General features: G+C 45.7%; 4 protein-coding genes across 12 annotated transcripts in view; 2 read left to right on the top strand and 2 right to left on the bottom strand.

Moving 5' to 3' along the window:
* The window catches only part of SDC4 (syndecan 4), a 22,087-nt gene extending 21,111 nt beyond the window's left edge, over positions 1-976 (bottom strand). Inside the window, exon 1 of one of the 2 annotated variants that reach the window (XM_032142339.2) lies at positions 877-976. In XM_032142339.2, coding sequence (XP_031998230.1) covers positions 877-936 — 60 coding nt within the window. In that variant the 5' untranslated portion in view covers positions 937-976. The remainder of the gene's footprint in view (positions 1-876) is intronic. The other variant, XM_032142338.2, reaches the window with a different exon arrangement.
* A 14,755-nt stretch (positions 977-15,731) lies between these two features.
* SYS1 (SYS1 golgi trafficking protein) lies at positions 15,732-43,757 on the top strand. Of its 2 annotated transcripts, XM_032142756.2 has the most exons (4): positions 15,732-15,889; positions 16,103-16,267; positions 17,876-17,943; positions 19,133-22,108. In XM_032142756.2, the coding sequence occupies exons 2-4, from the start codon at positions 16,106-16,108 to the stop codon at positions 19,371-19,373; spliced, it is 471 nt and encodes a 156-aa protein (XP_031998647.1). In that variant the 5' UTR covers positions 15,732-15,889; positions 16,103-16,105; the 3' UTR covers positions 19,374-22,108. The 2 variants fall into 2 exon arrangements, with proteins under 2 accessions (XP_031998647.1, XP_058288876.1); XM_058432893.1 differs by lacking the exons at positions 15,732-15,889; positions 19,133-22,108 and adding an exon at positions 43,597-43,757 and having other exon boundaries at positions 16,050-16,267.
* TP53TG5 (TP53 target 5) lies at positions 26,093-30,889 on the bottom strand. Its single transcript, XM_032142757.2, has 5 exons — positions 30,710-30,889; positions 30,053-30,127; positions 29,726-29,856; positions 27,259-27,772; positions 26,093-26,224 (listed from the first exon to the last, which is right to left on the bottom strand). Exons 1-5 carry the CDS (start codon positions 30,755-30,757, stop codon positions 26,120-26,122), a joined length of 873 nt encoding a protein of 290 aa, XP_031998648.2. The 5' UTR covers positions 30,758-30,889; the 3' UTR covers positions 26,093-26,119.
* Positions 27,954-65,580, top strand: DBNDD2 (dysbindin domain containing 2). Of its 7 annotated transcripts, none has more exons than XM_058432892.1 (4): positions 27,954-27,971; positions 63,565-63,711; positions 63,906-64,043; positions 65,036-65,580. In XM_058432892.1, the coding sequence occupies exons 2-4, from the start codon at positions 63,573-63,575 to the stop codon at positions 65,239-65,241; spliced, it is 483 nt and encodes a 160-aa protein (XP_058288875.1). In that variant the 5' UTR covers positions 27,954-27,971; positions 63,565-63,572; the 3' UTR covers positions 65,242-65,580. The 7 variants fall into 7 exon arrangements, with proteins under 7 accessions (XP_058288875.1, XP_058288874.1, XP_031998645.1 ...); XM_058432891.1 differs by lacking the exon at positions 27,954-27,971 and adding an exon at positions 29,860-29,877; XM_032142754.2 differs by lacking the exon at positions 27,954-27,971 and adding an exon at positions 61,186-61,313.
* Positions 65,581-69,847: the final 4,267 nt, after the last annotated feature.

Below are 69,847 nucleotides of genomic sequence, written 5' to 3'. Positions count from 1 at the left end.
GGACAGCTATGACGGAGACCAGTGGACAGTGAGAATGAAAGGTTTCTCTGGGCTGATTGAGGCCTTCTCTCCCCCCACCCCCTTCACCTCACTCACGGTGGATGCTTCAATTTTCTTAGCTGCAATTGAGAAAAAATGAACACACTTCTTGCAGAAAGCAGAGGCTCAGCTCCTGGCTAAGTGTTGAGTCTAAACCATTCCTCTCCTCTGTCCTCGAAAAGAGCAGAGTCCCCAACTTTCTAGAAACTCTAACGCAGTAGCAGTCCCCTCTTGCCCCATTCCCTCAGACCCTTGATGCAGTATTGGGAAGAGATTCAGAAGGGCAGGACTTTGCCCTAAGTCACAAGTCAATGACAGAGCTGGGGCCAGAACTGAGGTCAGGGCTCAGCTCTCCCTGGTGTGTGAAAGAGGGCCTCGCACAACCCTAAAACCCTCCCCCTTCCGACTACACGCAGCCCTCCCCCGACGCCCAGGGCCATCTCGGATCCTAAAGCTGTCCGCTCTGGGCGCCCAGAGAGCGAGGGGATTCAGCGCTCCAAGCCTGCCCCAGGGTCACCAGGGAAGGGAGGAGGATGTGGGAGTTGAAGAGTTGACACCGGCTTAGTCACTAACGAGCCCGTAGCCCGCGGCGGGGCTGAGGCCAGGGGAGGCGGGAAGAGCAACAGGCGAGGGGCGCACGGCGCGTGAAGCCATCCCGGAGCTGGCCCGTGACCCCAGAGCAAAGTTTCCAACAAAGTTTCCCGGGCCTCGGTGTCTGGTTGGGGGTGGCGTACCCCCTGATCCGCCACCCCCATCCCACGCTCCCACGAACAAAGGAGGCACCGGCCTGCGCTCCCTCCCCCCCCGCCCCCCGCCCGGGGACCTCCAGGCACCCACCGACTCGGCGACTCCGCCTACGAAGAGCAGCAGCAGCGCGAACAGACGGGCGGGGGCCATGGCACCACGGACTGGAGACGGCGTGCAGGCTGCAGCGAGTGGCCCCGGGCGGGCGCGCCACCCATCTTATAGGCGGCCTACCGGCCCCGCCCCGGCCCGCCCCCGCCCCACCGCCCGCCCCCGCCCCACCGCCCGCACCCCGCCCGGAATTCCCCAGTGGAAGCGAGGCCTGTGGGGCACTGCGCCCGCCCGCGGAGTTGGAAACCCCAAGAGACCCGCCCTGCCCGAGCCCGCGGGCTCCTAGTCAACCCCTAGTCCTACCCTCCAGGAGCTCCAACCCCTTTATTTGTTTGACCCACTGCCCGGCAGGTCCCCAGAGATCACTGCGCCTAACCCCATTTCATAGTTGGGGAAACTAAGGCCCAGGGACGGGAAGGACTAGCCTAGGGTGTTGAGTTTAGACCAGCCTTCAAACCGGGTGTGCTCCCCTCTGAAGATACAGAACTTCCCAAATGGGATGTGAACAGTGTTAAGACAGGGGACAGCAAACTATTCTGTAAAGGGCTAAATATTTTAGGTTTTGCGGGCCATACGATCCCTGTGGCAACTATTCAAACTCGAGCGTCGCAGCTAAAAAGCAGCCATAAATACTAAAGGAATGAGCTCAGCTAGGTCCTAATAAAACATTATTTATAGACACCGACATTTGAATTTCATATAATTTTCATGTGTCATGAAATATTATTATTCTTTTGAGTTTTTTCCCAACCATTTAAACATGCAAAAATTGGCCGGGCTCTATGGCTCACGCCTGTAATCCCAGCACTTTGGGAGGCCGAGGAATAGGAGGATCCCTTGAGCCCAGGAATTGGAGACCAGCCTGGGCAACATAATGAGACCCCATCTCCACAAAAAGTTTTTTAAGGAATTAACCAGGCATTGTGGTGCACCCCTGTGGCCTCAGCTACTCTGGAGGCTGAGATGGGAGGACTGCTTGAGCCAGAGAGGTGAAAGCCGCAGGGAGCCATGATGGCTCACTGCACTCCAGCCTGGGTGACCGAGTGAGACCCTGTCTCAAAAATAAATAAATAAATAACATTTTAAAATAAAAATGCAGGCCGGATGCAGTGAGTCATGCCTGTAATCCCAGCACTTTGGGAGGCCGAGGCGGCGGATAGCTTGAGCTCAGGAGTTTGAGTCCAGCCTGGCCAACATGCTGAAACCCCGTCTCTACAAAATACAAAAATTATTCAGGCATGGTTGCCTGCGCCTGTAATCCCAACTGCTCTGGAGGCTGAGGCAGGAGAATCGTTTGAACCCGAGGGGCGGAGGTTGCAGTGAGCTGAGATCTCCCCAGTGCACTCCAGCCTGGGCAACAGAGCAAGGCTCCGTCTCAAAAAAATTAAAAATGAAAATGCAAAAACCATTCTTAGCAGTGGGCTGAACAAAAATAGGCGGTGGGCCTCAGCCACTCTGAGACCACTCTGACGCTGGTCTCAGAGTGGCCGACGTCTGTTCTAAGGGCTTCATCTTCCAGATTTTGAAATTTCTCAAAAGTTTGATCTCTCTGAGAACTGGTCTGCAAGTTTATTTCCGTTCTTAGGTCAGCTTCCACCCTTTATAAGAGAAAGTTGTGTGTCCTCCTTACCCCTCATCCTCCTAACAGTGCATTGGTGGGAGCAGGTTGGGGAAAGAAGTGGAGGGGGGTGCTATATGGAGACAGTAAAATTCTCTGGGGCTCCAAGCACAGGTACTGTTGGAATTATTGCAGGGTGTGAAGGTGGGCATCCTATGATGATCGAAGTACAAAAGAAGCCTAACCCTGTCTCTCCCTGACTTATGTATAAATCTTTCTAGGAGTCTTAGAAGTAGGGCGTTTTGGCCTCTGTTGGCATATTATGAATTCATACACTTTGTGGAATGGAGAATTGGTAGTGACTTCCCTTTTTCCACCCCTTGATTATTATCAAAGAATAAAAGTCTCTTGTGGCAGAGAACCTTGGCAGCAAAGCAAGCTTCAGATGCTGACCATGGGGTTTCCACAGATTTAAAGGTAAGCAATGACTTTTGGTGGTTTTTAACATGCTTCCCTAGGATTTGGAACAAAACTGAGAAAATGAAGAAATCTCATGTCAGAATAAGAAATCCTTTTGCAATTTAAATGGTTTGCAATCTTTGCTTTCCACAAAATTGCAGGGGGGCCTAATCTAGTTGTCAGTAGATAGATCATTAACTATAGAATAGATATAACTATGTGATTTTAGTTATCTATTGCCACATTGTTGTAACAAGAGTTCTTCTGTTCCTACCAACTTTTATAAGTTTCTCAGCACTTACAGCCAGTGGTGTGCTGGTAAATGTTTGACAATTGACTAGGGGAAGCTACCAATGAGATGTCACTGAACATGCAGCTGGGAAGATATATTTCTACCACACAGATACAATAGGTGCAAATAATCTCAAAAGCATGGATAACAGTAAAGTGTAGTGAGATAATTAGTAAGTGATGAGTTTTGAGTATTTATTTCCTTTATGGTTTTGTTTTTGTTTTTGTTTTTTTGAGACGGAGTCTCACTTTGTCACCCAGGCTGGAGCACAGTGACGCAATCTCGGCTCACTGCAACCTCCGCCTCCCAAGTTCAAGCGATTCTCCTCAGCCTCCTGAGTAGCTGGGACTACCGGTACACACCACCATGCCCGGCTAATTTTTGTATTTTTAGTAGAGACAGGGTTTCACCATGTTCGCCAGGATGGTCTCGATATCCTGACCTCGTGATCCACCCGCCTCGGCCTCCCAAAATGCTGGGATTACAGGCGTGAGCAACTGCACCCGGCCTCCTTTGTTTTTAATATAATTGTATGTTCATATAATTTAATTTTTAGTAATAGTTATGTTTAACAACTGGCTAATGACATAAAAAAAAAGCAACAACAACAAAAAAAACAGGATCTCTCTCTGTAGCCCAGGCTGGAGTGCAGTGGCAAAATTATGGCTGATTGCAGCCTTGACCTCCCAGGCTCACGAGATCCTCCCACCTCAGCCTCCAGAGTAGTTGGGACTAGACATATGCCACCACGCACAGCTAATTATTATTATTATTATTATTATTTTGGTAGAGACAGAGTCTTACTATGTTGCCCAGGCTGGGTTTGAATGCCTGGGCTCAAGCAGTCCTCTCAACTTAGCTTCCCAAAGTGCTGAGATTACAGGTGTGAGCCATGACACCCAGCCACAAAATTTCTAAAAATTGACTTTCATGAACCACTACAAGATGGCTTTAGCACACCATGGTTTGACAGCTATAAAAAATGAAAAATAGGAATAAAATTATTGCTAAAACTTATTTCATTCTAGCAATATTCGTTGAGGTGTTTGTTTGTTTGTTTGTTTGTTTGTTTGTTTTTGACAAAGTCTCACTCCATCACCCAGGCTGGAGTGCAGTGGCACAATCTCTGCTCACTGCAACCTCAGCCTCCCAAGTTCAAGTGATTCTTGTGCCTCAGCCTCCTGAGTAGCTGGAATTACAGGTGCACATCACCACGCCCAGCTAATTTTAGTATTTTTAGTAGAGATGGGGTTTCGCCACATTGGCCAGGCTTGTCTCAAACTCCTGACTTCAAGTGACCTGCCTGCCTCGGCCTTCCAAAGTGCTGGTATTACAGGCATGAGCCACTATACCCGACCTCATGGAGGTTTTAGTGAGCTAATTGGAGAGAAAAAATTGCCCCAGCCACCTAATTAAGACAGATATTTCTAAAACAATTTTACTTTTTCTACTTAATAATTATTTATCAAAGTTTGTAGGACTGGTTTAGAGAGTGATGTGATTTGGCTGTTTGTCCCCTCCAAATCTCATGTTGAAATGTGATTCCTAATTTTGGAGGTGTGGCCTGGAGGTGATTGGATCCTGGGACAGATCCCTCATGAATAGTTTAGCATTATCCACTTGGTGATAAATGAATTCTCACTCTCAGTTCACGCTGGATCTGGTTGTTTAAGAGTCTGGGACCTCCACCTTCCCTGTCTCTTGGTCCTGCTGATGCCATGTGAGATGCCTGCTACCCCGTTACCTTCTGCCATGATTGGAAGTTTCCTGAGCCCCTCGCCAGAAGCAAATGCTGGAGCCATGCTTGTATAGCCTGCAGAACTGTGAGCCAATTAAACCTCTTTTCTTTATAAATTACCCAATCTCATGTATTTATAGTAACGCAAACAGCCTAACACAGCAAGCATATATTTATGTCAAATGGTATACTTTAAATATGTATAGCTTATTTTATGCCAGTTGTACCTTAATGAAGCTGTTTAAATTATTATAGGACTGTTTAAAAGAGTCATCAGTAAGCCTCTGATGCATAAAAAAAAAACACATTATGATAAAATTTTGCGGTGGAACATGGAGTACAAATTTGAGTTCAAATAGAAAAAGAAATGATGCAAAATGTCTGACTCTTAGAAAAGAGCTTGTTCATGTATTTTTTAAATGGATGATTGTAGGTATCGAATTGCTAGGGCATTTAATTTAACTGGATACATTTAAAAGAGTGATGTAATTGTTTTACATTTAAGTGTATAAATTTACAATATGCCAGAAATTACAACCTTTGCAACTATTTAAACTTTTGATGAAAAATGTTAAGCTATCAACTAAAAATTGTGTCAAGGAGTACATAGTCTTAAAATAATTATTTAGAGAGTACACTAGCAAAAAAACAAAAACAAAAACAAAAACTGAAAACAGCTCATTTAGAGAGTTAATGGAAGTTCTTCTATAAAACTATCTTAACCTCCTGGAATTAAGGAAATAATTTCCCCTTCCCCAAGCTCTGAGAATCTCTGAAGGGATGCAACATGTTTGAATATAATTATTTGTGGATGTATGAGTCTTTAACCTGGGCTCCATGACTAGGGGCAGAGGACACATGGTCAGTACTCCTCTAGGTTATGTGTCTCTGCATACATTATTTTGGCGCAAGAAACTTCAGATTCTTTCTTTATATCCACAAAAAGAGGATGTTTGGGGGATCTTCCTTTTGGGTGATCCTGACCCCCAAAGAGTTAAAAATAATTTGTCCAAAACCTGAGATTCTTTGAAAAGTTTTATTGGGTTCTTCTTTGGCCTCCAAAAAACAAAATGCAGTAGTCAAAGGTTTGTAATACTGAATAAGAGTTCCTAATTTCCTGCATGGGACTGAGGTACAAAAACCCAAACAACGAAACAAAACCCACAGTGTTTAGAGCCAGAAGTTCTTCATTAAAATCCTGTTTCCAGGACTTGCCAACTGGAGGAAAGTTTGTGAGTCCCTTTGCTCCTCCCTACAATGGAGATAATTCCCTCTTGAACTAATTAGGAGAATGGAATAAGGTGAAGTGGTGAACACATAATACATACTCACCTATGTTGGGTCCAGCACCCTTTCTGTATATTCTAACCTGAGATTGAGTGAGTCTGAGAGACGGCATTGGTCAAACACTTTACATCCTCCCCCTAGCTTCCTTTCAAGCAAAAGGAAATGATCCAGGACATCAACAGGCAGCCCCCTCCCATGGAGCTAAAAAATGAGCTGAGACCCAGCCTATAACAGAGGTGGTGTCCCTCCTCCTTTTCTCAGACTTCCTAGGCCAGAGTTAACCAAGGCTAGCTGCACACCTGGTACATCCAGAGACACCTTAAATGCTACCTTCTCCTGGAAGCCTCCATCCTCTTCTTTTAATTCTCATTTCTTCCTGCCTTGAGGTTTCTAGGACTCTGTCTGTCCCACTCTTTGGGCAGGCATCCCTTTCTCACTCATGTTAGTTTTAGGTGAAGAGCACAGTCTTCAAAGTTAGAGAGACCTAGATTGCAATCTTGGTGGTATGGAGCAAGACACTTTTTCTCTCTGTGCCTCAGTTTTCTCATGTGTCCCCCCATGTAATTTGAGGGTCATTATAGTTCTTAACATCATAAAAATGTTAAGACTACAGTGCTTAGCACAATATGGAGCATCAAAGTGTTATCTATTTTTATAATCAAGAGGGCCTCCCCATAAGAGTCTTGACTTACTCCCCTCCCCAGCAGCTCCTCACACATGGTTAATAACAGGTAACACATTACTATTTTCAGAACAGAAAAAGGATTGGGCCATAGGGCTCTCTCCCAGGATGGTGCCAACCCTTTCTGGTCTTCCTCAGTTTATGTAAATCTCTCTACAGCTACAGATAATGACAGCTTAGAGTTTCCAGGGGCTGTGGAATGTCCAGCTGCTGCCTTGCATAACCACAGAAACTGAAAACACTAGGCCCAGAAGGGTCCTCTCAAATCATTCAATCCAACAGTACCCACATTGTAAGATAGGCAAACCGAGGCCCACACGGTGAGTCAGCATCCACCACGGGCATTTTGAAGAATTCTAAAAATAACACCTCCAATTACTCTTTCCACTTGCTTTGCTTTATTTTTTGTCATAACATTTCCCTTACCTGCCATCACGTACTTATTCTTTTACTTGTTTATTTTCTGTTTTCTCTGCCACATGTAAGTTTCATGAGGGCAAGAACATTGTCGTGTTCACAAATGCATCCCTTGCACCTTGTCCAGGGTCTGGCAGAGGTTTACATTCAGTAAATACTTGTCGCATGGATAACTGGATGAATGCCATTTGGACATTTTCCCTTAGAGGCTCAGATGTAGCAATTCACTCACTTGGTCATTTATCCAAAAAACATCTGATTAATATCTTGTATGTGAGAAGCTTTTCGATAAATCCTGGTGAACAAGACCTGTCCGTGTGCTTAAGCAGCTCCCTGATTAGTGGACAGTAGCTGCCAGCTATACAGTAGACTGAGGATCTACTATATGCCAAGCTGTGGGCTGGCAACTTTATATGCATCTTCTCTGTCTTAGCTCAGTTGTTGCAATTGCGAGGAACATGCCTCACTCAGGACTCCTTAAGCAAAGGCTTAGGAGTTATTAGGAGGACCAGGAGGGCTAAAGGTTAAAACTGAAAGGGAAACATCAAGGACTGAGATGATGCCACAGGCTGGCGACTTATCTCTTACTCTTTAAGTCTGCTTGTTCTTTCTTTAAGAGTGTCTCTTCTTTTTCCTGGATGTGTGCCTCTCTCTCTTTTACTGACTTACTGGTTCTCTCTTCTAGACTAAATTTTGGGAGGGGACCACAAGACTCATTGGCTTGGCCAATGGCCTTCCTTATTCCTTAAGTGAGCACCTGCAGCCCAGACCACTTTTTGGATTACTATTTGGCCTAGAGGGTGAACATTTAGCTTCTCACATACCCTGAGCAGAAGGTATGTTTAATCAGAAGGGAGTATTGACCATCATCTTCGCTTGGATGCTGTGAAGTAAGTAGTTTTATCTCTATTTTACAGATGAGAAAACAGGCTGAGCAAGGAGAAATGACAATAAAACCGTAACTGTAACAAAGCTGCCCTAACCCACCTGCAAACCTACAATTGAGAAATCCATTGCTGTTGCCCCTGAGATTTGTGGGGTGTTTGTTATGTAGCAAAAGCTGACTGATACAAGATTCAAACTCAGGTTTCTTTGATTCTGTCTGCGTCACCATGCTGTCTCACTGAACTTACAGCCCTGATTCCTGTTCCTGATTCCCAAGTGTCCTGTCCTAAAAGGAGCAGAGATAAATATTGTATTCATCCATTTTCTGATATTATAACAGAATCCCGCACTGTTGGTGTTCTGAGTACACTGGCATTCCTTGATGCTAGATTTTATATTGTTGATTGACTTGTTTATCATCTCTATCCTCTACGAGATTAGAGTATTTTCTCTTTATTCACTTTATTCATTTATATCCATACCACCTGGATCAGTTTCTGGCACATAATAAATGCTCAATGAGTATTTATCAAGTAGATGATTGAATGAATAAATAATGGTAAAAAGGAAGTGGAAAAAACAACTTTTCATCTTAAAACAAAGCCCTGAGTCCTTTAAGGTCAGAATAAAGAATACTTTCTAGGTAGGGACAGAAAGTTTAGTACATGATGGGGTCAAGAATCAAGGTAAGAAAACTTGAAGGTGTGAGGCTGGGCACAGTGTCTCATGCCTGTAACCCCAGCCCTCTGGGAGGCCATGGAGTGAGGATCACGTGAGCCCAGAAGTTTGAGACCAGCCTGGGCAACATAGTGAGACTCCTTATCTACATAAAATAAAATAAAAATAGCCAGGCCTGATGGTATGCACCTGTAGTCTCAGCTACGCAGGAGGTTGAGGTGGGAGGATTGCTTCAGCCCCGGAGTGTGAGGCTGCAGTGACCTATGATAGCGCCACTGCACTCCAGCCTGGGTGACAGAGCAAGGACCTGTCTCTAAAATAACAACAAAGGCCGGGCACAGTGGCTTACACCTGTAATCCCAACACTTTAGGAGGCTGAGGTGGGCAGATCACCTGAGGTCAGGAGTTCGAAACCAGCCTGACCAACATGGTGAAACCCCGTCTCTACTAAAAATACAAAATTAGACAGGCGTGGTGGCACGTGCCTGTAAATCCCAGCTAGTCAGGAGGCTGAGGCAGGAGAATCGCTTGAACCCAGGAGGTGGAGGTTGCAGTGAGCCAAGGTCACACCATTACACTCTAGACTGAGCAACAAGAGTGAAACTCCGTCTTAAAATAAAATAAAACAATAACAATAAAACAGTACAACAATGCAAATAATACAAATAAAAAATTAAAATATAGTATCACAACTATTTACATTGTGTTAGATGTTTAGAGATGACTTAAAGAATGTGGGAAGATTGCATAGACTATATGCAAATACTATACCATTTTATATAAAGGATTTGAGCTTCTCTGGGTTTTCATATCTGCCAGGAGTCCTGGAACCAACCACCCATGGATGCTGAGGGATGGCTGTACTCAGAGGTCCTTCCACCCACTGTCATGCGTGGCATCATCCACCCTGCATAGAGAGAGGGATTGCAGAAAACCCCTGATCATTAGACGCAGAACACAGAAAACCAGTTTCCTGACTCCCTCTGGTGTGAAGGAAAGAACAGGGAGGTTGGGGTGGAAAGTTAGAGTGGAAAGACAGACACCCCAGATGTTTCTTAACTTTTTATTATTCCAGCTGACAAGACACGCCACACCTCAATGTGTACTGAGTGTGAGTCACTTCCTTCTCTAAGCCTCAGTCTCCTTACCTGTAACATGGGGACAATGTTTATACCTACATCCCTGGGGCTGTTGCAACAATAAGATGAGGTCAGGTAGATGAAAGTTGTATGTCACTGTAATGTCCAGTGCCTTTTTTGGGGCGGGGGGGGGACAGAGTCTCACTCTGTCACCCAGGCTGTAGTGCAGTGGTGCGATCTCAGCTCACTGCAACCTCTGCCTCGCAGGTTCAAGCAATTCTCCTGCCTCACCCTCCCAAGTAGCAGGGATTACAGGCATGTGCCACCACTCCTGGCTAATTTTTGTATTTTTAGTACAGACAGTGTTTCTCCATGTTGGCCAGGCTGGCCGCAAACTCCTGATTGCAGGTGGATCCACCCACCTTAGCCTCCCAAAGTGTTGGAATTACAGGCATGAACCACCTCGCCCGGCCTTCAGTGCACTTTTTGTTACACACTGCGAAGGAAGTGTGTGGAGTCAAACTGGCCTGGGTTGGAGTTCAGCTCTACCACTCACTGGCAGCATGGCTTTGGGTAAATGTCCCTTCTCTGAGCCTCAGGATCTGCATGTGTTCAGTGGGGCTATTAATAGTTCTCAACTCACAAGCTTGTTTTAGAAATTAAATAAGGATTAAATTATATACGTGCCTGTCATACAGTAGATGCTCAGCAAATGTTCCTCCCCAAACACAGACACAAACAGCACTTAAAGCAACCTGGGTAACAAAGGGGTTTTCAGTCTGGAGGAGAAAACAGGCAGCTAATGAGCTCTCTCTCCAGTTTCCCTTCTAAGAGAGGAACTCACTGGCCAGAGCCCAGGATGGTCACCGATGCAGAGGACAGGCAGCCAACTCCAAGCCTCCCACGTGGGGTTTCCAAAAAACTGTGAGCACAGAGTTACATAACCTGTCCCTGAGACACGTGTTTCTACTGAAGTGTCTTCATCAAATATTCCCCGAAAGGAAACATGTGAGCAGGGCAGTAGGGCAGCCTAGCGGGGGAGGAAGGGAGAGAGGGAGGGATCTAGAGAACACGAGAGCAGGGGTGAGAGGAGGAAGAGAAGGTATCACATTTAATGTGCTCCTACTATGGGCCAGCCACCAGGCTTGTTTTGTCTGATACATTGTTAGATCCTTGCCATAAATCTGAGATCAGGCATTTCCGTTCCCACATTCCAAAGGAAGAAATAATAACAATCATATTAACATTGCTGATGTTAACATAGTGCCCACTGCATATCAGGTGGTGGAACTAAGCACACATTTGACCCTCAGGACAGCCCATAACATGGGTACTATTCTGAACTCCACTTTATAGAAGAGGAAACCAACTGAGACTCAGAGACATGAAGTAACTTTCCCAAGGTCACCCAGCAGGACAGCAAGACAGCCGGAGAGCCAGGATTCGAATCTAAGCAGGGCTCTCAAGCCTATAGGCCTATGGGAGAACATTTCCCAAGGGATTTATGGAGGTGGATCCAGAAAGTGACCTTAGCGATTGTCCTTACATGCATGCCGTGGGGCCCCAGTGTGAGAGTGATGAAAGAGACCAAGTGACCAGAGGCACTCCCCTCCCCTCCACCCAGAGGACAGTTTGTCCCAGCTTGTGGCTGTTCGTCACTCTGCCTCTGAACTAAAGTTTAACATTTCATTCATAAGTTTGGAACCACAGACTTGGCAGCGTAGGAAGAACCCTCGGAGACCAGCTAGCTATTCAAATCCAACCCCCTCATATTACAGATGGAAAAAAACCCTGAAGCGTGAATGTGACTTGCCAAGGTCACAGAGCAGTTTTCTGTTGGATGACGGAGCCGGTTTAGGGTCAACTACAGATCATCTTGTGCTGTAGTTATCAAATGTGGGTGCACCTCTTAATCACTTGGGGAGCTCTTTAAATACACAGATCTCCACACTCTGCTTTGGGAGACTTGGACTTAGGTTTGCAAACAAGGACTGGAAATTTGAATATCCAGTATGTTCCTCAGGTGATTCAGATGGCACAGGGCCACGACAGCATCTGCAAGTCGGAGTCCAATGTCCCTCTTTCATTTGATAGTTTGGGATACTAGGACCCACCAGCGGACTCGCCCAAGGTCACATAGCAAGCCAGTGGGGCCCTAGTTCAGACTGTGTGGTCTGAAGCAGACTGCTTGTGGTCAAATTTGAAAATGGGCCAATGAAGCTAAACAAGGGAGGTTGCCCTGATTTCCCCCAGCTCTTGGTTTCCTTCTTGGATCCAAATTAAGACAGAGGATGGTGTGCATTTCCGAAGCTTGGCAAGGCGGGAATCCAATAACTGAACTCCCAAAGGGAAAAGGAAAGGGCAGGAGGTTAGCTTGTACGCCCAGTGGGGTTTTCCCAGAGGTGAGCTCCGGACTCTAGGGATGACATCAGACATTCCAGCCAGCCCTAATGTCGAAAGCCACCTGTGTTTTCTAGTTCAGCAGAATGGGTAGGGAGGGCCTTCCCTACTGGGAGGAGATGGGGTGCAGTGGGCCCAGCTGTGACGTGAAGGGGGCAGAGTCCAGGAAGAGCCACGCATTCCAGCACCTGCAAGGAAGACAGCTGCCCTGGGTATTGTCAACCTCTGCAGCCCTTTTCCTAAGCCTTTCCTCCCATTTCTCCCTAATCCCTCACCCCAGGGCTAACTGAGCAGAGAGATTCACTGCCCCTTTTCCACTTCCTGCTACTCCACCACCTGACTATTTTACTATCTCCCTTCCTTCATTTCCCTCTCCCTCCCTCCCTTGCTCCCTTCTGTCCTGTTCTTTTATTCTAAAATGGCATCTTGGCTGGACACAGCGGCTTATGCCTGTAATCCTAACACTTTGGGAGGCCAAGGTGGGAGGATTGCTTGAGCCCAGGGTTCAGGACCAGCCTGGACAACATAGGGATACCCTGTCTCTACAAAAAAAAAAAATTAAATGAAAAATCAAAAAAGCCAAGTGTGGGCCAGGTGTGGTGACTCATGCCTATAATCCCAGCACTTTGGGAGGCTGAGGCGGGCAGATCACTTGAGGTCAGGAGTCCAGACCAGCCTGGCCAACATGGTGAAATCCCGTATCTACTAAAAATACAAAAATTAGCTGGGCATGGTGGCACACACCTGTAATCCCAGCTACTCAGGAGGCTGAGACAGGAGAATTGCTTGAACCCAGGAGGCGGAGGTTGCAGTGAGCCAAGATCATGCCACTGCACCCCAGCCTGAGCGACAGAGCAAGACTCCGTTTCAAAAAAAGCCAGGTGTGGTGGCACATGCCTGTGGTCTCAGCTATTCGGGAGGCCGAGGCTTGGGCCTGGGAGTTTGAGGGTGCAGTGAGCCGTGATTGCACCACTGCACACCAGCATGACTGACAGATTGAGACTGTTTCAAAGAACCAAACTAAACCAAAACAAATCTAAACTAAAAGGCATCTTGATGTTTGGAGTCAGTTGTCCTGAATTTGAATCTCAGCTCTGCTCCCTGTGAGTTCTCTGACCTAGAGAGTCACACCACCTCCCCCGCAGCCTAGTTTCCTCCCCTATAAAAAGGGGACAATAGCTATATTTTCAGATTGTGAGGATTAAACAAGATCATGTAGGCACTTAAGAAACAGATGTTTTCTCAGAAACACTAGATCACGTGCGTAATCAGTGAACTAGAGGAATTTGAATACATATTTGTTGAACTGAATTGAGGTGCCTAAAAGAATGGTTGAGCTGGAAAGCACCTAAGAAATCTTTGGGCCTTAATAACTCCCAAACTGAAGTCCAAGTGAACTGTTCAGGGTATTTCCAAATGATAAGGACAATCGCACACTCTCAATAAAGTCTCAAGTTTCTTTACTTTTGTCTGGAATTGTATCAGCTCAAGGTGATAACATGGCTATCACAAGCTGTTCAGAAATTCTGATTGGCAGTTACATGGCTCTTTGATAAGCCTTCTTTTTTTTCTTTTGAGACGGAGTCTCGCTCTGTTGCCTAGGCTGGAGTGCAGTGGCGCGATCTCGGCTCACTGCAAGCTTCGCCTCCCAGGTTCACGCCGTTCTCCTGCCTCAGCCTCCCGAGTAGCTGGGACTACAGGCGCCCGCCACCATGCCCGGCTAATTTTCTGTATTTTTAATAGAGATGGGGTTTCACCGTGTTAGCCAGGATGGTCTCAAACTCCTGACCTTGTGATCTGCCCGCCTCAGCCTCCCAAAGTGCTGGGATTACAGGCATGAGCCACCGCGCCCGGCCTAAGTTTTTTTTTTTTTTTTTTTTTAATGAGAAAATAATTACTGGAAGGTAGATTTAATGATGGAAAACGTTAATCATGTCCAACTCCTCATTTCATAAACAGGGAAGCTGAGGTTTAAAGAAGGAAGTGGCTTGCTGGTCACACTGGGTGGCACAGCTGGCCCTAAAACCCAAATTCTTTTCCTGGAACCAGTTACTTCCTGTCTTTCCACTCCAGAGAGGGGGAACCTAGGATCAATGAAGTTGATGGGTTTTCGTCTGCTGGAGTAGGAATAAGTGAGTTATCGATTTGCTGTTGCTGTCTCTGTTCTTAACTCATTCAGCAAATATTTACTGACTGTCCACTATTCGGATTTGGAAGATAGATAAAACAGTCATGGCAGCAGAGAGGGTCAGGATTTACTCCTAGGTGTGACTTCAGAACCTGTGCTTTTTTCCACTGGACACCCACATTTTAAAACACCCACTACTCTGCCTTCTAATATAGTTCAACTGTGTCTCAGGGCAGGGACTGTCTTATATGTACACGTGCTAGCCTTCCTGCCACCCAGTAGGTGCGAAATCAATGTTGTGGTGTTGAGGAAACACTTGAATTTATTTATTTATTTATTTATTTATTTATTTATTTATTTAATTTATTTATTTATTTATTTATTTATTTAGAGACAGAGTTTCGCTCTTGTTGCCCAGGTTATTTATTTATTTATTTATTTATTTATTTATTTAGAGACAGAGTTTCGCTCTTGTTGCCCAGGCTGGAGTGCAATGGCATGATCTCAGCTCACCGCAACCTCTGCCTCCCGGGTTCAAGCAATTCTCCTGCCTCAGCCTCCCGAGTAGCTAGGACTACAGGCGTGCGCCACCACGCCCAGCTAATTTTGTATTTTTAGCAGAGACGGGGGTTTCTCCATGTTGGTCAGGCTGGTCTCGAACTACCGACCTCAGGTAATCCGCCCACCTCAGCCTCCCAAAGTGCTGGGATTACAGGCGTGAGCCACCGCGCCCGACCAACACTTGAATTTTAATCCTTACTTTGCTACTAACTGTGTCGTTGAAACAGTATGTTGCTTTCCTTCTCTGGCCCTTAGCTTAACTATCTGTACAGCGGGAACAGTGGCAAACTCCTACGTGGAGGAGCTTGCAGGTCCACTTCAAGTTATCAGACTCTAACTAGGAGAAAGCACTGAGAATTTAGGCTGAAAATAGCGACACTGTTTATCACCTCATTAATTCCCAAACATCATTACCGCGTCCTAAGTCACCCCACTTCCCTCTCCCCTAGCCGCCTTCCTTTAAAAAAAAAAAAAAATTCCCCTCTAGAGGGCGCGCAAGCTCTGCGGCCTTCGTTCCTCACTTCCGTTTGCCTTCACTCTTCCTTCTGCGCATGTGCTCAGTTCGCTATCCGGCTGTTTGCACCTCGTTCAGGCGGTTCAGGCAAAGGTTGCACCCACTACGCCTGCGCAACCTCAGCCCCGCCCCTCCGCCGCTTTCCCCGGAAACGTTTCTTTCCTACGCAGCCGCTCCTGCCGCTGTGGTCGCTGGAGCTTTGCCTCTCTAGGCCGGCAGCGCCTCTCCTCCATGGTCCTGTCTGTCAGCGCTGTTTTGGGAGCCCGCCGGTGAGACCGGGCCACGCTCAGACACTTCAATCGTCGAGTCTGTCACTGGTGAGTAGACCCCAGGGGAGCTCGTGTACGGGCGGGGACCGCGCAGGCGGAATGGGCTGGATATCCCCTCACTCTGAGAATGGGTCTGTCCGCCCCGCCTTCCCCCTAACTCTTGGAATGGGCTCACCCTTTGGTTCCAGTCCCTCCTCCCGGGCGGGGCGGCGTTGCCATGGCGACGGGCCGCTGGCTGAGGCCCGGCTCGTGTCCCTGCAGGGCATGGCGGGTCAGTTCCGCAGCTACGTGTGGGACCCGCTGCTGATCCTGTCGCAGATCGTCCTCATGCAGACCGTGTATTACGGCTCGCTGGGCCTGTGGCTGGCGCTGGTGGACGGGCTAGTGCGAAGCAGCCCCTCGCTGGACCAGATGTTCGACGCCGAGGTAGGGTCCCCGGACTGGCGCGGGTGGAGTCTTGGCCTCCCCGAGTAGGCTTTGTGGTCCAGCATTACTGTGCTGTAGACCTGGCTGGGTCACCTTCTTGCTTTTTAGCCCTGGGAAAGGGATTTCACCTTTCTGAGCCTCAGCTGCCTCATCCATAAAATGGAATGACAGCAGAGGCTGATTAGTACAAAGAAAAGGGCCTGGATGTTAATACAATAAACACGTCTGTGTTCCAGGCAACTCTGATACGTTGCCTTTCTGATACTCTGGGAAAGTGACTTAAATTCTCTGAGCTAGGTTCTCAGGTGCCACACCGGAGAGAGGGGTGGATAAAAGAGCATTCATGCGGGTACAGTGGAAACTGCCTGGACTTCGGGGTCAGACAGGCCTCCGTTTAAGATCCACTTACTAGCTGTGTGACCTGGGGCAAATGTCACCTCTGTGAACTTGTTTTCCTCTCTTCAAAACCATGAGACTAGTTGCAGAGAGGTCGTGGACTGCAATATAAAGAGCATGTGCTTTGGATTCAGAAAAGCAAGGGTTCAGTCTAGGCCTAAACATATAATACTAGCTGTGAGACCTTGGGCAAGTTGCTTCCCCTTTCCGAGCCTTTTCTGAAAAGTGGGCAGGATACTCCTACCATGTCGCCCTCAACAAAATGTTACAAGGCCCAGAGGGGTTTAGGAATAAGAAGGTACTTTGTAAAGTGTAAAGGAGGCCTATAAGTTGTTACATCTAAGAGGCAGCTGTGGTGTGTGGTGATGAGCACAGTTCTTAAAGCCAGGAGACCTGGGATGGAGTCCTTGCTCCTGCTGCTTGTTCTCTGTGTAGCCCTTGGGCAAGTTATTGTCCAAAAAGTGATAAGAATCAAAAGAAGAAGAATGGCTTTGTGAGGTTTTTTAGGGATAATATGAGATTATGTGTGTCAAAGACCTTTCTTTGTCAGCTGAAAGTGTGGTGCGGATGTTTGGCATTTGATAGGATTGTGTTGGATAGTGGAGGTTGCACACCCACCGTTTGCCTAGTTGCAGTCTCGTAGGAGCCTCTGTCCTCCTGGGAAGAGCTGTGGGAATGCCGGGCTTTGTTGAAGAGCCATATGATGCACACAACCTGAGTTCTAGACTAGGGATCAGCAAACCTTTCTTTTAAGGGTGAAGTAGTAAGGATTTTAGGTCACAATTACTCAGCTCTGCCATTGTAGCACAGAAGCTGCTATAGACAAATACATAAGTGAATAGGTGTGGCTGTGTTTCAATAAAACTTTATGTACAGGAGCAGATGCCTGGCCTATGGAGCCATAGTCAGCTGAACACTGTTCTAGACTTAACTCTTGGTGTTTATTACTTTGAGCAACTTAACCAGTCTGAGCTTTTATGTCCTCCTTTGTAAAATGAAAATAATCCCTTTCTGCCTGCTGTGAGAAACAAATGAAATCCCATAATGGATGTCTATGAAAGCACCTATTGGAAATAGGCTGTCATACAGATGAAGGGAGGTATTATCTTCTGTGCTCTGGGAAGAATGCTTGTTCCTTAGGAGGCTTGCTGAGATCCTGGGGCTCTGCCAAGTCCCTTCTCCAGCATATTTCCATTTGTGATTCCCCCTCAGATCCTGGGCTTTTCCACCCCTCCAGGCCGGCTCTCCATGATGTCCTTCATCCTCAACGCCCTCACCTGGTGAGTATCGCCAGTTTTGCTATCCAGCTTTTGGGCTCTTAGTGCTGGGACTAACTTCCTAAGTTTGAACATGAGACAGGCTGGCACTTGTTTCTGGGGAGTGGTGGAGTAAAGTGGGTGACAGAGGCCAGTTCTGGGACCGGCTGTATAATGGGCCTCCTTCCATTGCTATTTTGACTTACCTGGAAAGCTCTTATGTCACTATGTTTGTGCTGCCTACAAGACAATTTCCATCTCAGATAACTTCCCTGATGTGGAGTGAGCTGAGGAAAGGATTCGACCGAGAGGCAGGAGCACTGGGTTCTGTTCTTGGTTTGTGTGCCATTGGCCAAGTTACTTGCCATGGGCCTCAGGCTCCTCTTTTGTCCATGAGGGGTTGGACTCAGTGATGTCTAAGGTCACACGTAATCATTGCCTGTCTCTTAAGAGGCAGTTTAGCATAGTGATCAAGGTCTCAGGCTCTGGAGGCAGACTCATTTGGCATTGAACCTCAGCTTTACCACTAGTCTAGTGACTTTGGACAAGTTAATCTACCACAGTTGCCTCATCAGTAAAATGGGGCTAGTAATATTACCTACCTCATAGTTGTAAGGATTAAATAGGTTAATTCACAAAAAGGACTTAGAACAATGCCTTGCATGTTATTATTATTCTTGTCCTTACACCGGAGGTTGAAAACTGGTGGGCTGACTTTGACCTAAATTTGTCTTTCAGATAGGTTCTATTTGGCTTACATAGATGTCAGCCCACACATGGTGTTTAAAACATTTTTTTCACTTAGTTGAAAATCAGGCTATTTTATATAAAAATCCAGATTTCTGGCTTCTCTTGAATAATGGAAGGACTGATTGATTCTAGGCCAACCTTCTAGCATGATAAGATTTACCTAGATGCAAGTAGCTACTGCCCCCACTTTAGCTAGAACGTGTATGCTTCAGGGTGTCACGATCTGCATCAATTCCTAGGATCCCCTAGTGACAATTGCCATCGATCATCAAGCTCATACTCAGTCAGCTTCACTCTTGACATTACCTGCCAGGTTCTTCTAGGCGTCAATATCATAACCCTTGCTTCACACTTATCTCGTCACTTCTGACCACTATGCTGCCATCCTAATTGTCTCTACCCTCCGGAATAACCTAAGACCAGGACAACCCAGTGACAACTCACTGCTGTCCTCTCCCCACAGTGCCCTGGGCTTGCTGTACTTCATCCGGCGAGGAAAGCAGTGTCTGGATTTCACTGTCACTGTCCATTTCTTTCACCTCCTGGGCTGCTGGTTCTACAGCTCCCGTTTCCCCTCGGCGCTGACCTGGTGGCTGGTCCAAGCCGTGTGCATTGCACTCATGGCTGTCATCGGGGAGTACCTGTGCATGCGGACGGAGCTCAAGGAGATACCCCTCAACTCAGCCCCTAAATCCAATGTCTAGAATCAGGCCCTTTGGACATCCTGCTGACACTTGGGCCCCTTAACACCTTGGGCTGCTCAGACCCTCCAGATGAGGTCCAGCCCAGATCTGAGAGGAACCCTGGAAATGTGAAGTCTCTGTTGGTGTGGGAGAGATAGTGAGGGCCTGTCAAAGAAGGCAGGTAGCAGTCAGCATGACAGCTGCAAGAATGGCCTCTGTCTGTTGAAGCCTTGGTATCTGAGAGGTCAGGAAGGGGGCCTCTTTGAGGGTAATAACAGAATTGGAACCATGCCACTCTTGAGCCACAATACCTGTCACCAGCCTGTTGTTTTAAGAGAGAAAAAAAATCAAGGATATCTGATTGGAGCAAACCACTTCTTTAGTCATCTGTCTTACCTCCCTGGGACAGCTGTTACCTTTGCAGTGTTGCCGAATCACAGCAGTTCTGTTGGAGAAACGCTCGGTTTCCGGATCCAGAGGCACAGAAAGAAATGTAGGTGTGAAGTATTAGGCCGCTGTCAGGGAGAGGATGGCAGATGGAGGCATCAAGCACAAGGAAAATGCACAACCTGTGCCCTGTTATATGCACATTCGTGTGCACCCAAGAACCTATGACTTTCTTCCAGTTCCTTCTACCAGGTCCCCATCCTGCTGCCAGCTCTCAACATAGCAGGCCATAGGACCCAGAGAAGAATCCCAGTGTTGCTCAAAGTCTAACCATCATAAAGACACTGTCTGTCTTCTAGGAATGACCAGGCACCCAGCTCCCACTGGACTCGCTCTTTTTCCTGCCTTATTTAGAATTCTTTGGCGGGAAGGGTATGATGGGTTCCCAAAGACAAGAAGCCCAACCTTCTGGCCTGGGCTGTGCTGATAATGCTGAGGGAGATAGGAATTTGCTGCTGAGATTTTTCTTTGGGGTGGAGTTTCCTCTGTGAGGGGCTTGCAGCTGTCTTTCCTGTGTATACAAATACAGTATTTTCCATGGTTCTGCCTGTACTTACTTTGTAATGCCACGGTTGAGATTGAGAAAGATCAGCGCAGCCGGGCAAGGGAACTTTAAAGAATTATTAGGCCACCTTCTCCCTTTCCTGGACCCCAGAGTCATTCCTCCATTTGGTTAAAATACTCAGTGCAGGGAACTCTTACATCCTATCTCCTTCACTTGCAGCGTCCCCTGCTATGCCTCAGGTGAACCACATAATTTTTGGGTTTCTGTTCCTACTTGCTAGTGATTTCTGAACACGTTCAATGGAGCGGCAAACAGTCTAGACCCACTTCCGCGTTGAAACCTTCACTGTTCCTCTTTGGTTTCTTCAGAGCTTTCCCAAGAGAGCTGTCAGTTTTCAGCTGTCAGTGTTACGGTAACACAAATGAGTTTTGCTATCTCCCTGAGAAGCCCATCGGACCTCCTGGCTCTCAGCCCTACAGAGTAGGGGATTGATGTTGACAGGATGAAGGTTTAGGAGTAAATGCCTGGGAAGACACTGGGAAGGTTCTAGGGTGAGGCACCTCAGTAACTCATGGTACCTTGGCCAAGTTGGAAGGAAGCAGTTTGTTAATGGGGCACAGTACCTGGCTGCAGGGTCTAGGAGGTAAGACCAGCTGGGATGACCTTCCCTGGGTTAATCAGTTTCCCTCTAGACAACACAAACTCTACAGGCATGTGACTAACTTTGAAAGAACACCCATCATGTGGCTGCTGTCACCCTTGACCAGCTGTGGTGGTGGTTACTCCATCTGTGGTTGGAGCACCTCTTTGGGATTCACTTCAAGGTCTTGTGCCTATTTTTCTGCATATCTTCTGTGATGACAAATCTCTGTCCCCTGAGTGTTAATTTGATTTTTAGAAATGGCCAAAAGTCACGTGATCCAAACTTTTTTTCAGTAATGTGGAGACTGAGCTGCGTGATAGTTGGGGATCAAAAATATGTGACCTTAATGCGATTTTTATGATTTCTAAAATAACAATAAAAGCAGTTTTTAGAGTTGAGTTCCAGAGAGGGCAGGACAATGGCAGTGACATGTTTGTCATTTTAATAATAAATAACATCTATTCGTGCTTAAGAGGTGTCCAGCAGTGTGGGCTGAGTGCTTTATGTCTCTTTTCAAAATCTTTACAAGAACCCTCTGAAGTAAGAAGTAATGTCATCTGTATCTTACAGATGAGGGAGCTGTAAAGAACTTACCCAAGGTGACTTTTTAGGAGCTGGCAGAGCCAGGATTTGGCCTCTAATAGTGATTTTAATAAGCTCATTTTGAAGAGGTCAGTGGTTAGGGATGTATAAGTTCTGACTGGTTAAACAGTCTGGTTAAATAGTCTATCACTTTATAATCATATCTTCTTATCCTGTCATATTTTTTTAAATACCAAGGATGAATAGTACCTTATAAACATTACTAGCTGTCTAAGAAAAGCTGATACGCAGTACAATAAATATAGCCAGAGGTTTCCTTCTTTTTTTTTTTTTTTTGAGGCAAGGTCTCACTGTCACCCAGGCTGCCCTGCACTGGTGTGATCTTGGCTCATTGTAGCCTCAACCTCCCAGGCTCAATGATCCTCCTGCCCTAACCCCCCAAGTAGCTGGGACTATAGGCACATGCCACCACACCCAGGTAATTTTTGTATTTTTATTTTTATTTTTATTTTTTTAGAGACAGGGCTTTGCCACTTTGCCCAGGCTGGTCTCAAACTCCTGGGCTCAAGAGATCCACCTGCTTCGGCCTCCCAAAGTGCTAGGATTTTACAGGTGTGAGCCACCAAGCCCAGCTGGCCTTTTTTTTTTTTTTTTTTTTTTTTGAGACAGAGTTTCACTCCAACTTCATTACCCAGGCTGGATGCAGTGGCTCAATCTCAGCTCACTGCAACCTCTGCTTCCTGGGTTCAAGTAATTCTCGTACTTCAGCCTCCCAAGTAGCTGGAATTACAGGTTGCACCATCATGCTTGGCTAATTTTTTGTATTTTTCATAGAGATGGGGTTTCATCATGTTGGCCAGGCTGGTCTCGAACTCTTGGCCTTTCAAGTGATCCACCCACCTCAGCCTCCCAAAGTGCTGGGATTACAGGCATGAGCCACTGTGCCCAGCGTGGGCCAGAGATTTTCAGGTGATCTTAGGAATGTGGGAAACCTATTTCCAAAGGATAAAGGAAGGTACCTAGATAAGAGAGTACTAGCCCACTACTGAGTTGGCATATCCCTTAACTCTCCAGGTGTCTGAAGTTGACCTCCCTTTTTCCCACCCACCACCTGAACTCGGGCCATTCAGAAAGAAAAGTAGAGACTCCTACATAGCTGATGCTCAGAATAGTTTATAACCCTTAAAGGAGGACAGGAAAGGAAAAAGGGATGTCTGGCTCAGAGGGTACTTCTAACCCCTCACTCTAGGCAGCCCTGTCCACATCAGTGCCAAATGAGAGCCAGGATGGCAGCCAGCAGACATCAGGGGGTACAATGGGAAGCTCCAGGACTCCCAACATCCTGGAGGGTACACAGCTCAAACAGGCTCCCCTGGACAGGAATCCCCTTGGACTCCTTCCTCAGTGACTCCCAGGTCAGAGCAGCTTCCTTCTGCCAGCCCCAGAAGGCAGTCAGTGCACGGAACACCTCCTTGTACCGGCAGCCCAGGGACCACGGAGTCACAGAAGCAGGGCCCTGGGGACCTAGGGCAGGAGGAGTAGGGATGGAATCAAGGTACAAGATAACTCCTCTGTGGAGAGATTAAAAACCACTGTCTTAAGGTTTTCTGTTGTAAAGTAATAAAGGGTGGTAGAAATAGCATTGAGGCAGGAGGGAGTAGAGGGAGCTGAGGGTTTTAATCCCTGCCCTGCCACTACCTGGGCAAGTCACAGTCATAGGAGTCCAATTCTGGAAGGCTTTAGAGAGCTGCAGTGGAGTGCAAAGTCCTGGAGTCCCATTACTGGCTGTGAGATCTTGGGTAAGCTATGTTATCTCCCTTACCTAGATTTCCTCATATGTAAAATGAGGGTAATAATGGTACTTATTTCCCTGGGTTTTGTTTTGTTTTGTTTTGTTTTCTGGTAGGTCAACACTTAATTCTTTAAAATGGAAAAAGTGTTCCCTCCCGGGTTTTATTGTGAAGATGCAATAAGATGTCACGTGTAAAGCACCTAGCCCAGCCCCTGGCACATAGGAAGTGATCCATAATTCTAGACAATTATTAGGCTACCACCCCCCTATCCATTTTACAGAACAGGAGACATTTTTCTTCTGAGCCTGTGTTTTCAAATGTTGGGGGATAGGCTTGCCAGTCCTCTAGGTACCACTACCAAGTATTGAGCTCCTGTCTGGCATGTACTGCAAAGTGATTTATGTGTATTCTTACTCAGTCCAATAAGGTAAGCACCGCTATTTCCCCCATTTTGCAGACAAAGAAACAGAGGATTGGGAGTAAACAACTTTTTCCACATTACAAAGTTGGTAAGAAGCTAGGCCTGTCTGCCTCATCCACTTTTCAGTTCCAGTTATGTTTATGTGTGATCCAGACAATTGTGAGACAGACAGTCTTAGGGATCTAGATGCCATATTTGCAAAAGGTTGTGAACGTAAACATATATTTGGCTTGTTAACAACCAGCTAGTTCCATAAAGGTGAGTAGTTAGGTAGCTGCTGATAAGTGAGAAATGGAGCCGGGACTGACTGGCCACAGGGCTTTATTATGATGGCCCTGGCGTGGCGTGGGAAAAGGCCAAACATTTGTTCAATGCCCCACAAACTGGCTTCTCCTACATCAAGCTTGATTCGCTTAAAATCCCCTGAAACAGACATTAGTATCACTATTTTATAAACATGAAATAGGTTCAGAGAGGTCATGTGACTTCTAAAAAGTCACTCAATATAAAATCAGACTCAAACACTTCAATTTTTTCCCAGTTAACTGTTAAGCAGCCATTTCTAGGGTGGCTTCCTCCCCAAATTGGTGTTACTGGGCCCAGAGGAGGAGCTTTAGGTTGAAATGGTTAAACAAAGGGAGGGTGGTAGTGGGGAGTCCCCGGTTGTGGAATTGTGGGAGGCAGGTGGCCAGAGGCCTAAGTGCCCGGGCAGGTGGGATGAGGTGGAAGGATGTACTGCTGGGATTCCCTCACTCCCAGGCCTGCCCCTTGCTGCCCTGGCTGTGCTGGGTCCCTGCCTTCGCACACAGCCCTCCCATATATTCGGTGGCGTTCCCAGTGGGCAACTGGGGCCCAACTCCAGCTCTCTGGAGCAAAGTGGATGTTGCCAGTCTCACTCAGGCCCAACCCAATCCAGCCTCCACTTGGGGCTTCCTGGGCAGGCCCCCACGAAGGCTAGTGCAAGGGGGCTCCCCAGAAAGGGTCAGATTTTTTAGATTTTTTAGTTGGGAGGGCGCTGTCTTGACTGCCCGCTGACAGCGCACTCAGGACAGAAGTTCACGCAAATGTTGATGGAATGGAAGAGTGAGGAGAGATTATTTTCGAAAGTTGATGGGATTGAAAATACCCAGCAAGGGAACCGCAATGGAGACTGTTCAAGAAATGGGCTGGAGTGCAAGCTGGGTGGGAAGACCGCTGGAAGTGGAGGTTACTGGGATGGAAGTTGCGCGGGAAGTAGCGGGGTGGTGGGGGCAGAGGTAGGCACCGACCTAGGGGAGCTCCAGGAAGATTGCGCTGGGAGCAGGAGCTCCGGAGCACGCAGCAGCCACTATGCGGTACTAAGCAGTCCCGGTGCTGTGGCTCCGCCCAGGCTGGTCCGCGCGGCTGCTGATGCCCAGTCTTGGTGCCCAGTAATAGTGGGGAGGAGTGTGTGAGTGGGCGGGGTGGGGGAGGGGAGTCCATCCAATCGTTCTCCCTCCCTCCCAAACTGGAGATCTATTTTCATCGCTGCCCTGACCCCCAACCCCGGAGAGCTCAGTGCCCCTCAATGGCTCCACTGCTCTCCCGAGGGCGCCCACTCCACGCAGCCTGCCTCTGGGGAATATGGAGGTCTTTGTCCGGAGAAAACTCGGGCTCCCTTGGCTTTGCTCTCCCCAACGGCATGGTTAGGGCCCTGTGACTCCTACCGACAGAGGGTGACCCCGGCCAGAGGGGGTCGACCAGGGCTTGGGGTTGACGTCTTCGGATTGAGGGTGGACCTGCCATGTCACGGTGGAGCAGTAGAGATGCAGTACCAGCTCCCCCGCCTGATCCGGTGCCTTCTATGATCTGTGACCAAGGCAGGACACATTCGGAGGCCCAGCTGACATCCACTTTTTGACACCAGCCACAGTGCAATCAGTTTTTGACAAGCAATTTTTGACAATCAGGTCGCAATGCACGCGCATGACCCACAGAGTGCTGGGGCTATTCTGCCTGTCTCCTGACTTCTGAGCAGGCTCTCATTTCGCCGTTTCCCTTTCTTGGGAAAATGGAATGGGGAGCAACCAGGAGCCCTTGGCTCCTGCCACTTTCTAGCTAAGTGAGCCTGGACAAGTTACTTTCTGCCTCCGCGCCGCGGTTTCCTCTTGCAAGCTCGCGGGGCGATTGTGAGGCACCTTGCATCCAGAAAGCACACGAGCACCCTGACTTCATAGAGTGCGCCACTCAGGAGACCAGCTCGCGGAGGTGGGGGAGGGGTGCTGCTCGCTGGCTTCTTTGGTTCTAGACTGACCTTAGGGGCCTCGGGGTGGGGGTGGGGGAAGCCTGAAGTCGCGACACAGGCTCCCTCTGCCGAAGGCCTCTCCTTCATCCTTCCCAGCCCCAGACAAACAGGCAGAGTAAGCAGTATTCGTCTTAGGTGCCATATGGAAGATCTTATTTGTAGACTCGTGAATTTCGCCACCCATCCCTCCCCTTCAGCTGATTGCGCGATCTCCACCCTCTGCTCGCACCTCTGGCTCCCGTCCAGGTCACATCAACCTGCCAGCAGAAACTTCGGTGTTAGGCGCTAAGACTGTCCCCAGGGGGCGCTGGTCGTTTGGGGAGCGGGCGCGGGGACAAGGGTGCTGTGGTGTCTGTCTGTGGTAGGTTGGAAATGGCTTTGCTAAAAAGGAAAATCCTCCCTGTAAGCCAGACCCGGTGGGCACTCACCCCCTTCCTTTCATGGGACTTTCATTCTCCCACGAAAGGGCTGCGGTATTTTCCTCTCTTTTTGCTAAGGAACTTTCTGCTCAGAGTAAATCTCTTTTTTTCCTTTCTTTTTTTAAAGACAGGGTCTTGCTCTCTTGCCCAGGCTGGAGTGCAGTGGCGAAGTCACAGCTCACTGCAGCCTCGACTCCTGGGCTTAAGCGATCCTCCGACCTCAGCCTCCTGAGTAGCTGACACTACAAGCGCAAGCCACCACATCTGGCTAATTTTTAAATTTTTTGTAGAGACAGTGTCTCATTATGTTGCCCAGGATGGTCTTGAACTCCTGGTCTCAAGCAGTCTTCCTGCCTCGACCTCCCAAGGTGCTGGGATTACAGGCATGAGCCACCATGCCTAGCCTGTTCAGAGTAAATCTTATTTGAGGCATGAATAAATCAAACATAAATGGAGAGTTGAATTGATCTAAGAGGGAATGGGATGCAGCAAAGCCCTGCTTGACCATCTCCCCCCTCCCACATTTGGAAATCCTTAAACCCACTTATGTAGGCCTCTGACTGTGAGATTCAGAGCCACAGCAGTTTCCACCTCTGCTAAGGCCATCAGGCAGTGAGATGGCTCACTTCAGTGCCCCTCCTTCCACACATCTCCTAGCTGTATCCTGAGAGGCCTCAACCTAGTCACTAGCCTGCTGTATGATGTTGGTCTAAGGCTTCCCCCTCTCTGGACATGAAGGCGGAGCCTCCCAGCACTGCCAGCCACACACCACTCAAGACTCCAGATCCTGAGCCCTGACTCTGGGGCCCAGCTCTGGGCCTGGCTTGGGGCTTGCATCTCACCTAGCCTGGCTGTGTTGTTGTCACACCCACCTTGTATGGATGCCACATAGGCATTTCAAGTGATGCGGAGCAGAAGCGGGTGCAGCGGCGCTTGACCCAACGCAGGGCAGAGGATCTGCACATCACCCTGGGCGCCGGGAGGTGGATTCGTGTGGGCAGCCCCTCAAACCAGATCCACTGGTAGGCTGCATCCAGCTGCTTCATGTGCCCCATGGGAGTTCTACTGTGGTAGTGCTTAATGAAGGTGACTCGGGGGCCATCGGTGAGTGGTTGCCTTCCCTGATCTCCAGGGTTCAAGCTATCATCCCTTGATGTCCTTGGAACCTCAGGCTCTATATGCTTTTCTTTCTGTGGCATTGCCGCCGATGACGTTTTCACCTTGTTCCTCATCCCTGACTGCACCTGGGGCTTCCACTCCTTGTACTCTTTTTTCTTAGGGTCCCCTGTGGACTCTAATTTCTTGGACTTGAGTTCCTTCTCAGAGCACCCGATCTCCTGGAACTCTTCATTATTTTGTTTTGCTTTATTGCAGGCACTGTTTTCCCTGGCAGGGAGAGGAAAGGCAGTCAGCACAGCAGGACCGAGGCCCTGGTTCCCGAGACAGTTGCTATGTAGCCAACTCAGGGAAGCCTGTTAAGAAAGCTAGAGGGGCCTGCAAAGAAACTTCTCTACTGCCCAGAGGCCTTGTGCTGGTGTGAGGGGGTGTGATGAGCACTGGCAGAGGGATGTGAGAGATTGGGAAGGTGAGAGCCATGACTAGTAGTTAAGGCCCCTAAGAATGGATATTGTCTACATCATCTGCCACTAGATTAGGGTTCTGTCCTCTGGACTTCAGCTGGGAGGGTGAACAGTCCAGCAGTTTTTCTAAATTGTGCTCCAAGAAACCTTAGGGTTCTGAGGAGGTGTCTCAATGTCACCTCCCCTGACCCACTGGGGGCAGGATGACTCCCCCCAGCTCATAACAACACAAGTGGGGCTTGGAAATAGATATTTGAACAGATGTTTCACTGCTTTAATAAAGTTGGAAAACTGTTCAAGACCAGCCTGGGCAACATGGTGAGACTCTGTCTCCATACAAAAAAATGTTTTTTAAGTTGGAAAATGATGGAGCTAGATGATCCTGATCCTTCTAGCTCTATGTTTCCTGAGTGCCTGCAACTAGAGGCCAAATCAGAAAGAGGAGCCCAGAAAGGTGGCCTTGACAGAAATATTAAATGCTGAGACTTTCCCAAAGGGTGTCTGTAACAGACTGGGCCCCCTGCAAACCACCAGTGGCAACACCATCCTAGCCAAGGGCGTGGAGAGAGATGAGGCCTTGGGCTGCAGATAATGGCAATACTGTGATGATAATAATGGCTCCTGCTGATTGAGTCCTCGCTCTATGCCAGACTCGGGACGCTTACAACTTGGGATCCTTACTATTTCTGTAAAGTAGAAGACAGTGAAGCAGAGTGGCTTACAGAGCACAGTTGTTGGATTCAGACAAACGGGCTCAGATTCTGCTTCTACCTCTTACCACCTGTGTGATTTGGGCAAGATTTTTTTTTTTTTTTGAGACAGAGTCTCGCTTTGTCACCCAGGCTGGAGTGCAGTGGCGCAATCTCGGCTCACTGCAAGCTCCGCCCCCTGGGTTCATGCCATTCTCCTGCCTCAGCCTCTCCGAGTAGCTGGGACTACAGGCGCCCGCCACCACGCCCGGCTAATTTTTTTTTGTATTTTTAGTAGAGACGGGGTTTCACCATGGTCTCGATCTCCTGACCTCATGATCCGCCCACCTCGGCCTCCCAAAGTGCTGGGATTACAAGCGTGAGCCACCATGCCCGGCCGGGCAAGATATTTAACCTCTCAGAGCCTTAGCTTCCTTATCTGTAAAACTAGGATAATTCTGTCTACCTAACAGGATTGTTGTGAAGAATAAACTAAATGGGAAAATTCTTAAGTGCTTAACACTGTAGGATGGCACTTAGCAGGCACCAATCAATGTTAGCTTTCTTAATACTCTCATGTGACTTATGAGGAAACGGTTCGAACTTGTCTCGGAGGCATGGTAAAAAAATAAATAAATAAAAATAAATTAATAGAGAAACCGAGCCTCAGCAAGATGAATCTTCAGATTTCAGGGGTCAGTCTGCAGGTGACTCTCTGGGTTATATTGACTTGCAGGGGAGGAGGAGGAATGACCTGTCTGTCTCAGTGCCCCAGGGTGAAGTGAGCGCCACAACTGGGTGATTACAACCATTGTTATGGCCACAGCTCTGATATCAGACAGGAATGGCTTCAAATCCTAGTTCTGCCACTTATCAGTTGAGTTAACTGAATGAGACAAGTCACTTCACCTCTTCAGCCTCAGCTCTCCAGCAATAAAATAGAGTTAATAAATACCTGTCTCACAGAGGCTTTGTGAAAATTAGACTTGTTCTCTAAATTCCTTAGCACAATGCCTGTTCCCCAGAAAGACAGCATTTGGGTCCATTATGGGGGCCAGGCCCCAGCTTACCCAGAGGAGATGCGGAGAATCTTTGGAACACTGAGCAGTGAATGCCAACACCTTTTGGCCAGCTTATGCAGTTCTTGGATCCGGCGGTTCGAGCTCTTGAGTAGCTTCAAGAGCGACAAGTTTTTTAACACCTGCCAGGGTCAAGAAACCAGGTAAATAGAAGCTTCAGCTTTCCTGGACAGCCTCCCTCTCCCCTGCCTGCCTCTGGCTCCGCTCAGCCAAGGGCCGGCCTGCTGGCTCGCCTGGGCCACTCAGCCTGGCAACCAGGGGCAGCACTACATGAATATATGAGCTTCCCCAAGCTGGGGCCAAAACAGGGCGTCTCACCATTCTCAGACGGTTTCGCTCAATTACTTTGCTCACAGGCTGCTCTGTCTCGTCCCGCAGTTTCTCGTCTTGCATCTGAGGGACAGAGGATAAGAGAGAGACATAAACCCAGAGGAATCAGCCAGGTGTGGTGCCTCATGTCTGTAATCCCAGCACTTTGGGAGGCCGAGGTGGGTGGCTCATTTGAAGTCAGGAGTTTGAGATGCCTGGCCAACATGGTGAAACCCTGACTCTACCAAAAAAAAAAAAAAAAAACAAAAATTAGCCAGGTGTGGTGGCACACGCCTGTAGTCCCAGCTACTCAAGAGGATGAGGCAGGAGAATCACTTGAACCCGGGAGGTGAAAGCTGCAGTCAGCTGAGATCTGGCCACTGCACTCCAGCCTGGGCGACAGAGTGAGGCACTGGAGGAATCCTCCTGAACTCCTCCATGTGCCTCTCCATTTAGCTGAGCATGGTTTGACCAATCCTAGGCTGGGAGTTTTGTCATCTTGGTCTGGGGACAGAACTGGGAGACCATTTTAACTCTCCTGACCTCCCTTCACCCTTCACCTTTCCCTTTTCTCCCATGCTGGAAAGCCCCTGTCCTTGGCATGGTGGATTCTTTGTTAAGGTCCCCTCTAGGGACTCACCCCCAGGGTCTAGTCCCAAGTCTGACCTTGGAAACCCTGCTATTCTTTGGCCTCTTCTTTGCTGATGGACTCATGCTGGGGCAGTGAGACCTCAGAGACGAATGGAGCAACACCAGTGCCAGGCACCCACCCTGTTCCTCTCAGTTCAGCCAGCACTCAGGCTGGGCATCAGATGGTGGTGCTGACTGTGTACCACCTGCAGCTGTGACATCACTGAAATGTGACAGTAGCAGGGCTGGGTCTCCAAGGAGTGTATGTGGCAGAGGTGAGGGGTAGAGGGTGAGAAAGAAATATAGACAATAGGTGACAGACAGCTGTGTGCATTGTCACAACCTCCCTGTGAGGTAAGAGGATTATCCCCTCTTTTTAAATGAGGAAGCCAAGGTTCAAAGAGGTTGAATAATCTACTCAAGGCCACACTAGATCTAGCCCAGCTAGATCATAGTGGGCTGGAAACCTAACCAAGGTCTGATAGTCAACCCATGAAACCAGGGATTCCCAAACCAAGCTCATCCATTCAGTCATGTTGCCTGTTTTGACTGGGCGCCTGCTACATGCCAGGTGCTTTTTCTTTTCTTTCTCTTCTTTTTTTTTTTTCTTTGTTTTTTGAGACAGAGTCTCACTCTATTGCCAGGCTGGAGTGCAGTGGTGAGATCTTGGCTTCCTGCAACCTCCGCCTCCTGGGTTCAAGCGATTCTCCTGCCTCAGTCTCCCAAGTAGCTGAGACTACAGGCACCCGCCACCATGTCCAGCTAATTTTTGTATTTTTAGTAGAGATGGGGTTTCACCATGTTCGCAAGGATGGTCTCAATCTCTTGACTTCATGATCCGCCCACCTCCACCTCCCATAGTGCTGGGATTACAGGCGTGAGCCACCACGCCTGGCCTTGCCAGGTGCTTTTTCTAAGTGCTAGAATAACAGAAAATTCTTGCCCTCAAGCTTACATTCTAGTGGAGGGGAAACAGTGTGTGTGCTTGTAAATATTTAATAATTGGCTCTCTGAAGCAAAATGTATATGTGTTTGTATTATAAATTTTACTGATAGAAATCAACAAATAATAAAATCCTATAATACTCTTTATTGTAACTTCTATTAGTGAGCTGCTTCTTACAGTATGCTTTTCTTGGATTTTGCCTAACCCTTCTATTTATAGCCAACCTATGGTTGTAATGGATAAACAAGTATAATACCAACATTAATGTTGGTATTTTCATTTACACTAAACAGTAAGAAGAAGGTGAAAAAGCGAAACAACAGAGATATTGAAATTTAACTCATTTATCAATGATTTCATTGACCTATTTGCTGAATTAGACCATAGTTTTTGAATACTGGAGGTATATTTCTCAGATTCTTTTTGTTATTTACAATCGAATAGCTATGGACAGGACACTTGCTTATGTTTTCTCTTTTTTTGTTGTTTTTGGGGGGTCTTTTTTCAGATCTATATATGATTTATATATGATATATTTCTACTCTACAGATATACAGATATAAAGAATCCTAAGAACATAGATAATAGTAAAAGGTAGTAAAAAATTGAAAGTGACAAGTTTAAGCATTTTTCACCCTATGCTTTTAATATCACTTATTTAATTGGAAGTTGCTATCAATTACATTTTAATGATGGCCATGCCTAACAACCAGCCTGCAGAATTCCTAGAAGTGTAACAGTAGACTTTTGTGAGCCCTTATGAGTCAGCTCCAGCATGCCAATGCTACGTCAGACGGAAATAAGTGCCTGGAGAACAGCATCCAGGGTAAAAGGAACAGGGAGGGCAGAGGTAGAGGGTTTGGTATATTAAAAAGGTGGTCTAGGAAAGATTCATCAACAGGATGAGATTTGAGCAGACACCTGAGAGAGAGAGGGAAGAGGAGAATGAATGGTGGTAGGAGAAGATGAGGCAGAGAGGGAGTCGTGGTGGGTTAGGCAGATCACAACAGGCTGTAAAGGGCGCTGGTTACCCTGAATCCCTGGTGCCCAGCTGGTTGCATCAGAGTAGTATGAAGAGCTTGTGAAAAACATTTTTGTGGGCACTACCCCATTCAGCAGGCCAGACAGATAACCAATCAAATGTGGGACCCACTCCACACCATTCCACTTCTAGTGGGGAGAGATGTACATGCAGAGGGGGTGGGTGCTTAGCTCTGAATAGAGGGATGAGGGGCCAACCCTAGGCTGTGGGACAGCTTCTCACATATAAATATCCTTTCTTATTAGAGTGAAGGTTAGGTAGTGGATTAAACTGCTGCTGTTTCACCACAGAAAGCAATGTGGTGATTTGGCAAGGAAGACACAGAGGGTACACCCTCTGTCTCCTGTCTACCCCCATACTCCTTGGCTGCTCTGCCTGCTCAGACATCCCCCTCCTTGCACACAATTTCAGCTCTGATCAACTGGACTTCACTGAACAATGCTGCTCTGAGGCCCTGGTGCCTGGCGGGCTGTATCAGAATCACCTATACTCGCTACTCAACTCCTGAGCTTCGAGGGCTGGGGAATCACTGTGTGCTAGGCACTGAGAGACAGCAACATTATAGACAGAGCATACCTCTGAGTTCACAGGCCAAGGGGATAGGTACCCCAGAAAGTAGACTCCTCAAGGGCAGGGATTTGTGTCCGTTTTATTCATTGATAAGCCACCAGATCCTAGGACAGTGCCTGGTGGACAATGGGTGCCCAAAAAGTATTTTTTGAAAAATGAAATAAATAGCATGATACGGGTAATACTGAGGGTTGTGGGAGCACAGAGGTGGAGCCTCCCAACCCAGCCTGAGGATGTCAGGGAATCTTCCTATAGATGGTGAGGAGGAATGAAGGATGAAGGATGACTAGATGTTGGCCAAGCATAGGGGTATGGGGCGGGTCGGGGGAGGTGGGCAGAGCATTCTCAAAAGAGGGAATTTAAAGAATATGAGTGTGGAATGGAATTATGTTGTACATTGGATGTTGCTGGAATAGAAAGTAGGGGCCAAGAGTGGCGGGGTGAAAACTGGAGAAGTGGGTAAAGAGACCTACCCAATGACACACAGCTGGTAAGCCTTGTGGACTAAATCCAAGACTCTTGAGTGAAAACCTCCACTCTTTTTTTTTTTTAAAAAAAAATGGTATAATAAGATACAGATAACATAAAATTTACCTTCTAACCATTTTTGTTTTTGTTTTTGAGACATAGTTTCACTCTGTCGCCCAGGCTGGAGTGCAGTGGCGCAATCTTGGCTCACCACAACCTTCACCTCCTGCATTCAAGTGATTCTCGTGCCTCAGCCTCACCAGTAGCGGGGACTACAGGCACACATCACCACGCCCAGCTAATTTTTGTATTATTAGTAGAGATGGGGTTTCACCACGTTGGCCAGGCTGGTTTCAAACTCCTGACCTCAAGTGATCTGCCCACCTCGGCCTCCCAAAGTGCTGGGATTACGGGTATGAGCCATCGCACTCAGCCCTAACCATTTAAAAAAGTAGTTGAGTGATATTAAGTACCTTCTCTTTGTACAACCACCATCTTTAAACTTTTTTTATCCTACAGAATTGGATCTCTGTATTCCATTAAATAATAACTGCCCATTTTACCTCCTCTAGCCCGTGGCAACCATCGTTCTACTTCCTGTCCCTATAAATTTGACTACCCTAGGAACCTCATATAAGTGGACTAATATAATATTTGTCTTTTTTTGTGACTGCCTTATTTCACTTAACATGTCTTCCACGTTGTAGCTTGTGTCAGAATTTCCTTCTCTTGGCCGGGCACGGTGGCTCCTGCCTGTAATTCTAGCACTTTGGGAGGCCGAGGCAGGTGGATCACCTGAGGTCAGGAGTTCGAGACCAGCCTGGCCAACACGGTGAAGCCCCGTCTGTACCAAAAGTACCAAAAATAGCCAGGCATGGTGGCGGGCACCTATAATCCCAGCTACTTGGGAGGCTGAGGCGGGAGAATCACTTGAACTTGGCGGGTGGAGGTTGCAGTGAGCCAAGATTGTGCCACTTCACTCCAGCCTGGGCAAAATAGCAACACTGCATCTCAAAAACAACAACAACAACAACAACAGCAACAACAAACAACAACAAAAAGAATTTCCTTTTCTTTTTAAGGCTGAATAATATTCCATTGTATGTATAGGCCACATTTTCTTTCTCTGTTCATTCATCGATGGGCATTTGAGTTTCTTCCGCCTGTTAGCTATTGTGAATAATACTGCTGTGAACAAGGATATACAAACATCTCTTCAAGGCCTTGCTTTCAGCTTTTGTGTATATACCTAGAAGTGGAACTGTGGAACTGCCGAATCATACGGTAATTCCCTTTTTAATGTTTTGAGGAACCACCATATTGTTTTTTGCAGTGGCTATACCATTTTACATCCCTACCAACCATGTACAAGGATTCCAGTTTCCCTATATCCTTGCCAACACTTGGTATTTTCTGTTTCTTTGATAGTAGCCATCTTAATGGGTGGGAGTTCCACTCTTTTGTTTTATTTCCTCTCATAGTTTGTTCTTTGATTTCTTTAGTTAGGTTTACTGGGGTATATTTTATATACAGTAAAATTTACCTTTTTTAGTATATAGTTCTTTAAGTTTTGACAAATGCATACTAGCATAGAATACCACAGTCAATATATGGAACAGCTTCATAACCCCCCTAAGTTCCCTCAAGCCACCTCTTTGTAGTTAACTCCTCTTCCCACTCCCAGCCCTGGCAACAAACTGATGTGTTTTCAGTCTCTATAGCTTTGCCTTTTCCAAAACACCATATAGGTAGAATCATACGGTATGCAGCCCTTTGAATCTGTATTTCTTTCACTTAAGATTTGCATATGTTGGGTATGTCAATAATTTGGGTTTTTTTCATTGTTAAGTAGTATTTCATTCTATAAATATGCCACAGTTTGTATATGTAATCATTAAAGGACATCTGGGCTAGTTTCTGGTTTTCAGTGATTATGAATAAAGTTACTACATACATTTGTGTACAAGTTTTTGTGGGAATACAAGTTTTTATTTCACTTGGATACATACTTAGGAGTGGAATTACTGGATCATATGGTAATTATATGTTTAACTTTAGAAGATACTGCCAGAGTTTTCCAAAGTGGCTGTACCATTTTATATTTCCACCAGCAATATATTCGAGGTCTAGCTGACTCACATTCTTGGCAGTATTTGGTACTGTTAGATTTTTATTTGTTTGTTTTGTTTTTAGCCACTCTAGTAGGTATGTCATCATATCTTATAGTAGTGTTAGTTTGCATTTCCCTAATGACTAATAATGTTGAACATATTTTCATGTATTACCATCTGTCTTTTTTGATGAAGTTTTTGTTCAAGTCTTTTGCCCATTTTTAAGTTGTTTCTTTTAAATATAATTGTGTTGAGTGTTCTTCGCTAATTCTGGATCTCTTTTATCAGATATATGACTTACCAGTATTTTCCACTAGCCTGTGGTTTATCTTTTCATTTTCTTAACTATCTACTTAAGAACAGATTCTTAATTTTGATGAAGTCCAATCACATTTTTTTTTTTTTTTGAGACGGAGTCTTGCTCTGTCACCCAGGCTGGAGTGCATTGGCGTGGTCTTCGCTCACTGCCAGCTCCATCTCCCGGGTTCACACCATTCTCCTGCCTCAGCCTCCCAAGTAACTGGGATTACAGGCACCTGCCACCATGCCCAGCTAATTTTTTGTATTTTTAGTAGAGACGGGGTTTCACCATGTTAGCCAGGATGGTCTCAATTTCCTGACCTCATGATCCACCTGCCTTGGCCTCCCAAAGTGCTGGGATTATAGGCATGAGCCACCACGCCCAGCCACTATCACTTTTTTAAATGGGCTATGCTTTTGGTGTCATATCTAAGAAATATTTGCCTAACCTGAAGTCACAGAGGCTTACGCCTATATTTTCTTCTATACATTTTATAGTTTTAGTTTTTTAAATTTAGATATTTGACCTATTTTTTAGTTAACTTTTGTATATAGTCTAAGGTATGGATTAAGGTTCTTCTTTTGCTTATAGATATCCAATTATTCCAACAGGATTTTGTTTTGTTTTGTTCAGAGACAGAGTCTCTCTCTGTTGCCCAGGCTAGAGTGCAGTGTTGCACTCAGCTCACTGCAACCTCTGCCTCCTGGGTTCAAGCGATTCTCCTGCCTCAGCCTCCCAAGTAGCTGGGATTACAGATGTGTGCCAACACAGCTGGCTAATTTTTATATTTTTAGTAGAAACAGAGTTTCACCATGTTACCAGGCTGGTCTTGAACTCCTGACCTCAAGTGATCCACCTGCCTCAGCCTCCCGTGGTGTGAGCCACCATGCCCAGCTCCAGTATGATTTTTTGAAAAGACTACCTCTCTCCTTTGAATTTTAAAATCAACTTACTGATTTCTACATAAAATCCTACTAGGATTTTGATTCCCCTTTGGATTCATTGTTCTGAGTCATTCCTTCCTTTTTCTGTGCATTTGCAGTTGAGTTGTTTTCTCAATCTGCCTCCTGCCAGTAGAATTTTGGGATGCAAAGGCCTCTTTTTACTTTTTAAGATTTTTTACAAATTTGAAATAATTATAGATTCAAAGATGTTGCAAAAATAGAAAGGTCCTGTGTACCTTTCACCCAGTTTCCTCCAGCGGTAACACCGGACAAAGCCAGTACAGTATCAAAAGCAGAAAATGGGCAGTAGTACAATATACAAACCATGTTCAGATTGTACCAGTTTTACATGCACTCATTTGTGTGTTTCATCACCAAAAAGATCTATCTTGTGCCATCTATACCTCTCTCCTCCATCCAGTACCTAATCCCTGGAAACCACTAATTTGTTTTCTGTTTTTTTGTTTTTGTTTTTGTTTTTGTTTTTGTTTTTGAGATGGAGTCTCTCTCTGTTGCCCAGGCTGGAGTGCAGTGGCGTGATCTCAGCTCACTGCAGCCTCCGCCTCCCAGGTTCAAGTGATTCTCCTGCCTCAGCCCCCTGAGTAGCAGGGACTACAGGCACGTGCTCCGTGCCTGGCTAATCTTTTGTATTTTTAGTAGAGGTGGGGTTTCACTATGTTAGCCAGGATGGTCTCGATCTCCCAACCTCAGGTGATCTGCCCGCCTCAGCCTCCCAAAGTGCCGGGATTACAGGCGTGAGCCACCGCACCCAGCCTGAAACCACTAATTTATTATCTACTCTATAATTGTTGTCATTTCAAGAATAGTATATGAATAAAAGCAAGTGAAGGTATTAAAAATGTTATATGAGTGGAATCATACAGTGTGTGACCTTTTGAAGTTGGCTTTTTTCACTCAGCATAATGCTCTTGAGATCCAAGTTATTGCATGTATCAATAGTACTTTAAAAATCACAGAAAGTTTCAAAAAAATATACATAGAGGTTTTGTGTAAACTTTGCTCATTTTCCTCCAGTGGGTGGGAAAATCTTACATACGTTTAGTATAATATCAGAACCATGTATAAATTCATATAACCACCATCACAATCATGTACAGAACTGTTCTATTATCTCAAGGCTTCCTCATGCTGTTCATAGTCACAGTCACCCCTCCTTCCTGTCACCGCAATCCCTAAAAGTCCCACTTCATCTCTGTAATTTTGTCATTTTGAAAATGTTATATACATGGAATCATATAGCATGTAACCTTTCAAGATTGGCTTTTGTACTGGCTTTTCCATATAATGCCCTTTATATCCACTCAAGTTGTATCAGTAGTTTGTCCCTTTTTTGCTGAGTGCTATTACATATAACACAGTTTGGCCATTCACCCATTGAAGAATGTTTGTTTCCCATTTAGGGCTATTATGCAGGTTTTTGTCTCCACACATAATTTTCATTTCTCTGGAATAACCTTCAAGGAGTATGAATGCTGCCAAACAATTTTCCAGAACATCAGCAATGTTCATACATTGATACAGCTACTCTGCGTTTTGACTTGCTTTTAGAATGGTCACTATTTTATTTTAGCTGTTTTAATAGGTGTGTAACGATATCTTACCATAGTTTTAATTTGCATTTCCCTAATGGCTATTGATGTTTAATACGTTTTAGGCCAGGCGCAGTGGTTCATGCCTATAATACCAGCACTTTGGGAGGCTGAGGCGGGTGGATCACTTGAAGTCAGGAGTTTGAGACCAGCCTGGCCAACACGGTGAAACCCCGTCTCTACTAAAAATACAAAAATTAGCCGGGTGTGGTGGCATGCACCTGTAATCCCAGCTAGTTGGGAGGCTGAGGGAGGAGAATGGCTTGAACCCAGGAGGTGGAGGTTGCAGGGAGCCAAGATCGTGCCACCGCACTCTAGCCTGGGCAACAGAGCAAGACTTTGTCTCAAAAACAAACAAACAAACGGACAAACAAACATATTTTAATGTGCTTATCTGCCATCTCTGTATCCTCTTTGGTAAAATATCTGTTCACGTCCTTTGCCCATTTTCTAATTAGACTGTTTGGATGTTTGTTCTAGAAAAAGAGTCTTGCTCTGTTGCCCAGGTTAGAGTGCAGTGGCATGATCATAGCTCACTGCAGCCTTGAAATCCTGGACCCAAGTGATCCTACCAAGTAGCTAGGACTACCGGCACTTGCCACCATGCCCAGCTAATTTTTTTCTTTCAAGACAGGGTCTTGCTCTGTTGCCCAGGCTGGTTTTGAATTCTCCTGGCCTCAAGCCATCTTCCCACCTCGGCCTCCAAAGCACTGGGCACAGGTGTGAGCCACTGTGCCCAACCTGTTTGTCTGTATTTTTACTTTTGAGTTTTGAAAGTTCTTTATATATTCTAGATATGAGTCCTGTGTAAGATGTGTGATTTGCAAATATTTTCTTTCTAAATTTGTATGTCTTTTATTTCCTTTTCTTCCTTTATTGTACTAGCTAAGACTTCCAGCACTACATTGAATAAAAGTGGTGGGAACAGACATTCTTGCCTTATTTTTGATCTTGAGTGGATATATGACATATATAGTATATGTCACTAACAATGGAGTACTAAAATACATGAGGCAAAAACTGGTAGAACTCCAAGGAGAAATAGACAAATCCCATTATAGTTGAAGACTTCAACAACCCTCTTTCAATAATTGATAAATCAAGTAGGCAGAAAATCAGTAAGTATATATTTGATCTGAATACCACCATCAATCAACTTGATCTACTGGCATTTATAGAGCACTCCATCCAACAATAATAGAATACACATTCTAATACAATAATAATAGAATACACATTCATATCTAGCCCACGTGGAGTATTCAAGAGATAGTACATTCTGGGCCACGAAACACACTTGAACAAATGTAAAATGATAGAATCATACAAAGTATGTTCTCAAACCACAATGGAATTAAACTAGAAACAGTAACAGAGAGCTGGAAAATCCCCAAGGTATTTCTAGAATAAACAACACACTAGACTAGTAGGTAACATATGGATCAAAAAAGTCTCAAGAGAAACTTAAAAAATTTTTAACTAAATTAAAATGAAAAATATAGTTTATCAAATTTGTGGGATGCAGCCAAAGCCATGCTTAGAGGAAAATTTATAGCATTAAATGCATATATTAGAGAAGAAGAAAGATCTAAAATCAATCTAAGCTTCAGAAAGAAGAAACTAGAGAAAGAAGAGCAATTTAAGCTTAAAGTAAGTAGAAGGAAATAATAAAAATCAAAGCAGAAATCAATGAAATTGAAAACCAGAAGATGATAGAGAAAATCAGTGAAACCAAAAGCTGTCTCTTTGAATTATCAATAAAATTAACAGATCTCTAGCCAGGTTAACCAATTTTTTTTTTTTTAAAGAAAGAAGATACAAATTACCAATATTAGAAATTTGTTTGTTTGTTTGTTTGTTTTTGAGATGGAGTCTCACTCTGTTGCCCAGGCTGGAGTGCAGTGGCATGATCTTGGATCACTGCAACCTCCGCCTCCTGGGTTCAAGTGATTCTCCTGCCTCAGCCTCCCGAGTAGCTGGGATTACAGGCGCATGTTACCACACCCAGCTAATTTTGTACTTTTAGTAGAGACAGGGTTTCACCGTTTTGGCCACGCTGGTTTCAAACACCTGACCTCAGGTGATCCACCCACCTTGGCCTCCTAAAGTATTGAGATTACAGGTGTGAGCCACTGCCTCCAGCCCATATGTATTATTTAGAAATGTGGTGGGATTTTTGGATTAATAGAAGTGTATTTAATCAGGAATACATATAGTCATCATTGCCAGACTTAATATGAAATGTTAAATGTTTGATCCAATTTTTCTTCCTAGATAAGCTTTTCTTTCCTATCCCTACCAGTTTTGAAAACAACACCAGAAAAAGACGGATCCGATTCTACATAGAGCTACTGGATGAGTATTTGATAATGGGTCTGAAATTGGGATACATATGTGCTGATCTTACACAAGTCCAACAAATTAAGCCAAGATGTTTGATGAGCCCTCGATGAATCGTCATTGGTTAGGTCATTGTGCTGAATAAGTACCCCTGTTTAAACCCAGATTTATGGCCAAATGCTCAGGTTGCAGTTTGTGGAGATATGTCATATTCAGCTGGATTGAGGGTCATGGGCAGAGGGGCCAGGTGTGATGGAGTATACTTTGGGAGAGTCATCTTGGTGACCCAGTGCACAACTGCGCCTCTTGACTCATGTATTATTCAGAAATGTGGTATTTAATTTCCATATGTTTGGAGATTTACCTATTATCTTTTTGTTAATGATTTCTAGTTTGATTTCATTGTGATCTTAGGACACATGCTGTGTGATTCTGATTTTTAAAAATTCCTTGAGGCCGGGAGCAGTGGTTCATGCCTGTAATCCCAGGTCTCTTGGATGCCGCGGCAGGAGGATCACTTGAGGATAGGAGTTGAAGGCTGCAGTGAGCCATGATCGGCACCACTGCACTCCAGCCTGGGCAATAGAGCAAGATGCTGTCTCTTTAAAAAAAATTTTTTTAGTTGACTTTTATTTTGCGACTTAAGATATGGTCTTGGTGAGTGTTCCATAAGCATTTCAAAAGAATGTGAATCTTGTTATTGTTGTGTGAAGTATTGTCTAAATGTTAATTAGATTCTTTTGGTTGATGGCTTTTTAAAGTTCTTATGCATCCTTGTTGCTTTCCTGTCTAGGGTTTCCTTTTTTTTTTTTTTTTTTTTTTGAGACAGAGTCTCGCTCTGTTACCCAGGCTGGAGTGCAGTGGCACAATCTCAGCTCACTGCAGCTTCCACCTCCCAGGTTCAAGCAATTCTCCTACCTCAGCCTCCCGAGTAGCTGGGATTACAGGCGCCCGTCACCACACCCAGCTAATTTTTATATTTAGTAGAGACGGGGTTTCACCATGTTGGCCAGGCTGGTCTTGAACTCCGGACCTCAGGTGATCCACCCGCCTTGGCCTCCCAAAATGTTGGGATTACAGGTGTGAGCCACCACGCCCAGCCTCCTGTTTAGTATTTCTATCAAGTGTTGAGAGAGATGTGTTGAAGTCTCCAACTTTAATAGTGGATGTCTTTTTTTTTTCAGTTCTACCAATTTTTGTTTCATAGATTTTGAAGATCTGTTGTTTGGTATGTACACGTGCATGATTGCTATGTCTTCTTTGTGATTTGACCCTGTTAGTGTTATGCAATGTCTCTTTGTGGCCCTGGTGATTTTCTTTGCTCAGCAGTCTATTTTATCTGATATTGAAATTGCCAACTCTGCTTTCTTTTAATTAATCTTTGTATGGTATGTCTTTTTTCATCCTTTTATGTTCAGTTTACCTATGTCATATTTGAAGTGAGTTTCTTATAGAGCTTATTTTGGGTCATTTTTTTCACACCATTTTGCCAGTCTCAGAGTTATAAATTATATTTATAGACCATCTGCAGTTAATGTAATTATTTGTTAGGGTTTAAGCCTGCCATTTGATTGTTTTCTTTTTTTCCTCTGCTTTTCATTCTTCTCTTGTATTTCTCCACTCTTCCTATGGGTTAAACAGTTTTTAGAATTCCATTTTTATTTATCTATGGTGAGCTTTTTTTTAAGTGTATCTCTTTGTGTAGGTTTTTTAGTGGCTGCTTTCCATATTATGTCATACATAACATAATCTATGACCATCTACTGGTATCAACACTTTTGCCACTTCGAGTGAGGAATAGAAGCCTGACCTCTATTCACGTTCCTTTACCCTTCTCCTTTCATAATGTAATTGTCTTAAATCTCTTCATTACATAAATTGAATCCTCATCAGACAATGTTATAATTTCTGTTTTAGCCATCAAACATAATTTAGAAAATGCAAGTGAAGGATAGCCCATCATATTTACCCATATTTGTATTATTTCCATTGTTCTTTCTTCACTCCCGACGTTTCGAGTTTTCTTTTTCATCATTTCCTTTATGTTTGGAGAACTTCCTTTAGCCATTCTTTTACGGTACAGCAGGTCCTCAAATAATGTTATTTTGTTTAATGTGATTTCTTTGTAATGTTGATGAGAAAAAAAGACAACTGATTCCCAGCCATGGCCACTGTCTGTTTAGAGTTTACACATTCTCCCCATGTCTGTGTGGGTTTTCTCTGCATACTCCAATTTCCTCCCACATCCCAGAGATGTGTGCATTAGGTTAATTGGTGTATCTAAATTATCTAAATTATCCAAGTATGAGTGAGGGGTTTGTGTGTGTGTGTGTGTGTGTGTGTGCGTGCTCTGTGATGGCATGGCATCCTGTCCAGGGTGCCTTGCACCCTGAGCTGCCAGAATAAGCTTCAGCCACCCAGGACCCTGAAATGGAATAAACAGGTTGGAAATGAAGAATAAGTGAATACAAATTATTGTAAAATAAAAATTTGTAAAGTATATAATAATTATACAAAACCAAATAATTTGGTATAACAGCACTCAGCCAGCCTGCCATATTTATTATTGTTTTTGAACTTCATGGTGGTAGGAGATACTCCTTTCAATTTTTGCTGTGCAAAGATTTATTCCTTGGTTTAACCCACCACCACGATGACTGCTGTCACTCACTGATTATACTAATCAAGCATGACCTCACTTTAATTACATCACCAACAGGTGAGTAAATAATTACCTTCCTTGTTTTATTAATCTTTCTTAAATGTATGTATAGCTCACATTTATTTTAATGTTTAATACTAGATGTGTCTAGGCATTTATTTAGAAGTGTGGTATTGTTTTTGTGACCAGAAATATGCTGTACAGACTTACCTTGTTAATATCAATTAGTCTATGATAAACTTGGTTTCATTATACATCATTTTGCTTAAAGTTGCAGTTTCCAAGAAACTATTGACGACATTAAGGACTTACTATAGTTCTTCAGTTAACAAATTATGTTAGTTTTTCCTTCATTTGAGAATGTTTTGATCTTCATACCTGAAGGATTTTTTCACTTGGCTTAGCATTCTGGGTTGACAGTTTTTTCTTTTAGTACTTAAAGATGTTGTGCCACTTCTTTCTGGCTTTCATGGTTTCTGATGAGAAATCTGCTGCAATTTAAATTGTTGCTTTTTTATTGGTAAGGTTCATTTCTCTGCAACTGCTTTCAAGACTTTAGTTTTCAGAAATGTGTTTATAGTGTGTCTTGTAATGGATTTCTTTGGTTTATCATGCTTGGGGTGTATAGTCAGCTTCTTGAATCTGTGTGTGTATGTCTTTCATCAAATTTGGGAATATTTCAGCCTTATTTCTTTGAACACTTTTTTAGCGCCACCTTCTTTTTTTCTCTTCACCTAGGACTCCCATGACACAAATGTTAAACCTTTTGTTATAATCTTCCAGGTTCCTGAAGCTTTGTTCTCGTTCTCTCTCTCTCTCTCTCTTTCGTCTCTCCCTTCCTCCCTCCCTCACTTCCTTTCTTCCTTCCTTTCTTTTTAATCTAATTTCTCTCTTTTTCAGATTGGGTAATGTCTACTATTTTACCTTCAAATTCACTGATTCTTTCCTAGGTTGTCTTGTATTAGTCTTCTCAGGCTGCACGTAACAAAACCACAGACTGGATGTCTTAAGTAATAGACATTTATTTATCCTAGTTCTGGAGGCTGGAAGTCCAAGATCAAGGTGACAGCAAGATAGATTCATTCTGAGTCCTCTTCTCTTGGCTTGTAAGCATCTACCATCTCGTCGTGTGTTCACATGACATCTTTATGTGCACACACAGAGTCTACTGGTGTCTCTCATATAGAGATACTCATCCTACTGGATCAGAGTCCTACCCTTATGACCTCACTTAACCTTATTGCTTCCATAGAGTCCCCATCTCCAAATACACCTACACTGGATTAAGACTTCAACATATGAATGAGGTGAGGGAGGACACCAACATTCTGTCCATTACATATTTCTATTCTTCTATTGAACCCATCTGGTGAGTTTTAAACAATTTTTGGCTACTGTATTAGTTTCCAAGGGCTTCTGTATTAAAGGACCACAAACTTTGTGCCTTAAAACAACAGAAATTTATTCTCTAACAATATGGGGGCCAAAAGTCCAAAATGAAGATATTGGCAGGGTTGGTTCCTTCTGGAAGCTCAGAGGGAGAATCTGCTCCGTGTTCCTCTCCTTGCTTCTGATGGTTGGCAGCAATCTTTTTTGTTACTTGGCTTGTAGACACATCATTCTAATGTCTGCCCCATCTCCATGTGTTCTCCTCTGTGTGTGTCTCTGTGTCTTCATATAGTGTTTTTATAAGGACACCAGTCATTGGATTTAGAGATTATACTAATCCAGTATGACTTCACTTTAATTACATCTGAAAAGACCCTATTTCCAAATAAAGTCACATTCTGAGGTTATTTCTGGGTATCTTTTTTCCTGAGATTTTCTTTTTTTTTTTTTTCAATCATTTAAGAATGTAAGTGCTTGCTTGTTGAAGCATTTTTATAGTCCCTCTTTTAAAATCCTTGTCAGCTAATTCCAACAAACTGTGTTAGGATCTGTTGATTGTATTTTCTTGTTCAAGTTGAGATTTTCCTGGTTCTTGGCATGGTGAGTTATTTTCACTTACAACCTGGTCATTTTGGATATTATGTTATGAGATTCTGGATCTTATTTACATCTTCTGTTTAACAGGCCTCTGCTGAAACTGGTAGTCCAGCCTTGTTATATGGCCTCCATTGACACCTCCCTGTAGGGAAAAGGGAGGGTTGCTCCATTATTGCTGGGAAGAGGTGGAAATCTAGGCTCCACGGTTGTCCTCCTTTACATTGTGGGGAAAGGAATGGAGCCTTGTTACTACTGGATGGGGATGGCAGTGCAGGTTCTCCACATGGCCTCCATGAATATCATTGAGGTGATGGGGACAGGCACTTAGTTACTGCTGGGCAGTGATGAAAAACCAGGCTTCCCACTCAGCCTCTTCTGACACCACCTAGAGGTGAGTAGGAGGAATGTTTTGTTATCACCAAAGATTAAAGTCTAGGTTTTCCCTCTACCTGTGCTAATGCAATTTGGGAGGGACTTCCCTCTCTCCCACCCCTGAGATTTTGCTGGAGGCATTCAGTATCAAAAGGCTTTTGCAGTCCGGGCACAGTGGCTCACGCCTGTAATCCCAGCATTTTGGGAGGCCGAGGCAGGTAGATCACTTGAGGTCAGGAGTTTGAGACCAGCCTGGCCAAAAAGGTGAAACCCCATCTCTACTAAAAATAGAAAAAATTAACCAAACGTGGTGGCACATGGCTGTAGTCCCAGCTACTCGAGAGGCTGAGGCAGGAGGATCACTTGAGCTTAGGAGGCGGAGGTTGCCATGAGCTGAGATTATGCCACTGCACTCCAACCTGCATGACAGAGTGAGACTCCATCTCAAAAAAAAAAAAAAAAAGGGAGGATTTGTCTTGCTAGGATGCCCCTTCCCCAGTCCTTTGACAAGAGAGAGAGCAATCTTTTCATGGGGACATTTTTGTCTGTACCTGTGGCATTTCCAGGTTGTAGGCTTTGGAAAAGGAAAAACCCAGGGACTCACTGTTGTATCATTCCTCCAGTACTGAGATTTCAGGCTGTTCTGCCTTCTTATGCTTGTTTTATATATAATTCCCAGCATTTTAAAAGTATATAGTGGCAGGGATAGAAAGGAATACATCTCCTCTATCTTGTCCAAAACTAGAAATCCTCTTTTTAAAAATTTTTATTATTTTTTTTGAGATGGAGTCTCGCTCTGTCACCCAGGCTGGAGTGCAGTGGCGCAGTCCCCCCTCAGTGCAACCTCCAGCCCCCAGGTTCAAGAGATTCTTGTGCCTCAGCCTCCCGAGTAGCTAGGATTACAGGTGTGCACCACCACACCCAGCTAATTTTTGTATATTTAGTAGAGGTGAGGTTTCACCATGTTGGCCAGGCTGGTCTTGAACTCCTGACCTCAGGTGATCTGCCCACATTGGGCTCCCCAAGTTCTGGGATTATAGGCATGAGCCACTGTGCCCGGCAGAAATCCTCTTTTTATTTGCACTCTTTTTATCCCTGCAAATCCAAGGTGGAGATGTTTTTGGATACATAATCCTTTTTAAAACTTGTGAGTCGCTTTGAATCTTATTCAATATTACTCTGTTAGACAAAAGACATGCCCACAGATTTCTTTGCAATAAGCCCTTCTCTACTCTAGGCTTCTGCTGAGATGGCTAAGAGACAACAATGAGCTGTCAGATTCCCAGAATCACTATTGTTTTGATTTGGAGGATCTGTGAGACATATCCATAATTTGTTTAGACTCTTTAAATATGACTGAATAGTATTCTGAGGCACTGCCTTAAGTCTTTCTGAGATGTTAACAAAAGATTTTACGTTAATATTCTTTTTTTTTTTTTTTTGAGACAGGGTCTCGCTGTGTCGCCCAGGCTGGAGTGCAGTGGTGTGATCTCAGCTCACTGCAACCTCCACCTCCCAGTTTCAAGTGATTCTTCTGCCTCCGCAGTAGCTGGAATTATAGGCATGTGCCACCACGCCCAGCTAATTTTTTGTATTTTTAGTAGAGATGGGCTTTTACCATGTTGGCCAGGCTGGACATTAATATTCTCAGTTTCGTATTTGGACCAGGCTTTCCTGGCAGTGCCCTGTGTTTGAGTTTTGCTAGGAAGCCATTTTTAAATTTTACTATCATCTGCTATTTGGAGAGGATGAGCATTTTCTAAATCATGAAGTCTTAGCTCTTTCATGTTTAACATTCTTTCCTTTTAAAAAGTTCAGGGTTTTTCAACTTGAGCCCTATTGATATTTCAGCTAGGGTAATTATTTGATGTGTGTGTGTTTGGTGGGGGGATTGGTGTGGTTTGAGGGGGGTGCCTTATATATTGTAGGATATTTAACAGCATCCTTGGCCTCTGCCAACTAGATGGCAGTAGCAACCTCCCCAGCTTTGACATCTAAAAATGCCTCCAGACATTGCCAAATATCCCTTGGGAGGCAGTATCACTCTCACTGGAGAGCTCTTGCTTTAGTTTATCCCTTTACTCCTCCCTTTCACTATAGGCAGCAAGAAGAAAGCAGGTGGCGCCTTTAACATTTTGCTTGGAAATTGCTTTACTTAGATCATCAAATTCATTAGGCACATTTTCTGTTTTCCACTTTATTGAAGGCAACAGGGTTGCTAATTTTTGTGTCACAGTGTAGTTTCCAATAGTATTTACTTCACTTTTCCGGGCATGGTGGCTCATGCCTGTAATCCCAGCACTTTGGGAGGCCGAGGCAGGTGGATCACCTGAGGTCAGGAGTTCTGGACCAGCCTAAACAACATGGTGAAACCCTGCCTCTACTAAAAAAAGCCGGGTGTGATGGCATGCACCTGTAATCCCAGCTACTTGGGAGGCTGAGGCAGGAGAATCACCTGAACCTGGGAGGCAGAAGTTGCAGTGAGCTGAGATCAACAAGAGCAACACTCTGTCAAAAACAAAACAAAAACAACAAAAAAACCCAAAAAACAAAAAAACAGAAAAACGGTATTTACTTCACGTTCCTGCATACCCTCACTGCACCTTATCTGAGGGCTGAGGCTTCTTTAACAGCTTCTTCAAGGCACTTTAGGTTTTTAATACACTCTTCTCAAAGTCCAATTCTAATGCCACTCCTGCATATTAGAGTACTGTTACAGCAGTACTTTACCCAGTACCAAAATCTTTGTTTTCCCCTTTAAAAAAATTTTTTCTTTATATATTCCAATGAACAGAATTTTAATATGTTACCTATTGCTGCATGATAAGCTATCCTAGAATTTAGCAGCTTAAAACAAGAAGTATTTACTATCTCAAAGTGCTTAAGTATCAAGAATCCAGGAGTGGTTTAACTGAGTGGTTCTGCCTATTTCCCATGAGGTTTCAGTCAAACTGCTGGCCAGGGCTGTAATTATCCCAAGATTTTACTAGGGCAATTTTATCAATTTCCGTACTCAATCATGTGGTTGCTGGCAGGCCTCAGCCTTCACGAGCTCTTGGCCGGAAGCTTTCTTTCCTTGCCATGTGGGCCTCTCTATAGGGCTGTTGACAAAATGGCAGCTTGCTTCTCCCAGAGTGAATGACCCAAAAAATAGAGTACACACTCAAGACAGAAGCTGCAGTCTTTTTTTTTTTTTTAATTTGAATTTTAGAAGTGACATACTGTCATTTCTGGCATATCCTGTGGGTCACATAGGGAAACTAATGGTGGCAGGAGGCAGACAGGTTCCTAGGTGGGAAGGGGTGGGTCCCTGGTGAAACCCCACCTTCAAGCCAGGGATGACCTGAAGCCTGACAGCCAGGCTGCGAGTTCTGGGTAGAGTCCACTACCTGGAATGAGAACTTCCTTGATGCCTTTCAGCCAATCAGATGGTGCTTTTTCCTGACCCAGCCAGATTCATGGACTCGTTGGGACTACCTGCCTGCAGATAGGAGCTACCCACTTCGGGTCTCCTCTCCTCTGAGAGCTGTTTGGTCACCCAATAAAGCTGTTCTCTGCCTTGCTCACCTTCCAGTTGTCTGTGTAACCTCATTCTTCATGTGCTGGTCAAGAACTCAGGACCTGCCAAATGCAGGAGTAAAAGGAGCTGTAACACTTTCCTGGCTGGCTTGCTGAGCTGCAGGTGAGAGCTAAAGGGGCTGTAACATGTTCCTGGCTAGCTCACTGAGGTGCAGGCAGTGACACGCTCCTGAACTGCTGGAGTGAAGAGCGGAGACCCTTCTGGAGGCCCAGACCTCGGGATTCTCCAAGCCAGAGCGCTAACACACTAGTTCTCCTGCCTTCTGCCAGCGCCGGACTCCACTCCCTGAAATACAGCACCCCCACCTCGCTGAGCTGCTGCCGGTGATGAGAAAGAGAGAAGAGCTGCGGCCCTTCTGGGGGCCCAGATCTCGGGGCTCCCCGAGGCAGGGCTGTGACATGCTGTAACATCCTCTTTGGGGCCCTGCAGTTCCTGGTGTCTCAGAGCTTTCAGGTGCCACTGCATTCCCCTGGTCCAGACGCTGGTGCCTACAGCAGAAGTTGCTTGGGGTAGGTCTGGTCCAGCCTCAGCCTTGCATGGAGCTGGTGCCTGTGTCAGTGCCTGGAGCTGTTCACGTGGCCGCAGCAGCTTGTGTGCCTGGCTGTGTGCGGTGACTGGACCTCACGCTTGCTCACACACCCCCCACCACTCCATGCCTGGCTTACCCTTGGCAGGCATGGGATCCGGGCTGGTAGCACTAGCCAAGCGCAGCCTGCCAGGTGAGTGGGCAGAACGAGTGCGCACAAGCAAAACTCCAGCAGAGGCACCACCAGCCACAGAGGTTTTGCACTGACAAAGTGACACCCGAAGGATCCCATGACATAACCTTGGTACAGTGTAGGAGAGGATTGCCCAGATATACATAACAGGTGGTAAGGAACATTGGGAGGTGTTTTGGTGGCTGACTGTGGCATTTCAATTTTATTCCATCCAATATGTTTTTCTTTTTTTCTTTTTCCTTTTTTTTTTAGACAGTCTCGCTCTGTTGCCCAGGCTGGAGTACAATGGCGTGATCTCGGCTCACTGCAACCTCCGCCTCCCAAGTTCAAGTGATTCTCCTGCCTCAGCCTCCCAAGCAGCTGGGATTACAGATGCATGCTACCATGTCCGGCTGATTTTGGTGTTTTTAGTAGAGACGGGGTTTCACCATGTTGGCCAGGCTGGTCTCGAACTTCTGACCTCAAGTGATCCACCCATCTCAGCCTCCCAAAGTGTTGGAATTACAGGCGTGAGCCACTGCACCTGGCCATTTCTTCTTCTCTCTTTTTTCTTCTTCTTCTTTCTTCTTTTTTCTTCCTCTTCATCCTCCTCCTCCTCTTCTTCCCTCTTCCACTTCCTCTTCCTCTTCCTCTTCCTCTTCCTCTTCCTCTTCCTCTTCCTCTTCTTCTTCTTCTTCTTCTTCTTCTTCTTCTTCTTCTTCTTCTTCTTCTTCTTCTTTTCTTCTTCTTCTTCTTTTTCTTTCTTCTTCTTCAAGTCTCGCTCTATCACCCAGGCTGGAATGCAGTGGCATGATCTCGGCTCACTGCAACCTCTGCCTCTTGGATTCAAGTGATTCTTGTGCCTCAGCCTCCCAAGTAGCTGGGATTAGAGGCACCCACCACCACGCCCAGCTAATTTTTGTATTTTTAGTAGAGATAGGGTTTCACCATGTTGGCCAGGCTGGTCTTGAACTCCTGACCTCGAGGGATCCACCTGCCTCGGCCTCCCAAAGTGCTGAGATTACAGGCATGAGCCACCACACCCCGCCTATTTTATTATTTTTTTGAGATGGGGTTTCACTCTGTTACCTGGGCTACAGTGCAGTGGTGTGATCTCGGTTCACTGCAGCCTTGACCTCCCAGGCTCAAACGATTTTCTTGCCTCAGCCTCATGAGTAGCTGGGACACAGGCATGCACCACCATGCCTGGCTAATTTTTGTATATTTTGTAGAGATGAAGTTTCTGCCAGTGATCCTGGTCCCAGGACATTTTTATAGCAAGCAGTAAGCAAACTTGTGGGCTCAAGTGATCCTCCCAGCTAGTCTCCCAAAATGCTGAGACTACAGGCATGAGCTGCTGTGCCTGGTTCAACATTTTTTTTTTTTTTTGAGTCAGGGTCTCGCTCAGTTGCCCAGGCTGGAGTGCGGTGGTGGCATCTCAGCTCACTGCAACCTCCACTTCCCAGGATCAAGTTATCCTCCTACCTCAGGCCTCCAAATAGCTGGGAATACAGGCATGAGCCATCATGCCCAGCTAATTTTTATATTTTTTGTAGAGACGAGGTTTTGCCGTGTTGCCCAGGCTGGTCTCAAATTCAAGGTCAAGCGATCCACCTGCCTCAACCTCCCAAAGTGCTAGGATTACAGGCCTGAGCCACTGCACCCAACCATGTATTTTCTAATATCCCTTGGACTTCATCTTTGACTCATGTTTTATTTTGAAGTATTGGGATTGTTTTTCAGTTATCTTTCTGTTATTATTTCTATTTAATTCTGTTATGGTCATACAACGTAATTTAAATTCTTCTAAATTTGTCGAGGATTGTTTTTATGGCCCAGAATATGATTAATCTCTCATTGAATGTTGTATGTGCAGTTCAAAAGAATGTTTATTCTGCTGTTGGTGGGTAAAGTGTCATGAATATAATTAGGAGAAATTAATGATAGTGTTAAGGTTTTCTATATCCTTGCTTTTTCTGGTCTACTTATTTTATTGATTATCGAGAGAGAAGAGTTGAATTCTCTAGGTGCAATATAGATTTTTTCTGTTTCTTATTTCAGGTCTACTGGTTTTTACTTCATATATTTTTGAAGCTCTATTGTTAGTATATACACTCTTATGACTGTTAAGTCTTCTTGATGAATTGAACCTTTTATTATTAAATAATACCACTTTTCATCCCTGGTAATAGTCCTTCTTAAATCTACTTTGTCTGATATTAATACTGTCACTCCAACTTGCTTGGTTTTGTGTTTGTATGGTGTATCTTATTCCATTCATTTTTTTTTTAGGGTTCCAATTCCTCTATACATCCTTTTACTTTTAACCCATATGTTTCTTTATATTTAAAGTGGGTCTTGTAGACAACATATTATTGACTCTTACTTTGCTCCCAATCTGATAGTTTGTCTTTTAATTGATTGTCTTTTTACTGATACAGTGGATTAAAATCTATCATCTTGTTATTTGTTTCCTAATCTTGCATCTGTGCTTTTTTTCTTTTTTCTTCCTTGATTTGGATTATGTTTTGAAAAGGAAAACTCCCAATCTCATGGGTGCTGCAAGTAGACAAGATGTATTGCATCTGATTGAAACAGTTTATTATTCATAGCACAACAAAACAGTGTGAACATCAGCATAGTTGTATTGGTTCCCCTGGTCCTACATTCAACAGATGATGCAGTGAGCCCAGATGCATGGTATTCACACAGTGGGTTTGCATTGTAGCTGAGGGACCTAGGCCCAGCACTTTTATTTTTATTTTATTTTATTTTATTTATTTGTTTACTTATTTATTTGAGACAGGGTCTCACTGTGTTGCTTAGACTGGTCTCAAATTCCTGGGCTCAAGTGATCCTCCTACCTCAGCCTCTCAAAGTGCTGGGATTACAAGCATGAGCCACCACGCCTGGTCCCAGGACATTTTTATAGCAAGCAGTAAGCAAGCCTGCCTTGGTCTGAGAAATGATCTCACCTTTCAAAACTCTAGCTGTACTAACAATCCTGAACAAGGACCCAGGTGAAAGAGAGGTCAGGGCCTTGTGATCTTGACATACTCAGCAAGACATATTGGACACAAGTGGCCCAGGGAGGAAGCCTCCCAACATTAGAAAAAATTATTATATGTACTTGTTTTCATGTTCAACAGTCATTTTAAAAAATAAATTTTATTGTATATGTTTAAGGTATACAACATGATGTTATGGGATACATAGAGATAGTAAAGCGTTTACTGTAGTGAAGCAAATGAACATATCCATCATCTCACAGTTACCTATTCCAGCATTTTTATGATTCCATTTTCTCTCTATTATTGGCTTGTTACTTACACCTCTCTAAAAAAATTTTTTTAGTGGTTGCTATTGAATTTACTATATCTTTAATCAGTCTATCTTCAAATAATGTTATACCACTTCTTATATATCATAAGGACCCTTTAACAGCATATTTCCCATTCCTCCATCTCCTCATTTTTACTGTTGTTATTGTCATACATTTCACTTTTATATATGCTATGAGGCCACAATGCATTGCTTTAGTAAAGCAGTTACCTTTTAAAGTGAGTAAAAATGAGAAACAGTGTCTCTCTCTTTTTTTTTTTTTTTTGAGATGGAGTCTCGCTCTGTCACCCAGGCTGGAGTGCAGTGGCGCAATCTCGGCTCACTGCAAGCTCCGCCTCCCGGGTTCACGTCATTCTCCTGCCTCAGCCTCTCCAAGTAGCTGGGACTACAGGCGCCTGCCACCATGCCTGGCTAATTTTTTTTGTATTTTTAGTAGAGACGGGGTTTCACCATGGTCTCGATCTCCTGACCTCGTGATCCGCCCGCCTCGGCCTCCCAGAGTGCTGGGATTACAAGCGTGAGCCACCGCGCCTGGCCAACAGTGTCTCTTATATTTACCTTTATTCTATCCATTTCCAGAGATCATCATTTCTTTATGTAGATCCAAGTTTCTCTCAGGTATCATATTTCTTCTGCTTAGAGAACTTCCACTGCCATTTCTTATACTGCTGGTCCACTGATAATGAATTTTCTCTCTCTTTTTTTTTAATCTGAAAAAGTGTATTTCCTTCATGTTTGAAAGATGTTTTTGCTAGGTATAGAATTCTGGATTGGCAGTTTTTTGTCTTTCAGCATTTTAAAGATATGACTCTATTATTTTCTGGTCATATAATTTCTGATGAGAAGTCTTCCGTAATTCTTTGTTCCTCTGTAGGGAGTGTGCCTTTTTGCTCTAGATGCCTTCAATATTTCCTCTTTATCTTTGGTTTTCAGCAATTTGAATATGATGTATTAGGTTGTGTTTGTTTGTGCTTCTTTGTTGTGTTTGTATATTAGCATTTAATCTTTTCTGGATTCTGTGAGTTTCTTGGCTCTGTGGTTTGATATCTTTCATTATTTTTGGAAAATTATTAGCTATTATATCTACAAATAAATATTGTATCTACATATATATGTATATTTTTTTCTCTGTTTCTTCTCCTTCTGGGATATGAATCACTTATATGTTAGCGCTTGGATATTTGTTCTGGTTTTTGTTTGTTTGTTTCACTCTTTTCTCTTTCTGTTTCAGTTTGAGTATTCTCTATTGACCTATCTTCAAGTTCACTGGTTATTTCCTCAGCTATGTTGAGTTTACTGATTGATATGGTTTGGTTGTGTCACCACCCAAATCTCATCTTGAATTGTGGTTCCCATAATCTCCATGTGTCATGGGAGAGACCAGGTGGAGATAATTGAATCATGAGGGTGGTTCCCCCATCCTGTTCTCATGATAGTGAGTTAGTTCTCACAAGATCTGATGGTTTTATAAGGGGCTTCCCCCTTCCCCGGGCACTTCTCCTTGCTGCCGCCACATGAAGAAGGACGTGTTTGCTTCCTCTTCCACCATGATTGTAAGTTTCCTGATCCCTCCCCAGCCCTGTGGAACAGTGAGTCAATTAAACCTCTTTTCTTTGTAAACTACCCAGTCTCAGGTATGTGCCTATAGCCATGTGAGAACAGACTAATACAGTAAATTGGTATTGGTAGAATGAGGTGCTGCTATAAAGATACCTGAAAATGTGGAAGCAGCTTTGGAACTGGGTAACAGATAGAGGTTGGAACAGTTTGGAGGGCTCAGAAGAAGGAAAATGTGGGAAAATGTGGAACTTCCTAAAGTCTTAGAGGGCTCAAAAGACAGGAAAATGTGAGAAGGTTTGGAACTTCCTAGAGACTGTCGAATGGCTTTGACCAAAATGCTAATAGTGATATGGACAATGAAATCTAGGATGAGGTGGTCTCAGATGGAAATGAGGAACTAATTGGGAACTGGAGGAAAGTTCACTCTTGCAATGCAAAGAGACTGGTGGCATTTTGCCCCTGCCCTAGAGATCTGTGGAACTTTGAACTTGAGAGAGATGATTTAGGGTATTTGGCAGGAGAAATTTCTAAGTGGCAAAGCATTCAAGAGGAAGCAGAGAATAAATGTTTGGAAAATTTACAGACTGATGATATGATAGAAAAGAAAAACCCATTTTTTTCTGGGAGAAATTCAAGCCCCTTACAGAAATTTGCATAAGTAACAAGGAGACAAATGTCAATCACCGAGGCAATGGGGAAAATGTCTCCAGGGCATACCGGAGACCTACACAGCAGCCCCTCCCATCATAGGCCCAGAGGCCTAGGAGGGAAAAATGGTTTCCTGGGCCAGGTCCAGCACTCCCTTGCTGTGTGCTACCTCAGGACTTGGTGCCCTGCATCCCAGCCACTCCAGCCATGGCAAAAAGGGGCCAAGGACAGCTCGGGCTATTGCTTCAGAGGGTGCAAGCCCCAAGCCTTGGCAGCTTCCATGAGGTATTGGGCCAGCAGGTGTGCAGAATGCAAGATTTCAGAACCTAGATTTCAGAGGTTGTATGGAAATGTGTGGATGTCCAGGCAGAAGTCTGCTGCAGGGGCAGAGCCCTCATGGAGAACCTCTGCTAGGGCAGTGCGGAAGGGAAATGTGGGGTCAGATCCTACACACAGAGTCCCCACTGGGGCATTGCTTAGTGGAGCCATGAGAAGAGGGCCATTGTCCTTTGGACCTCTGAATGGTAGATCCACCGACATCTTGCACTGAGTGTCTGGAAAAGTTGCAGACACTCAATGCCAGCCATGAAAGCAGCAGGGAGGGGGCCTCTACCCTGCAAAGCCACAGGGGTGGAGCAGCCCAAGGCTGTGGGATCCCACCTCTTGCATCAGTGTGACCTGGATATGAGACCTGGAATCAAAGGATATTATTTTGGAGCTTTCAGGTTTAACGACTGCCCTATCAGATTTCAGACTTGCATGGGGCCTGTAGCCCCTTTGTTTGGGCCAATTTACCCCTTCAATTTCTCCTGTTTAGAATGAGGGTATTTACCCAATGCCTAAAACCCCATTATATCTAGGAAGTAATTAACTTGCCTTTGATTTTACAGGCTCTTAGGTGGAAGGGACTTGCCTTGTCTCAGAAGAGACTTTGGACTTGGACTTTCAGGTTAATACTGGAACGAGTTAAGACTTTGGAGGACTGTTGGAAGCACATAATTGTGTTTTGAATTGTGAGGACATGAGATTTGGGAGGGCTGCGGCAAAATTATATGGTTTGGCTGTGTCCCCACCCAAATCTCATCTTGAACTGTGGTTCCCATAATCCCCACATGTCATGGGAGGGACCAGGTGAAGACAGTTGAATCATAGGGGTGGTTTCCCCCATCCTGTTCTCGTGATAGTGAGTTACTTCTCGTGAGATCTGATGGTTTCATAAGGGGCTTCCCCCTTTGCTCGGCACTTCTTGCTGCCGCCATGTGAAGAAGGACGTGTTTGCTTCCCCTTCTGCCATGACTGTAAGTTTCCTGAGGCTTCCCCAGCCCTGTGGAACTGTAAGCTAATTAAACATCTCTCATTTATAAATTACCCAGTCAGATGTGTCCTTGTAGTAGTGTGAGAAAGGGCTAGTATACTGATAAGCCTGTCAACAGCATTCTTCAAATCTGTTATATATATGTGTTTTTTCTTATTTCTAGCATTTCTCTATGTCTCTTTTTTTGTAGTCTTCATATTTCTGCAAAAATTCCCCTTTTGTTCTTTCATATTGTTTACATTTTCCACAAGAGCCTTTCATATTCACATATTACTTATAGTTGTCTTAAGTTCTGTGTCAGGTAACTACAGCATCTGCATCTTGCACCTGGTCTTGCTTTCTCTGTCTCTCTCTCTTTCTCTTTCTCTCTCTCTTTAATATAGAAACAGGGACTTACGATATTGCCCAGACTGGTCTTCAGACTCCTGGCCTCAAGCATTCCATCTGCCTTGGCATCCCAAAGTGCTGGATTATAGGTATAAGCCACCACACCTGGCCTGCTTTGTCTCTTGACAGTAGGTTTTTTTGGTATTTTAAAATTTGTGTGTGTGTATGTGTGTTGTAATTTTTGTTTGTTTGTTTTTGAGATAGAGTTTCACTTTTGTCAACCAGACTGGAGTGCAATGGCGCAATCTCAGCTCACTGCAACCTCTGCTTCCCAGGTTCAAGCGATTCTCCTGCCTGAGCCTCCCAAATAGCTGGGATTACAGGCACCCACCACCATGCCCCACTAATTTTTGTAATTTCAGTAAAGATGGGATTTCACTGTGTTGGCCAGGCTGGTCTCGAACTCCTGATGTCAGGTGATCCATCCGCCTCAGCCTCCCAAAGTATTGAGATTACAGGTGTGAGCCACTGCGCCCGGCCTGTGTTGTAATTTTTTATTGAGTTTTGGACACAGCGTTTATAATAGCAAGGACCGAGTTCATTATTATTTATGCCTGGAGATTGTCATATCTGTTCTTCTCTTAGGCCATTAGTGTGGGGGATTCAGTCAGTTTTTTCAGGAGTTGAATTAGGTTTGAGTTTTGTTGTTTCTATGATTACTTCAGTGTCTGTATCTCCTACAAATTCTATGTAGTCATGCTAGCCATACTGGGTCTTTAGTAATTCCATAAAAATTTTGGCCTGGCATGTTGGCTTACACCCATAATTCCAGCACTCTGAGAGGCTGGGGCAGGAGGATCACTTGAGGCCAGGAGTTTGAGACCAGTTTAGACAACATAGCAAGACCCTATCTCTACCAAAAAAAATAATAAAATAAAATTAGCCATGTGTGGTGATGTGCATTTGTAGTCCTAGATACTTGGGAGACTGAAGTGGGAGGATACCTTGAGCTCACTAAGTCATGACTGCACTACTGTGCTTTGGCCTCTGGACAGTGTGAGACCTTGTCTCTGAAAAATAAAAACATAAACATTAGCTGAACTCTTCTCACCTACTTGTAAGGAGAGCTTGTCTTTCTCTTGCTAACACAACTGAGTGAGTGCCTGCATCCCCTCTCTTCTTGGAGGCTCCTGTCCTTCTTTGGAATGCAGGTTAATTGGTTGCTCTGCAACCTTAGGTCTCTGATAAGTTTGACAAAAGTTGTGATTTTGTAAATTACCCAGCAATTTTTAAAAACTGTTATTAGTTTGATAATGATGCTCTTCCCAGCTTTCTGCCTCCTGGATGGAAGCCGGAGTCTCAAGCCGTCTACCTTTTCACGGTGCTATTCAACCTTTTGGCCACCTACTCCTGGCCTGCTGCTTGGGTCTTTCTTTTGGGTGACACCCTTCCAGCTTAGCCCCCTGAAATATTTTCAGGTTAGATGTTTCCCTCTCTCCATTCCTTCTTTATGGCAAATATCTGGCAAAGAGAAGGGACAGAGGTTCCTGATCTTTCTTCATCTTGGGCTCAAAATAATCCATGGAGTTGTGTTCTCAAGGATACATCTGGGCTGGGCACAGTGGCTCATGCCTATAATCCCAGCACTTTGGGAGGCTGAGGTGGGCAGATCATTTGAGGCCAGGAGTTCAAGACCAGCCTGGCCAACAGGGCAAAAACCCGTCTCTACCAAAAATACAAAAATTAGCCAGGCATAGTGGTGTGCACCTGTAATTCCAGCTACTCAGGAGGCTGAGGTGGGAGAATTGCTTGAATCCAGGAGGTGGAGGTTGCAGTGAGCCGAGATTGTGCCACTGCACTCCAGCCTGGGCAACACAGCAAGACTCTGTCAAAAAAAAAAAAAAGGGATACATCTCTGAAAATGGGGACATGACTGGGAGTGAGCTAAGCTCTTATCCGCTATACTCCTGACTTGGCCCTCATTTTCTGTGCTAGAAAATTAGATGAAGTATCTACTCTATCCATTAATGAGAAATAAGAATCAAAGCAACCCACTGAAATAGTTCTTAGAGGATGAAAACTACAACAGGATAAAAGGGGAACAGGCACAGGATAAAAGGGTCACAAGCACAGTCTCTGGAGGCAGTCTACTTGGGCTTAAATTCCAGGTCCATCACTTACTAGCTGTAGGGCCTGGGACAAGTTCCTTCACCTCTCTGTATCTCAATTTCTGTATCTGTAAAGTGGAAACAACAAGAGGATTAAAAGGGTTAATTTTTGTAAAGCACTTATAATAGTGACTGGCACATAATAAGCTCTGTAGAAGTGTTAACAATTAGGGCTTACTTCCTATAATTTCAGAAATTTGTAGAAGAGAGCAGTTCCTTCCCTTTCTCAGAACCCATTACCATCAAAACAGCTTATGATTACTGAGCATTTCCAAAGTGCCCAAGTCCTGTAACTAACCATTTCATATAAATTATCTTATAAGAGGGAGGGATTAATTATTCCTATTTAGTAGGTAAGAGATCAAGGATCAGAGAAGTGTTTACCCAGCTGGCTAGAGGCATCAATAGGTTTACAACCCAAGAGGGTCTAACTGCATTGCCTGTGCTCTTAACCATTGCATTTGTTGCCTCCCACAAACTAGTTTCCATGCTTGTAAACTAGTGGGGAAGTTGCATGCTGTATTTATCTCACATGGTTGTTTTGAGATCCCAATAATGTTAAGAGAAAGTGCTTTAGGTATTTGTACAGAGTGCTGGTCCCCTGACAGGAAAACCTGAATGTGTCAATGATTTGTTCACACTTCCCTCCCTCTGCACATGCCCTTCTCCCTCTTTTCTGCCTGTTGAACTCATGTCTTCAAGACTCGGCTCAGATATCAGCGTCCAGATTTTATTCTAACAGTGGAGGAATTTAGGCAACGCCGCGTGGCGGGGGGGTCGAGGGGGGCACACCAGACTTGTGTTCTGAAATGACAGCTGACTTGCAATGCAGGCAATAGAGTGTAGCCGGGCCAGAATGAGTACAAAAAAACCAGATAGAAGGCTACTGCATTAGGAGCCCAGGCGGGAGGTGGTGGGGCAAACGGAAGGAACGGTGGACTGGAAAGATATTTAGGAAAGAGAATCGACGGGAAATGGAGGTGTATTTTAATATGGGCAGCGAGGGAGAGGGAGGTGGCAAGGATGACTCCTAGTTCCTGGCTTGCTCGCGGATGTTTGTCGAATGAATGATCCAGTGACCCCAAGGCAGAAGTATCTCAGAGAGATCCCCCCACTCCCCTCCACGCACCCGTCACCACGCTGCCTTCGGAGCTCTGACCGTAAGGGGGTGGATGGAAGGGAGGAGGAAGGGAATGGCCACGGAGTCTTGGTCCAGGAGCTGCTAGACTGGACACTTCTAGCACTGGTCTGAGCCAGGAGACGCTGCGAAAAGAGGGCAAACGTTTCTCCTCTCGCAGTTGCCGCCTCGCCCCTCCACCCCCGCCTGGCCAGCAGTGCAGCGCCCCTCTTAGCACCGTGGAGGTGCTGGCTCCTTGCCGGCGTCGGGGGGCGCGGCGCAGCGGCCCACCCCTCCAGCCCTGACCCGCCCGGCCGGCCCGGCGCCCACCCCGCCCAGTGTGCTGGTAGGTTGGGCGGCGGCTCTGTCTAGTCCCAGAGCCAGGAATCAGGGGCAGCTGGGCGAGTCCAAGGGCAGGGGTCCTCCGCCGTCTTGCACCTGCCCTGCTGGGCAGCACCGGGTCAGTGCCCTGCCGCCTCCTGCGGGTCCCAACTCTCTTTCCCATCGTGCGTCCTCTGGAGAAGTGCGCGCGTGTACGTGTGGCAAGTGTGGCCAAGGGTGCCGGAGGCAGGGTTCGGGTGCGTAGTCGTTGCGTGGGCGCTGCCCAGAAGGCGCAGAGCATCAAGTGTGCGTGGGCAGAGCCAGGGCGGATGCCCGCCGCGGGTCTGCGCGGGGCGGGGGCGCAGCAAGTGCATCCGAGCGAGCGGAGACGAGCGCACCGGCGTCGGTGGCGAGGGTGGTGCAGAGGAGCCCGGCTGGGCGGAGGGAGGAAGGATGCGTGCGGGTAACTTTTTGACCGCCTTGGAAGTACCAGTAGCCGCGCTCGCAGGGGCTGCCTCCGACCGCCGGGCGAGCTGCGAGAGTGAGTCCGCCGCCGCCCCTCCCCCACTTCCGCCTCCCGCCTCTTCCTCGTTCCCGGCTCCCAGGGCCCGTCGGTCCCCCGGGAGCCCTGGAGGCGCAGCCCCACCCCAGCCGGCGCGGCTCGCTCCCACGCCCCCGCCGCCGCCTCGCTGGAGCGGACGGACTGAGTCAGCCGGGGCGCCAGCGCTGCAGGTAGGGCTCCGGCGGCGGTGGACGCAGGTGCCGCGGGGGACCGCGGAGGGGACCGGAGCACGAGGGGAACGGCCTTGGGGGAGCGCCCTCCCCCCGTCCTCCGCCGACGCCTCGTGTCCCTTTTTAGGGAATTTTTTCCCTCTTGCTGGCTCCAGTGCGGGTGGGGCTGAGACCGAGAGGGAGTTCTCCATTTCGCTGGCTCCTGCCCGGCCCCTGGCAGCCTCCTGCCCCCAAATCTCTTCACCCCCTCTCCAGTACCTATAGGTCGCGTAAACAACTCCCTTTCTCCAGCTGTGGGCTCCGCGGCCCCCGGGGGGGGGGGGCAGCTCCTTCAGTCACGTGAGATCGGTGGGGTTAGGGGGAGGGGAAAAGAGAGGGGTGTCCCGGAGCCCCTGGCCCCAGTCAGCTCCCCCACCTCGGCCTCTCCCTCCCCCTCCTCGCTGCTGAAGCACAGGCTCCAGGGGCCCTGGGTATTTTTAGCGTTGTGACCTGGGCGGCAGCTCTAAGAGCCTTTCCCGGGAATCGGCGTCAGCGCCTAGCTCCTCCGCCGCCAGCCCGCGGCCGCACGGTCTCCCCATACTTCCGTGGCCCTGCCTTGCCCACTCGGGTTTGGGTCCGTCTCCACCTCTGTGGCGCCCGTGGAGCTGGCCAGGGTCTGGGATACACTGGGTGCAGATGAGGTGGGGAAGGCAGTCTGCGGAGGATGACGTCTGATCCTCAAGCTAGAAACTCCCTTGCCTCTGGTGATGGGCTCAGAGCAGAACGCCGGGAAGGAGATGAGCGAATGGGAGTGAATGCACCGACCTGGGCTGGCCCATAGCCCCAGTGCTCTGGCCGGGTCTCAGCTTCTCAGCCCTAGGGGTCAGGAAGCCTGCTCTGAACTGGACCCAGAACCCGCCTTTCTAATTGCTCCTCGATGACTAATGGGGAGATAAGTCAGTGAGATGTGTCCCAGGAGGGGGATGCATAAAGAGCTGTTGGAGTTCAAAGGAAAGATGGTCGTCTCCTAAATAGCTCACCTTCACAAGCAGGGTCTTGTATTTGAGGCGGGTAGGTTGGTTATGCCATTTTCAGATGGGGAGACTAAGACCAGAAAGGTGATTTCCTTAGGGGCAGAGCCTAGTCTGGAAGTCAGGCCTGTGACTTCAGAGCAAGGGTTTGGGGTGGATGGCACATGCGTGTGTACGTGTATTTGTGTGTGTGGAGAGAAAGGGAGGGGCGCGGGAAGGGTTGCTTTAGCCTTTGTCTGGGTTTTGAAGGATGGGAAGGGGTGAGCCGCAGCACTGGAGGAAGGGAACCCTCCACCCTGAGATCTCTGTCTCTAGCCTATCCTGTCCCTGGCCTTCTGAGGCAAGCAGGGCCAATTAAGGGGAAAAAGTACCTCCTCGATTTGTGCTGAACCAATCACTCCAACCCCTCCCAGGAGGGCATGATACGGAGAGTTGGGCATTGGCTGTGTTCCCTGAATACAGAGTATCTCTCTTGCAGTGCCTGGAACTGGCATCCCCTTTGTGGAGCTAGGGCAAGCCCCGCCTCTGCATGAGACTTGGTTTGTGGGACACACTTGGTTTCAGGGAAAGGGAAAGAGGTCGCCAAGGGCAGAGGTGTCCAGGCGGGAGCCAGGGGCCCCACTGCTGGGATGCTGGCTGCAGTGGGGCACCCCAAGCCCAGGTCCCCCCTGTCTTCTCTTTCGACTTTGCAGCTGTACTTGTTTTGCTCCTCTACCCGCAGGAGCTGACATGGACCCAAATCCTCGGGCCGCCCTGGAGCGCCAGCAGCTCCGCCTTCGGGAGCGGCAAAAATTCTTCGAGGACATTTTACAGCCAGAGACAGAGTTTGTCTTTCCTCTGTCCCACCTGCATCTCGAGTCACAGAGACGTAAGTCCCAAGTCCTGAGAAGAGGGACTGGGGTAGGGTAGGGAGGATGTCCTGTGGGTCCTGAATCTTGTGGCACTCTCTCCCCTCTGGTTTTCTTGGCCCTCTATGCTTCTAACTTGGGACCTGACATGGAACTCTCACTGTCCTGGTGTGCATCTTGGGTCCTCCTGACTTGCCCACTTCTTGATCCGCAGCCCCCATAGGTAGTATCTCATCCATGGAAGTGAATGTGGACACACTGGAGCAAGTAGAACTTATTGACCTTGGGGACCCGGATGGAGCAGATGTGTTCTTGCCTTGCGAAGATCCTCCACCAACCCCCCAGTCATCTGGTATGCCCCTCTGCTTTGGGGACTTCAGTGCCAGTCAGCCAGAGCCGGATGTCAGGCTCTGAAACGAGGCTGCAAGGCTGGGCTGGGGAAGTACACAAGTAAGGGCTGGAAGTGGGTGTTTCTACCAATGAAACAGCTGCCTATTCTGATTTTAGGGAAGTTGACCCTGAGGGAGAACTGGGTTACACATCTCCAATCCAAAATTCTGGGAACGGTCAATCTCTTCTTTAATTTTACATTTGTTATATTAATATAATTAGTCACTATAATTAAAATAATGTAAAATTGTAATTTTTATATTTGGCAACTTAAGTAGTTTTAGTCATTATAATGATATTAATATGTATTGAGTACTTTAGTAGGTTCCAATACTGTACTAAAGTACTTTACATATATTATCTCAATCCTTACAATGTCCTATCAGGGTAGGTGATATAATCCCTATTTTATAAGCAGGAAATTAGGCTCAGAGAAGTTAAGTCACATTGTAGCCAGAAGGTAGATAAACTGGAATTCATGTCTGTCTGACTCCAAAGCCCATATGCTTAACTTGTAAGATAGATATTCTTTTAATTAAAACTGCTACTATTTATTGATGGCTTACTATGCCAGACATTTTATAAGCATTCTTAGGTTTTATTCCCAAAACCTTTGGGGATGTAGGTATCCCTTTTATTTTGCAGAGGAGGAACAGAGTATTTGAAAGGGAAAGTGACTTGCTCAAAGCCACTCAGCAGCAATAAGTGATGTAGGTGGAACTTGAACTCTTGCCATTGATTGACCTGACTCTAGAACCCAGACATGGTGTAATGACGTGGAAGGAGCTGGCAGTCAGGAGATGGTGATCTTAATCCTGGCTCTTTGCTGGACTGGCAAAGTCACTTTGGACAAGTCTCTGCCCCACTGTGGGCTTTAGTTACTCCTGGCCAGATAATCTTTAAGAGTTCTCTGAAGCCCTGTTTGTGGCCTGACCAGCTTTTCTCTCTGGGCAGGGGTGGACAACCATTTGGAGGAGCTGAGCCTGCCAGTGCCTACATCAGACAGGACCACATCTAGGACCTCCTCCTCCTCCTCCGACTCCTCCACCAACCTGCATAGCCCAAATCCAAGTGATGATGGAGCAGACACACCCTTGGCACAGTCGGATGAAGAGGAGGAAAGGGGTGATGGAGGGGCAGAGCCTGGAGCCTGCAGCTAGCAGTGGGCCCCTGCCTACAGACTGACCACACTGGCTATTCTCCACATGAGACCGTAGGCCCAGCCAGAGCCTTTTGGGAGAAGACCAGACTCTTTACTTGCAGTAGGCACCAGAGGTGGGAAGGATGGTGGGATTGTGTACCTTTCTAAGAATTAACCCTCTCCTGCTTTACTGCTAATTTTTTCCTGCTGCAACCCTCCCACCAGTTTTTGGCTTACTCCTGAGATAAGATTTGCAAATGAGGAGAAGATGAGGTTGGACAAGATGCCACTGCTTTTCTTAGCACTCTTCCCTCCCCCAAACCATCCTGTAGTCTTCTAATAGAGTCTCTCAAACAAGTGTCTCTAGATGGATGTGAACTCCTTAACTCATCAAGTAAGGTGGTACTCAAGCCATGCTGCCTCCTTACATCCTTTTTGGAACAGAGCACGGTATAAATAATAAACTAATAATAATATGCCAACCATTCCACTTCATTTTTCATATTGCAAAGATATCAAACCCACTATATGTCTTTAGCTCTCTAACCGATCCCATATTCCTATCACTCACTCATTCCATTTATTCAAGAAATATTTATGGAATACCCACGCTAGGCATCTGGAATACAGTTTTGAGCAAGACAGGCTGTACTGTATACCTGCCTTCACAGAGTTTACTGTTTATGGAGGAGAAAAGTAAATACTACAATTCACAGTGTAATAAATAGCATGATGAGGAACTACTCTGGTACCAGAAGATAGGGGCCTGTTAACCTAGTTTGTATGGTCACTGAAGAGCTGTTTTTAGCTGAAGGACGATTGGGAGTTAGCCAGGCACGGCCCATAAGCCAGGCAGAATGAGCAGCTCGTGAAGACTTTAAACCGAGAGAGCATATCCTTGAGGAGCTAAAATACATTGCGTTTGGCTGAATTGTTGGATTTGAGGAAATGAAGGGAGAGTTAAGACTGACAAAGGTCAGGTTGTAAAATCCGTTGAAGCCTGGATCAGGTTTCAGTTTGACAGCTAGTAAAAGATCATGACTTAAGATATACAGTTATTTCCTCATATAGAAGTTAAAAAGTACAGGTCTACATGAAAGCTCCATCGTTACTCAGCACTGGGCTCCTTTTTTGCTCTTTTGCACATGGTTTGCATTCTTAGCAATACCTCATGTCTAAGGTGGGCTGTCAAAGCCCCAGCCATCATGACCTTGGGACTGGCAGAAAGCAGGAGAGGAAATGGGGGATGGGCAAAGAAGGCACAGCCAGTCTATTGCCATTTAGGAAGAAATTTTTGGAAGTTATTTTTTTCCCCCAGATGGAGTCACACTCTGTCGCCCAGGCTGGAGTGCAATGGCACGATCTCGGCACACTGCAACCTCCGCCTCCCAGGTTTAAGCAATTGTCATGTCTCAGCCTCCCAAGTAGCTGGGACTACAGACGCACACCACCACGCCAGGCTAATTTTTGTATTTTTACTAGAGATGGGATTTTACCATATTGGTCAAGCTAGTCTCGAACTCCTGACCTCAGGTGATCCACCCACCTTGGCCTCCCAAAGTGCTGGAATTACAGGCGTGAGCCACTGCACCTGGCCAACCATCCTATAGTCTTCCAGCAGAGTCTCTCAAATCAGTGTCTCTAGATAGACGTGAACTCCTTGGCATGTCAAGTGAGGGGGTACTCCAGCCATTCTGGCTCCTTACATCCTTTTTGGAACAGAGGGCTAGTCAACCAGATAGGGAGTTTCAGAAAGGACCAGGTTTGAGAAGAAGGCCATAAATTTGGTTTGGGACATCTTGAGTTTGAGATGTCTTTGAGACATCCAAGAGGATATGTTGAGTAGGCCCTTGCACCCATGCATGTGGAATTTAGATAAGAGGATTGAGCTGGAAAAAGAAAACGATCAGTTCTCAGTGTATAGGTGGTAAGTGAAGCCATGGGTGTGAATGACGGGAGAGAATGCCCAGGGAGAGAATGCTGAATGAAAGAAGAGGTTATAGGACCCAGTCTTAAGGAACATCAACTCATTTCTCATATTCAAAAAAAAAAAAAAATCAGTCGACCTCCCTTCATACATTGAACATCACCCATGGCATCAGTGACCTTCAGCGAAAATCCTAAAAAAATCCTTTTTGTGCCACCCAAGGCTGAGTGACAAGGCTGCAGTCTTCCTATTGTCCCATCCTGCTCTCACCCCCGCAGGAGGCCAGTGTAAGTATCTGTTCCTAAGTATTTTTCCTAACACTAGTGAGAAACTTGTGGGAACTCCAGGGAAGTAGGAGTGTGCACCAGCCATTCCCTGTCTCCAGGAAGCTTGTGGAGTGAATACCTTCTGTGCAAAAGCCTCTAGGTCCAAGTTGAGATCATCCACTGAGCTGGGCCAGGGCCCAGTCCTCTTAACTTTTGGGGTTTTTCTGGGTTGTTTATGACCTTGCTGCACACAGAAGACATAATCTCTGTCCTCTTGTGTCTTCTTCCTTCCTTTAGAGTAGCAAGGTTCTACCTCCTGTCTGACTGTGGCAGAGCCATCTCTTGGGCTGTGGCCCATGATCCCAATAGCTTTGCTGTGCAGGGCTTCTCAGCTCCCAGGATCACCCCCACTTCCTTCCATGGTGAATGATGAGAAGCTAGACTGGCTTGGTTGCCGTCAACATGTCAATAAATCTCTTAGTAGCCCAGGCACATAATGCGAGATTGTGGGGAGCCTGCCTTGGGAGAGGGAATTACAGCCCTCTAGAGAAGCAGAATTGTTTCTGAGCCTATGGGGAGCCTTCAGTTTGACTGCTATGAGCCCCAGCCCTGCCTAGAAAAGTCTAGTGTCAGCTGAGACCCCAGGACTACTTCCTAGTTGGGACAATAACCTTTTTTCCTGCCAAACCACAGGGGCTTGGCTGGCCTTCAGAACCACCATCTCCAGCTGACTGTTTTTTGTTTCTTTGTTTTTTTTAAAAAACTTATGGGGGTTTCAAACGTACAACAAATATGGAAAGAAAAATATCCCATGTTCTCATCATACCACTTAAAAAATAATCAAAATAGTACCAAGATTGTATCATCTATCCACCACATATTTTTAGTGGAAAGACATTTATGATAACTCTTGAAAGAAAAAGTAGATTATAAAACACCAGACTCAATATAGTCACTTTTTAAAAACATGATAATCTTCAGATTCACCATTTGATTATAGTGTTGCATTAAAGTTAAACCATGGTTTATGCCAGCCCAGAGCCTAGCTGTCTGGTTTTTGAGGCCACACAGTGCCTTTGGAGATGGGAGGATGACCTGGAGCCAACTCTAAGTCAAGGAGCCCAGCTTTCAGTCTCCAAGCCACAGCGTGGCTTCTGATATTTGCACGGACTTGTCATAGGGTGGACATCCTGACACACTCTGGAAAGGAGGGACCACAGCTCAGAAAAAGTTTCCTTAGAAGGCTCACACTGTAGCAACCCCAGGACTGCACAGAACTTGACACTGAACAGCATGGCAGAGTAGAGAAAATACAGAACTGTGCTATGATGTCATCTTGTTTGTTCATTCATTCACACATTACTGAGCACCTACTACGTGACAGTCACCTTGCTTAGGCAACAGAAATACTAAGGTGACCATGAGCTCTTCCAGGAGCAGACATAGCCACAGATAATGGAAACAATGTGATGAGGGATGTAGCAGAAGTACACGAAGCCTGTAGACCACTAGAGGAGGAGAAGGTAAGTCTGCACTAGAGGTGGCTGGGTCCTGAATGATGGAGACAGGCAATTTCAAAAGGAAAACACAGAAGTACAAAATAGTCATAATGATGGCAGCTACCTTTAAAAAAGTATTATTTTGAGGTTTGATAGTGTAGACTATAGTCCTAGCTCCATCACTCATTGTAATCTTTATTATCTTAGTTTCTGTACTTCTTACGTACTTAATAATAACACTCAATCAGCCCTCACTTAGGCATTATTATCTACATTTACATATTAGTGCCTAGGTGATAGGGTTGAGTGTTACTATTAAGCACTTGCTACATTCCACATCCTATATGTACATAATTTCTCAACAACAACCTTGAAAGTAGGTTTCTTCATTATACAAATGAAGAAAAGTGACACTTGGGTTGATCATTCTCATTTGGATAAAAGGCTGGCATAGGGATTTGGACTCCTGTCTTTCTGACATCTAAGCCCATGGCCTTCCTAATAGTTCACAACTAATGGGGCAGAAACACTGGATATAGGCAGAATGAAGGCATAATGAGATAAAGACATCTTTCTGACGTTTCCTTTCTGGAAATGTCTGGTTAGTTGGCGCATATTTTGGGAGACATGCCTGACACCAAATTGGCTCTTTCTAGAAGTGTGGCCATGAGTTTTACCAAGAGACTGTTCATGAAATCCTTCATGAATGTGTTTCCCATAGGGCAGGTGGAAAAACTAAAGCATGAATGTAACTTTGGAACTCCTAAAACTCAATAAAAAGACAAGCCAGTAAACAAAGGGGTGAGGGTGCAGAAGACTTTAACAGACCTTTCACAAAAAAATAAAAAATTAAAAAATAAATGGCCAATAAGCACATGAACAGATGCTTAACATTTTTAGTTACCAGGGAAATGCAAATTAAAACCACAATGA

This window comes from Hylobates moloch, unplaced genomic scaffold (assembly GCF_009828535.3).
Source record: "Hylobates moloch isolate HMO894 unplaced genomic scaffold, HMol_V3 SCAFFOLD_21, whole genome shotgun sequence".
Taxonomy (NCBI): Eukaryota; Metazoa; Chordata; class Mammalia; order Primates; family Hylobatidae; genus Hylobates; species Hylobates moloch.
The sequence above is the reverse complement of the archived record's forward strand: the minus strand, read 5'-3'. Positions and strand labels throughout refer to the sequence as shown.

Excerpts from the sequence above, each read along its gene's own strand:
- DBNDD2 (XM_032142751.2), top strand. The coding sequence starts at position 61,555 with ATGCGTGCGGGTAACTTTTTGACCGCCTTGGAAGTACCAGTAGCCGCG. Across the intron at positions 63,712-63,905 it reads GCATCTCGAGTCACAGAGAC|CCCCCATAGGTAGTATCTCA; the intron begins GTAAGTCCCAAG and ends CTTGATCCGCAG. Across the intron at positions 64,044-65,035 it reads ACCAACCCCCCAGTCATCTG|GGGTGGACAACCATTTGGAG; the intron begins GTATGCCCCTCT and ends CTCTCTGGGCAG.
- TP53TG5 (XM_032142757.2), bottom strand. The coding sequence starts at position 30,757 with ATGAGTCCATCAGCAAAGAAGAGGCCAAAGAATAGCAGGGTTTCCAAG. Across the intron at positions 30,128-30,709 it reads AGAATAGCAGGGTTTCCAAG|ATGCAAGACGAGAAACTGCG; the intron begins GTCAGACTTGGG and ends TCTGTCCCTCAG. Across the intron at positions 29,857-30,052 it reads AGCGAAACCGTCTGAGAATG|GTGTTAAAAAACTTGTCGCT; the intron begins GTGAGACGCCCT and ends TGACCCTGGCAG.
- SYS1 (XM_032142756.2), top strand. The coding sequence starts at position 16,106 with ATGGCGGGTCAGTTCCGCAGCTACGTGTGGGACCCGCTGCTGATCCTG. Across the intron at positions 16,268-17,875 it reads ACCAGATGTTCGACGCCGAG|ATCCTGGGCTTTTCCACCCC; the intron begins GTAGGGTCCCCG and ends ATTCCCCCTCAG. Across the intron at positions 17,944-19,132 it reads ATCCTCAACGCCCTCACCTG|TGCCCTGGGCTTGCTGTACT; the intron begins GTGAGTATCGCC and ends CTCTCCCCACAG.